Consider the following 72089-nt stretch of genomic DNA (forward strand, 5'->3'; position numbering starts at 1 on the left):
GCCTATAATTAAATATTATCAATATATCTTATTTATTTAATATTATTATAATGAAAAAAAATATAGATTATATATTTATTAAAACCAAATTAGTAGAAAGGATGTGGTTGACAATCTATATAAGTTGGGAGAATATAATATATTATAAATATACTTTTTAGGAGTAAAAATTAAGTAAAAGAATAAAATATGATCGGAAATGAAACAATATTTATCTTATTTTTTACTTAATTTTAAGAGAAAAATGAAAGTGGATTGAAAATTATCATTATCGTTTCAATTTGTTATTGATATAATACGGTAAGCTATGTATCTTCCTTTATTAAATATTAGCTAAAATCCTTTATATAAAAAATGTTGAATGAAAAAAAGAAGATGATTCGGGCTCCAATTTGGTTGTAAACGTGATTTGAATATACTACTTGTGAAGCTTTTTTAAGTTATTGATTAAACCACTTTATAAAATATTCATACTGAAGTTAAGAAAACAACAAACAACGGAAAATGTGATATAAACGTTATTACTTAAAACAAAACACTTTAAATTTTGTCGAAGAGCTTGAATTATTTTATATACAACTAGAAATAAGTTAATAAAAGTATGAGACAAATATAAATGCCGAAACATAATCATTACAATCGATCAATGCATTTTGATCACCATTGGGCATTAGCTATTAGTTACTAGTTGTTTTATTTGGTAAACGTTTTTGGTTTTAGTTAATATCGGTTATCCATAAAAAATTGTTATAAAAAAATTAAAAACAAAGAGAACATAGTGCTACAAAAATGGAAATCAAAATGTGTGCTAAAAAAAAGCCTTAATGGTATTTATTAAATGACTTTTTAGTGTTGGGTTGAAAATCTAATCTAATAAATGAAGATTTTTTTTGCTAAATGTCACACTTTAATTTAATTTGCTAAATGTTATTTTATTGTTATTTTAAATTAATTTTTTTTCCACGTGTCATTTTATGAGTTTTTCTATTTTAATAAATTCTACATAATACTTTAATGTGATAATCATAATAAATATAATAATAAAAGAATATCAATTTCATTAATAAACTTAACTTCTCACTTTAAAATTTTTAAATTAAAGTTCATTAGTTTATTTTGTTTATTTATTATAATTTAAAAGATAAAAAAAATTAATTTAATAATTCGTTATTTTTTTTTTATTTCGCTATAAATCCAAAGTTCTTAAATATTTAAACTTTTGTATTTAATTTTTTTTAATTAATCCATATAATACATGAGTTTTACACTTAGTGCCCTAATAAGAAATAACTCACTAATTCGATTAAGTTTACCAAAAACGAAGATAAATGAATTATATTAAAAACTAGGTATGAGACTCATGTATTACATGAGTTTATTTAAAAGAAAAACTAAATATGAAATTCTAAATATTTGATAAGTTTGAATTTATAATAAAATAAGAAAATATTGAATTATAAAAATTAAAGTGTTTTTTTCTCTAAATTTAAATAAACAATTTAGGTAAATAAATAAAGAAAATTAAGAAAGCTTTATTTTAGTACTTTTGAAATTAAAATGAAAGTTCATTAACGAAATTAATATGTATTTATTATTGTATTTAAATACTATGTAGAATTTAATAAAATAGAAAAACCATAAAATGATATGTGAAATAAAAATTGATTCAAAATAAACACAAAATAACATTTGAAAAATTGAATTAGAATTTAACAAGTAGTAAAAAATCTTCATTTATTAAAGTAAATATTTAAATGACATGCCTTAGCAATAAAGAGAGTCATAACCTATGACAATAATCTCATAACAAAAATAATTTTAACAAACCCTTTAAACCAATATTAAATTGATTAAGTATAAACAAAGTTATATTTACGAAATTCTTGTAATGTAGATTGTAAGTAATGAAAACTTTAACTAAAAGTCATATTTGACCAAAAGCATCTGTTGGTAATTTCACAAGGTTTAAATGGTTGCAAAAGTTATATATATATATATATATATATATATATATATATATATATATATATATATATATATATATATATATATATATATATATATATATATATATATATATATATATATATATATATATAGGGTTAGGTTCATGTGAGACGACCTAATTTTGTGAGACCGTGAGACACATTTTTTTTATTTCTTTTAATTTTAAAATTTTGTTTTTAGTTAATTCAAGTTCCGAAAATAATATTTAAAAAAAGAATTTTTTGATTTTTCCATTTATTTTGCATTTTAAAATTATTTTTAGAACATGTACAATGTAATATTCTATTTAGAATATTTCACGTATTTTTAAAAAAATAGATTTTTTTTTTATTTTTGTTTGTTAATTGAAGTTCCGAAAATAATATTTAAAAAAAGAACATTTAGATTTTTCCATTTATTTTGCATTTTAAAATTATTTTTTAGAATATATCAGTGTAATATTCTCTTTAGAATATTTCACGTATTTTTATAAAAAAACGAGATTTATTTTTATTTTTTATTTTTTAGTTAATTCAAGTTCCGAAAATAATATTTAAAAAAAGAAATTTTTGGATTTTTCCATTTATTTTGCATTTTAAAATTATTTTTAGATTTGGTCTCACGGTCTCACAAAATTAGAATGGTCTCAAATTAACGTAAACCTATATATATATATATATATATATATATATATATATATATATATATATATATATATATATATATATATATATAGGGTCAAGTTCATGTGAGACGGCCTAATTTTGTAAGACCGTGAGACGCATTTTTTTTTATTTTTTTTAATTGTTTTTAATTTTTTTTAGTTAACTCAAGTTCCGAAAATAATATTTAAAAAAAGAATTTTTTGATTTTTCCATTTATTTTGTATTTTAAAATTATTTTTAGAATATATACAGTGTAATATTCTATTTAGAATATTTCACGTATTTTTAAAAAAAATAGAATTTTTTTTTATTTTTTTTAGTTAATTCAAGTTCCGAAAATAATATTTAAAAAAAGAATTTTTAGATTTTTTCATTTATTTTGCATTAAATTTTTTTTTTTAGAATATGTCAGTGTAATATTCTATTTAGAATATTTCACGTATTTTTAAAAAAAAAAGAAACAGAAATTTAATTTTATTTTTATTTTTTATTTTTTTAGTTAATTCAAGTTCCGAAAATAATAAAAAAAAAAAAAAAGAATTTTTGGATTTTTCTATTTATTTTACATTTTAAAATTATTTTTAGATTTTGTCTCACAAAATTAGAATGGTCTCAAATTAACCTGAACATATATATATATATATATATATATATATATATATATATATATATATATATATATATATATATATATATATATATATATAAACGTACGTAAGATGTTGAATCTTGATAATACAATATGAAATATTTACATATTCATGATTAAGACAAAATTTCAGTGTACTTCTAAATCACAATGAAATCATTCACATTAGTAGTATACTTTTAATTCAAACTTTCTACATCAAAAAGTTAAAACAAAAAGCTAAAAATAATGAAACACATTGCTTGAAGATTTGTAGGAACTCTAGAACATCCTCTTAATATATCAAAATATTTTTGTATGTTATCTTCTTTTTAATTTGAACCGATATTGTTTAGAAAATTTGAATTTTTTTTTTTTGACTTGTCATTTAATTGTATTTTTCATTTTATTAAATTAAAATTTTTCATTTAATATGAAAGGTAATATATATGTAAGGTATTTATTACTAAGTGTTTATATATGTAATGTATTTAATATATCGAAACCTCATTAATTTTAATAATTTAAATTTTTTCTCAATTTTTTCATAAATTCAAACTTCTAAAATTATTAAAATTTTATATTTAATTTTTTTTAAATAAACTTATGTAATAGATGGGTTCTACACCTAGTAAAACACTAAAACATAACACAATGCATGTGCAGTTGTATGACTTGTATCGACTAGTAGAGTTTTGGAAATTTTAATAAAAATTATCTATTTTTATTGAGAACAATGTCATAAAAAGCTTTAAGTTTGGGCAAAAATATATGTTTTTTACCCTCTGACAGATTTTTGATTTGTTTATATAGCAAATTTGTCATTTTTTTTGTCAGTTTTGTTATTTTTACCTGTAATTGCAGGTTTTCAGGTTATCATGAAATATTATTTGTCAAAAAACCTTCAAGTTTATAAATATTTTGCAAAAAAAACCTTTAAGAATACAAACATATAAAATATATATATATATATATATATATATATATATATATATATATATATATATATATATATATATATATATATATATATATATATATATACACATTCAAAATTTGATAAAACTAAATGAGTTTTTTTATTTTTTATTTTTTATTTTTTTTTTTAATTTAAATATCAAAAGTTTATATCAAACAAATATAAATTTACCGTACTTATATTTTGAAACAAAAACCAAAACATATTTTTACCTTTAAGTATAGTAAGTTTTTATTGGTTTGATATAAACTTTTCATATTTAAATTTAAAAAAATTATTTAGTATTATCAAATTTTGAATATATTCCTTAATTAATACTTAAACTTTTCTAAGCAAAAAAAAACATATGTTACCTAATAATTAATTACGCTGCTACATATGCTAAAATACTTAAAAATATAAATAATATGACAGTACTTACATTTAATTTATTTTTTTAGAAGGAAAATAAAAATATTTTATATGTTTAAAATGTTTGTATTTCAAAAATAATAACATATCATTTTTTTATACAAACCTTGTAACAATATTAAATATTTTTATTTCCCTTTAAAAATTGTATGGAAATAATGCTAGTGCATAGTGACTATTATCACCTCCAAAACTAATTTACGAGCCATAAATATATACAACGAATCCAATAAACCACGTAAATCAGAGATAAGAATAAGATTGAATAAACGTATATCACATCAATGACTTATCTTGAGACGAATTTAGGACACCACTTCACACTCGACGGGAACGTGTTGATTAACTTTTGTAGAGTTATTACAAACCGGGCCTAAGGAAGAAGTAATGTAAATACCGTTGCTAGATAAATTTGTTTTAGTAGGAAAACGGTCCAAGACAGCTCTCTATAGAAATATATTAACCTTACAATGAATGATTTTATTTCATTCAACCTTTATAGGAAGCGATGTCACTTTGTGTTCATCAATATGAATTCGAGAATCTTTAACAACATATTCCAAACCATTATTAAGATTTATAATCTTAAGGTTTTTTTTTTAATTTTTTAATTTTTTAATTTTTAATTTTTTAATTTTTTATTTTATTTTGCAAAATATTTGTAAATTTAAGGGTTTTTTCACAAATAATATTTCATGATAACCTGGAAACTTATTGTTCCATGTAAAAAAGGAAAAACCGACAAAAAAAATGACAAGTTTGCGGCATAAACGAACCAAAAATGCGTTGGAGGATAAAACGATATTTTCGGCCAAACTTATGACTTTTTATGGCATTTAACCTTGTTATTAAACTTTGGACACATTTAAATATAAGTATATATTGTGTATATTTTAATAATTATTAGTGGTTTATGTTCTCTTCCGTGAGAGATTCAAAATGATATATGTTGTGTCCCTAACGGAAAATGTGTGAATGAGATATCGATGCTCAAATATGAGTATTTGAAAATAAAGTTATCAAATAAAGTGGTTGTGAGAATGTCCCACATATGAAAAAGTAAAAACTCTTACGCTAAAGGGAGCGATAGCATGTTTAGCATGTCGTTACGTTAGATTTATTTATGCCACATCTGAGAGTACAAGATTTGATGCGCATGGACAAGGTTTGAAAGCTCAATCCTTGAGTTAATGCTTTAGATCAATGTCTGCTCTTAATGTAAGATTCCAGTCGAATATGGTAATATGAGTTAAGACTTGAAGAGAAGATTGAACAAAGTACACAAATATTAAATGAAGTAAATTTGGAGTATGATAAATGTGAAGACGAGTAATGAACAAGAAGAATGTCATGAAAGATCTTGACTTGAGAGAAAAGTGAAAGTGAAATAAAGAGAATTTTTTCTATTTTTCGAGTAACAACACTTATGTTTCTTGTCATTCATTCACTCCTTATATAGAATAAGGAGGAGTATCGTACAAATTGGGAAACATTCCTAGGACTAGACAATAATCAGTCACTGACAACCTGATTATCTAAAAGATACATAAAGGAAAGTCTAATGAAACGTTACTTCAACAATAAGACTAGAAACATTAAATGCTACCATAGATTGCTAATCTAGGAACAACTTTGATCTCGGAATGAACTCTATCTCCTACTCCATCTCTATCTCGGAACTTGACACATCTCGGATCTCAATACATCTCGTACTAAGCTGACTTTGGATCATGATGACATGTGATTGCTAGAGGTTCACTTTTCAGGTTCCAACAATATCCCCCTAAGTGAACTTAGAAATCAAGTCAGCTTAGTTGACCTTTTCTTTTATCAACAAACAAGCTCTGTATAGATAGTTCCGAACTTCCTGATACCATTGAAGTTGATTGATGAATTTGCCTTTCACATGTTCCGGGGCTTCTGACTTGGCTGCATTTGTGATGAACTTTTGAAGAATTTTAGTGGGGACAAGATTCTTTTCTACGACTCAGAAGAAGTCCTTTTTTTTTATCTTTTTCAGTAAGTAGACATATCCTAGCATTGGTTAATCAATTGGCCCTTCTGCAGGAATTTCTGCTTCAGGCAGATTGTAGTCGATCTTGGCTAAGAACTTTTCCGTTCCGAACAAATGATCAAGTTTGAAGTCACATCTGCAAAACTCAACAACATAGTATTTAAAAAAGTTCAATGAAACACTATAGGCTCCAATGATGGTTTGATCAATTTGGCAAGTTCGGAAGTGAGTAGAAATCATCAAAATGTCATTTGGATTTATGGAATGGAAGTTGGTGTCCAAGATGGTGAGCTGTTTTGACTTGTTCCTAAAGACGTAGTAACGGTACAACATGCAGTTCATATCAAATTTTACTTTGAAATTTTCATCCAAACCTAGAAATTTTTGTGATTCTCTTCCGAGACCACACTTCCTTATGTAGTTGTGCATTGACGGAGTAGAATGTATTCAGTCTTTCTCTTTCGGTTCTAATGATTGTTTAAGGATCATCATCTGGGTGGAATGGAGCATACTTGATGTAGAACTTTCCATAAGGAGAGATGGGGATATCAATCTGGTTGGAGTCTTGGGTTGGTAGATCATAATACATGAATGGCACAATGGAAAATCATGAATTATCCTTTCACGACAAAGGGGAGATAGGCCCAACATTGGATTAGGTTTGTTTTTGAGAGCTTAAATCTGAATGCTCTCTTCAAGGGATTGATCTATTTGTTCTTGAGACAAACCTTCAGACTTCTTGGTGGTCAGTTCAGTGTTGTGCAATTCCAAGATAGGCTTTTTGCCTTTGTCTTGTTGTTGTTTGCTCTAGTCAGAGATGACTTGCTGGATGTTCTCATTGATGGTAAAATCTAGAGGTGGAGGAATCAAAGGTTCTTTCGGGATGTCATCGGGTTTCCAAAGTGGAGAACCTTCGTTATTTGGAATGATTCTGTTGGATTAGTGTCTAAGTTCGTAACTATATTTGGTAAGTATTTGACCCGGTTGTGCATGGTCCTTTTGGGTTGCTTTCACCAAAGCAACTTGATAGGATGATTTATGGAGAGAAAGAGAGAGAGAGAGAGAGAGAGAGAGAGAGAGAGGTTATTATGGTTTATTAATATATTATATAAATAATATATATATATTAAAGGAGAAATCATATAGTTTACTTAATATTAGTAAGAATTAATTTTGTGACTAAAGAGATTAATTAATTAAAGGGGACTGGAACTGTCAATTGTGTGATAGTTGATTTTGGACTGAGAATCCTTATGGATTAAGGCATGGACGAAATTAAGGTGGAGTGCATCTTGAATTCGTCCAAGGAGGCCTTATTCCAGAAGGTTCTCAAGTTGCTTAGGGCCTAAGTCATCCAATTAGGGTTTTGAATGAATCCCTAGAAGCTCAAGTATATAAAGACCCCTAGGGCTAGGAAAACTGGCCACTTGTTCCCTTGGAAGCTTGGAGCCGACTTTTTCCTCTCAGCCTCTCTCCTAAATATCATCATCTTGCTTGTGGTGTTTGTAAGCCATTAGAGGTGTTACACTTGTGACACTAAGCTTCTTGAAGATAAAAGGATTCTTGCAACTATTGAAAGGTATCATCTAAACTTGTTATATTGTAGATCTTGTTTTTAATAGTATGCTAGATTAGGGTTTCAAGCATTGGATGAACTGTATGTACAATAGAGAAACCTATATCCAAGCATTTAGGGTTTTGCATGAGCACATAGGATTGTTCTTTTGTATAAAACCCAACATATTCTTGGAGAGGGAATAGGAGGCGGCATAGATTGTGTGGCTCAGAAAGCATCGATTGCGATCTTAGTCTTGTGTTGGGCCATTTCACAGATTCTTTGAAGAACGTCTGCCAAGGATGATGGCGATGTAACAGCTGACGATATGCTTTTCTCTTCCTCTGAAAGAACCTTCACCAAAAACTTTCTTAGAGCTTGGATTCCAACCACTATGTTTTTTATGTAATCATTTTATTCATCACCTTCATCATTTCCATAATCTTCATCATCATCAATTGGAGTACATGTGGACAAGATTTGAACATCATCATCATCAGATTCATCTTAGAGACTAAACCCTGAGGCATGCTTCCAAGAAATTGAATGACCCCTTTTGCTTGGTCTTTCTCCCCCTCTTGCATAGGAGGGCCCAACTTTTGAGGCAATTTTGGCTGATTCTTTTACTTCTGAGAGTCTATCAAACACTTTTTGGAAGCTAGTGTTCATTTCTTTTGTAAGAGCATCATAGCCTTCGGCAGTAGGATATTGTTCCTTTAGGTGGTTGAACAGGGAGGCAAGAAGTAAAAGCCTCTCATTGAACTTGTTGTTCGGAGCATCAACTATATTCTAATAAGCTCAGAGGAGTTTGATGAGGACTTGCTGCATGATGATGTTCATTTCATATTTCTTCTTTATCTCCTTCTCCAGTCTTTGAATATGCTTCTCATGCCGAACGTGGGTTTGCTTGATCAACTCGTTGGTGGCGTTAATCATGTTTTCATGAATTTCCAGCATGGTGGAAGTAATATCAATGTGGTGATCTAGAATGGTGTTGTACTTTTTCTCCACCTCTTCCAAGGTATGCTTGAATCTTAAGGAGATAAGCTAATCTAATTGTTCTGCTCATTCAGCGTTCAAGGGACCAACTCGCTTCACTTCAGACAAATATTGGAGGATGACATCAAGTATGGTGTCGAGGTTGGATACTTTGGCATTAATCATTGAATCAAGATTGTCCATGGATTTGTCTAAGAACTCCACCTTTGAAACTGCAGCAGAAACATTGTCTCGGAGTTCTAACAAGGCAAATGGACCAGCAATGTTTTCAGCTGGTGATCCAATGTCCGAGGTGGAACTCTCTGACTTAGTTTTATCACCCTCTTTGTTGACTGGGGGACCGAAAGGAGTTAGATGAGATTCTTCTTGATTGAATTTGGGAGGGTTTGCTTCTGTTTCACCTCCAAGATTTCCTTTGACTTGGTCATCAATGTGAAATTCTTCGTCTACAGGCTCTGAAGAGGATGATGACGTGCCAAAGTTATAGATTTGTCTTGATGATAATGACTTTTGTGAAACATGAAATGAAGATGGTACGGGAAGAGCTACAATGGATGCAATGTCGTCATCAAACATGAAGTTAGATGATTGTTCTTCATCAAGATCAAGATGGAGGGCATCATGGTGAGGAGACTTATGAGGGTCTTTCGAAATGATGGTGTCATGGTGAGTTTCTCCTGATGCAAACTCCTGATCAATGACTTCATCGGTGGGAGGAACGAAGGGAAATTTGTTTCGAATGGCCCTATTTCTCATAGAGATGAGAGTTACTTCATCTTGAGATCGAGTGAGATCTGAATGTATTAAATGAGCCCTATCAATAAAATTACTCCAATATTAATCAATAAAACTTGGTCATCCTTTACCTGAACCTGGTATCACACCAGTTGTGGCTTCGGAAGTTGGAGGGACAACCTCAACTTCTTAAAGCTTAGGATCCAAGACAGGGGTCTCGAACTGTACACATGTAGAAGAAAATGGAGGGATGTCCGAGATGACTCATGGGTGTGTTCCAGGGGGTGCAAGGAACTATGTTCAACACCTGCATCACCTTGTTGAGAAGGTGAGGGTGGATTGTGTGGAGACTCCCCGTGAGTGTGTGCAAGTGGTTTTGAAGCTCTGAAGTGTACTTCGGAAGAGTGGCTTGGTGGGGTGAGCAGATGACTAGTGTCTATCAGAATGTCCCTTATAGATTCCTTTTAACGAGAAGTATCGACTTTAGCTCTCTTTTTGGTTTTTTATTTAGAGGGAGAAGTCTTTCGCTTGGCTGCATTCTTTTTCTTTCCACCAGCTGAGACTGGCTTGGCCACATCCGAGGTGGGCCCAATGGAGACTAGGGCAGATTGTGTTGGGTTGTAGACAATTGAATTCTCCAAATAGCGCTTCAAGAAAAGGGAATCAGATAGCAATGTGGCCAACATATGTGCATGCAGTCTACGTGTAGGTCTGAAAGATGATTGGTTCGGAAGTCTGTAAGTTTTTATAGCTTTAAAAGAGAGAAATACCTCTTTCGGAATGATGTGTACATGAATTGGTTCCTACCTCTCTTTGTAGAGTTATTGGATGGTAAGAGCCCAGAACCTCGGACTTGAAATCTCTTGAGGCTTTCTATTCATAGCAAACTTCCAAAAATCTTGCGACAAGACCTTGGTTAAGTCAACAACATTTGTCTTTCCTGAATAGATATTGTAGACAACATAGAGCAAATATTTGCTGATGGTGTCTGTTCCTCGATGTTTTCCTGAGAGACCTTGGAGGATGAGGTGCATAAGTACCATCCACAGACCAGGAATTGTGCCGATTTCTTGAACTTCTTTGCTTTGAGTTCTCTTGCATACCCGATGTCGTTGAGGAACTTCTAAAACTCTTCAAACGTTAGTTCTTGAAAGGTAAAACCCTTAGGGTTTTCTTGTATGCCAATCGCTCTTAGAAACACCTGTTTGGAGACGGGGACAATACGATCTCCAGTTATTCTGACTTCAAGAACCCCATCTTCAATCTTGATTCTATCAAAAGCGGTATGAAGGAGACAAAGGGGAATTAGGGGATTTGGTATTTTTGTGAGTCGAATGGCAATAGGATGACAGGATCTGAACTCGATCATTACTCTGATTGACTCGTCATAGTCCATGGGATCAAGAGAGAAGAGTTGTATGGTGTCACAAAGGAAGGGTTCAGTTGAAGAGGATGATGCAGAGCCTTCGGAGGACTTCTTTTTGTGAATAGGTTTCGAAGTTTGAGCGGCATTTTGGGAGGATGCCATTGTTTTTGGTTGAGAGCTTGAAGAACAAGTTTTCAGAGACGGTTTTTTGAAGAAGATGATGAGCGGTTAAAAAAGGAACGAGTGTGTTTTGGGGGCATCGGGTCATGTTGAAAAAAAAAGGCAATGATTATACCTGATTTTGAAATGGATGGCATTAAATATTTTGTCAAAATTGGCATGATTTGACCTACAAGGATGAAAGGTGTGGTGGCAATACGTGCGAAATGGAAACCGTCGTTTCAGTTGAAAAGATGTGCACTTTATTGAGACGTGTGCAAAAGCATGTTTATTTAGGGTGAAAATATAATCATTAAAAAAAATAACTGTTTGAGTTATTAAGAAAAACATTTCAAAAAAAATAATGAAAACCTTTTGAACTTCTTTTCAAGGGAACGATCTCAGAGCAAGGAGGCTCCAAGATGGATTGTCATAAGATACTTCCGAGGTGAAGATGAAAACACTTGTACATGATATAGAGTATAAGATTGCACATACTTAGACCAAATATTAGAGGTAAAAGGTAAAAAGATCTTAGAGGACATTTTTTAAACAAATTTTGAGATTCCAAGACATGAAGGATCTGATCTTCGACATAGGTAAGAGATGAGAGCACAATACCGTTTTGGACTTGAATTTCGAGGTGATATTCATAACACACTTTTTGAATTACATTCTGAGGAGAGATCAAAACAAAATACCAATGTGACTATATTGTTCATGAACTTCAAAAGACGAGGTGATCTATACAACTTAAAACTAGAAGAAGAGGTTAGACAAAAAGACATGTAAAATGATCCCATTTATTCTAAGAGAAAACAATTCTGAGATGAAAATGAATTTGACTTCGGAATTACTTCACTTTCTGATATTGCCATCAGAGAGTGCATGCCTCTTGGAAGAATTGAGGATCAGGCATCATCATACCCATTTTGTTCAGAAATCCATTGAATTTGGTTTTATCTAATGCCCATGTAAAGACATCAACAATTTCATCGTCAGATGGAACAAAAATAAGTTTGATGTTACCCTTTAAGACATGATCTTTAATGAAATGTTACCGTATATCGATGTGCTTCGTCAAGGAGTGTTGAATTGAATTATATGAAATCGCAATGGCACTTTGAGAATCACAATATTTTGGAATTTGTTGAAACTGGTTACCATAGTCCAAAAGTTTTGATTTCATCCAAAGAACTTGAGAGGTGCAACGAGTAGCAACAATGTATTCTGCTTCGGTTGTTGAAAGTGTAATGTAGTTTTGTTTTTCAATTGACAATCTAAACAATTTTCTACCTAAGAATTGGCAGCCACCAAAGGTGCTTTTTCTGTCCAATTAAAGACCACCATAGTTCAAATCAAAGTATGCTTGTAGGAGGAAATCTCATTTGCTAGGTATTAGATTCCGAGACTCTTCGTACCTTTGAGGTATCAAAATATTTTCTTAACCGCCAAAAGGTGAGACATCTTTTGATTGACCTGAAATCTGGCACATAAACATGTAGAGAACATGATGCCCGGACGACTTGCTGTTAGGTAGAGTAGTGATACAATCATTACCCCATACTTCTTTTCATCAACAGTAACACCTGAAGCGTACGAGAAGATCTTGTGTCCAAAACCGATAGGTACCTTTGCAGAGGCACATGTGTCCATTGAATATTTCTTAAAAAACTCATAAATGTACTTGTCTTGGTGAATAAAGATTCATTTGTTGGTTTGCTTAACTTGAAGACCGAGGAAGAAGCTTAATTCACGAGTCATACTCATTTGGAATCGACTAATTATTAACTTGGTAAAATCAGCAACCATTGATGAATCCGTGGATCCAAAAATGATATCGTCAGCATATATTTGGACAAGCATGAGATGCTTTCCATTTGATATTTGGAACATGGTATGATCAAGAATAACTCTTTGAAAACCATAATGCTTGAGAAAGTCAGTGAGGGTATCGTACCAGGCACGAGGAGCTTGCTTGAGGCCATAAATAGATTTTCGGAGTTTGTAGCAATAATTCAGATAAGAAGGATTGACAAAACAAGGAGGTTGTTGGAGATACACTTCAGTATCTAGTTCACCATTAAGAAAGCACTTTTGACGTCCATTTGGTAAAACTTAAAGCCTTTGTGAGCTGCAAGAAAGATTCTGATGGCTTCAAGACGGGTAACATGAGCAAAGGTCTCCTTGTAATCAAGTCCTTCAATATAAGTGAATCCTTTGGCCACCAATCTTGCTTTGTTTTGGATCATTACTCCAGCATCGTCTAGCTTGTTTTGGAACACCCATCTCGTACCAACATAGGGTGGTCTTGAGGAAGAGGAATGAGAGTCGACACTTCATTTCGATCAAATTCTGTGAACTCTTCCTACATGGATGTAATCCAGCTATCATGTTCTAATGCTTCCTTGATGGATTCGGGTTCAACCAATGAGATAAATGTAGAGAAATTACATTCGTTTTAGATATTCGTGGTAGAACGAGTTTGACCACCGATATTTAGATTTCCAATAACTTGGTTTGGAGGATGATCCTTGGTCCAGATGTGTAGTCTTAGAAGCTCTTGTGCAACAGAAGATCCGACATCAACAATGGGGGTTGTGTTGCTCCCACTAAATAGTTTGAACTTGAGGATGAATTGTAACGTCCCAAAAATCCGTACCAAAATTTTTTCTTTAAATCATTACCAAAGCCAAATTAAAAAAAAAACATATAATAAGTCATAACATAAATTCAAAGTATTAATTCCAAACATATTTCATTATCAGAGTAAAACATCCCAGGCTAACTAATCAATGGTGTGTGCCATCTGATCATCCCGAGCTCTTCCCTCCTCTACCGGAAGTAACTGAAACCAAAACTAAAAACCGTAAGCATGAAGCTTAGTGAGTTCCCCCAAACTACAACATACCATACAATAACATATAAAGCATATACTGGGCCTTCCCACTGCATCGAACCGAGGTTCGGACTAACTGGGGCCTTGCCCCCTACATCAGACCGAAGTCCGAAACTGACTGGGACCTTGTCCCCTGCATCGGACCGAAGTCCGGACTAACTGGGAGCTTGTCCCCTGCATCGGACCGAAGTCCGGACTAACTGGGATCTTGTCCCTTGCATCGGACCGAAGTCCGGAACTGACTGAACATAGCATAGCATAACATATCAACTAGCATGAACATATATACTGCATACTATATCGGACCGTGGCCTGAAACACATAACACATAAATCCTGTCTGAGCCACGAAGGCATCAAATATACTAACTACTGCATCGGACCGAAGTCCGTAAACTACTGCTAACTCAACGGGCCGACATTATGGCCTTAGACCCGTTCCTACTGGAAGGAAACTCACCTGCACTGCTGAACTATGCTGATAACTCTCTGGCTGCTATCCGATAATTCTCTGAACTGCTGCTCCACTAGCTCCCCGAGCTACCAATATATATATATATATATATATATATATATATATATATATATATATATCACTTAGATCCAAACTGAACTCTAGGAGCCAACTAAGTCCACTCTTGACAAGGTCCAAGTCCTGGTCAAAGTCAACCTTCCTGACTGACTCTACTCGCCGAGTCAACCCGTTGACTAGTTGAGTCCTTATACTCAGAAACTATCACAATACACCTCAACTCGCCGAGTCACCCCGCTAACTCGTCGAGTTCAACGATCTCCGAGTCCCATCCTGACCAACTAACTGAGTCACCACTCAACTCACCGATCTAAGTCTTAACCAGAAAAGGTTGAGATTATGAGGTCCAACTTGTAGAGTCCAAGAATAGACTCACCGATTTCACGACAATATTCAACAGACTCTCCGAGTTGTTCTTCAACTCGTCGAGTTCCTGCCTATCTTCATTTACGTCGTCGAGTCCAAGAACAGTGTAACGCCCGTAGATCAGGGCTAGTCAATTTAGAGACGATAAGCATCAAAAATGACTTTTTGGTGAAAGATTATTTAGAATGAGTAATATTAACTAAGTTATAGTATATGTTACAAGGATTCCGTACAAATAAAGAACGCCGAAATCCGAGTTATAACGAAGAAGTTATGACCTGTCGAAGTTTCGCGACAAAACCGACACGACACAGCGCGACGTAAAAAGTGAATTTACGTTAGAACGATATTTAGCCTTAACGATCTAAACGAAAGTTGTAGAATAGTTAAACGGTGAGCGTGCATAAAAAGAACGTCCAAATCTGACTTCGTATGAGGAAGTTATGATTTTTCTAAGTTTCGACTTAGCGGTATGCAGCCCGAATACTCGATTTGAGATCGAGCGGTGTTTAGCCGAAACAATCTAAACGAGAATCGAAGATCTCGTTAATAGTAGAGAAACGATAAAAAGATAGGCGAAAACAGACGTCGGATGAAGTAGTTATGAATTTATAACGGAGTTTTCTTGTCCCAGCCTACTAAAAATAAATAATAAAAATAAATTTAAAATTAGCCGACAGAGTCTAAATGAAAGTTGTAGATCGTAGTCTCACCTACACGGGGATATAAAGAATGTCGAAAACGGAGGACATGTGTAATTCGGTGGTGCAACGCTTATAAAAGGGATGTGAAGGTAGCCGTGCTCTTTCCTCATTTCTTCCCTTTCTCTCGCGTTTTTGCATCGTTTTTTGTGCAAGAAATATCCTGGAGCCCCGGTATCATTCCCGAACCCCGAAGCAAGTCCCAAGGCCCTAAAGATCCCAAGAAGTGAAATTCCCGAGTTGAGGCTCTGCCCGCGAGGAGCCCGGTTTTTGTGAAGATCTTCCAGATTTACCGAAGAATACTACTTTTACAAGCCGTTGTGTTGTCCGATCATTTTCTGATCAAGTTAGTGTATATTTACTTTCTTCTAACACATAAATATAAAGTATTAGCTATGAAATACGTGTTATGTGTTATATATTATTTGTCTATTTGAGATGGGCTTGGAATTGATGTTTTTATACGGGTGTTAAATGATTTAAATTGTGTTTGTATTTATATCTACAAAAATGTTGGGTAGAACATGGGTAGATGGAAAAGTTGGTGACGATGTGACGTCGTGCCTATTGAGTAAGCCTTGTTGACGATGCGACTTCATGCCTATTTGATAAACCTTGGTGACGATGTGACTTCGTGCCCGTTGTGTAAACCCTGGTGACTATGCGACGTATTGCCTATTGTGTAAACCCTGGTGACTATGAGATGTAGTGCCTATTGTATGAACCCTGGTGACTATGTGATGTAGTGCCTGTTGTAAAAACCGTGGTAGCAAATGGACTTTGTGCCAGTTCCTTAGGTAAATCCTTAAGAATTAATGAATGAAGGATAGTTGGTTCTTAGGGTAAACCCTTGAGAAAATAAAGGAGATATGGGGATGAGTATTTGGGTTGATTGTTTGATAATTGAATATAATAAGTGTATTATTGTGGGTTGAAAACCCTATATGCTCACCAGACTCCTAAGCCTGACCTACTTAGTTTTCTTTGCATTACAGGTAATGGCACAAGAGTATAAGTTGGTGGACCTGACGAGAGATTTTGGATTATAGAACTGTTGTAAGGTCTATTTTATATTGTTTATGCTTTTGATCTGTTTCGGAACATGACATCCCGAGATTTTGTTATTTAATGAAAATAGATTTCTTTAAGAAATGCTTTGATAAATTTTAGTTTATCATATTTTATTTTGGGAACAAATTCCACAACTCTTTTAATCAAATGATTACTCTGATTTTATAAAAACAAAGCATAAACAAATCGGTCTTTTCTGGCCGTGAAATTTAGGATGTCACAAACAGACTTGCCGAGTAGCTTTAGTTCTTAATCCATACAGTGGATTTTCGAGCCATGCAGGGGCTCCAAACTGTAGATCCACTCTTCTAAGGCCCATCCTTAACGTAAAGTTGCAAACTTTACGTGAAACCAAGGAGCTATAGGCTTAAAACTCTCTAGGTCTAGGGTTTGAGGCAAGCATGCTTCACCAACACACCAAAGACTGATACTTTATGGGTTCCTAGGCCAAGACAACCCTAGATCTGAAGTAGCAACCTCAGATCTAGAATTCTAACTCAAAATGGTTCCTTATCATGCCAAAATGACCCCAAAACCTCAACCAAGAAAAGGTCTAGAAGCAACAAAGGAAAGGTAACAGCTCATTACCTCCAAGATGTGCCCAAAACTGCAATAGATTCTGGATCTATACTACTTTCTTGATTCAGACTCTTTTGATCTTCAAGTTTCTTCCACCAAAACACCTCTCAAAGCTTCAATCTCCCTCTAATGGCCTTATACTCACGAGCTAGGATTTACTGGACCTCAAAGGGGGCTAAGGGAGCTGAGGAGAGGACATTAAGTCCTTTAAATAGGGTGCAACCCCGAAGATTAGGGTTTTTCTCATTCCAGCACCAACTCGTCGAGTCCAGCTTCCGACTTGGCTAGTTGGTCACTTAATTCGCGACCCAAACCCGCTCTGACTCGGCGAGTAAGTATACCTACTCGTCGAGTTCCTTCTTAAATTTACACTTTTACCCCTTAGCTCAACTTCTAAAATTTAGGATGTTACATGATGCTCCCCCTAAACTTCTGAACCGGACAAATTAACATTGTCATAAGGTGGAAAATCAAAGAAGTTGGCATCATCGTCGGTGTTGACCGGAGTGGGATCAAATTCAACAAACTTATCTGTTGCGTCTTGGAATCCATCCACATTTGATTCAAGGGAATGTTGACCATTCTCCCCCTCAACTTGAGAAGTTTGAAACGATTTGGAATCAAATGAAGGAAAAGTAGGTGTCAGTCCAGAAACATTTTGTGAAATTGGAGCTACAGTCGACGAGGATTGTCTTGTACGAGATTCTAAATCAAGAGTTGTTTCTGATGGTCCAAACAGGGTTTGAAAGTTAACTTCGTGGATAGTTTGGGGATTCAGACACCCTAGAGATGGAGCATCAGACTCCATAATGTGGGTCATGACATGGGTTGGGCCAGATTTCCAAACATAATTGTCATCAAAGGTGACATCAAATCTTTCTTCAAGAACTCAAGTTCGATGATTTAGAACTCAGTAAGCTTTTGATTTTGATGAGTATCCAAGAAAGATTGCTTTATCAGATGTTGGTTGGAAATGCGTGAGTTGGTTATGGTTGTTTTTTATAAAGCACCGACTGACGAAGACATGTAAGAAGGAGATACTCAACTTTTTGTGATGAAGACATTCCACAGTTGAAGGTCCATACAGATTAATATGCAGAAGTTCTAACGGCTCTGAAATAGATTTTTCAATAATGACGGGATGACATTTCTGAAGGGTTATGAGCATATCTACATTCCTATGTGATCATGCAACCCTAATTGCTTTGGATCTAAGTTTTTCTCTATTGAACATACAAATATAAGCACCAAATCATTAACCCTAGATCTAGCATATACAATTCAAAATTCATATATAATATTACGGTTTCATCATTACCTCACTTGTAATGTAGTAATAACGACGGACTCGCCGAGTAGCTTCAGTTCTTATATAATATTACGGTTTGATCATATATAATATGAGCACAAACAGACTCGCCGAGTAGCTTCAGTTCTTAATCCATACAGTGGCTTTTCGAGCGATGCAGGGGCTCCAAACTGTAGATCCACTCTTCTAAGGCCCATCCTTAACGTAAAGTTGCAAACTTTACGTGAAACCAAGGAGCTATAGGCTTAAAACTCTCTAGCGCTAGGGTTTGAAGCAAGCATGCTTCACCAACACACCAAAGACTAATACTTTATGGGTTCCTAGGCCAAGACAACCCTAGATCCAAGTAGCAACCTCAGATCTAAAATTCTAACTCGAAATGGTTCCTTATCATGCCAAAATGACCCTAAAACCTCAACCAAGAAAAGGTCTAGAAGCAACAAAGGAAAGGTAACAGCTCATTACCTCCAAGATGTGCCTAAAACTGCAATAGATTCTGGATCTATACTACTTTCTTGATTCAGACTCTTTTGATCTTCAAGTTTCTTCCACTAGAACACCTCTCAAAGCTTTAATCTCCCTCCAATGGCCTTATACTCACGAGCTAGGATTTACTAGACCTCAAAGGGGGCTAAGGGAGCTGAGGAGAGGACATTATGCCCTTTAAATAGGGTGCAACCCCGAAGATTAGGGTTTTTCTCATTCCAGCACCAACTCGGCGAGTTGGTCACTTAATTCGCGACCCAAACCCGCTCCGACTCGGTGAGTAAGTATACCTACTCGTCGAGTCCTTTCTTAAATTTACACTTTTACCCCTTAGCTCAACTTCTAAAATTTGGGATGTTACAACTCTCCCCTACTTAAATTAAATTTCGTCCTAGAAGTCCGCTACGGCCAACTATCATGTCATCCGCCTCCAACACCCTGCCTGGTGACTCTAACTTTATTGACCTTCTGCCTGATCATCCTGGATGGCATAATCCTTGCAGATAAACCACCGAGTACAATCTAACCCTCAACCTTCCTGAGAACACCTTCTGCTCAACTGGCAATCCTTCCGGTACTCCCTGAGTACTTAGGCTAAACATTCTTGGGGTTTACCCCCCTTTTCCTCGTACGTTCTCCAACATTCCCAAGACTCTCTCCTGTAGCTATCGTCCTCCTTTGTCACTATGAGGAACGTACCCTTCACAATGTCCATCACTCCAGCTACTCTCAGTGCTGGTCACACTGCCGATATATACCGATTGCTTCTCACTTCCATAACTTAGTGCTGAGCACCCATCCTAGCGGATGGATCAGATAACCCTTCGAGTAAAAGGTTCATCCCTGCAATGGTTAAGACTCATACGAGAGCTGCGCAACAAGGTCAAACACTCCCCTATGAGATTATCCAACCCTGCTGTGAGAGGCGTAGCACCCTCGGTCAACTTGCCGCCTCTTACCATACTTCCATTATTGATACTACCACTGACTGAAAATTTTGTTGCCCCTCATCTGCCTACCGGATGAACTGAGACTACCCTGGTCCAATCTAACCTACCAATATCTAGGTTAGTGGACTCCCACCGGTCACTACACCCCATCGCAAGACTAATACTGACCATAATTCTAAAACTATCCGAAACACTGAACTGCCTGGAACACTGAACTACTTCCCAAAATATCTCGAGACCTTCCTGGTCTCTAATCATTCATTGGTTATCTCCAACGCCGATTTCCAACTCAACTGTGGAGTCTAAGGACTCCTTACTTAGTCGTTCACATGATTTCTGAACGAAATCCTCCACTGGAACTAGTTGCCACCAATTATCTTGTTATTGTGGCTCTAACAACCTCCCGATCCAACCGATCGGTCCATACATCGAATCCTGACAACATCAATTCCAAGGCTAAAAGTGATGGCTCCTAGACTAACGGTAGCCCTTAACATACATGAACCCAAGCGGTCCACTGCTTCCCTGATCTCGTAACTATGGAGACGATCGAATCGCCAGCTTAACCATAACTGAACCATTTGGGAGATCCGAAATCTAACCCATGGATTCCCATATCCTCACTGATGCACCCGAATTAGTGGATACTACTGCTTCCCCCGTCCAAACAACGCGCTCATGCTGCCTACCAACCTGATAAATGCTACTGCTACACCTGCAAACTTACAACTCTCTAATACTATCTGGTTGCTAGTGAATGCTACGGCTACCCCCACAGACTTACAACACTCTACTACTATCTTACTGCTAGTGAATGCTACGACTACCCCCGCAGACTTACAACACTCTACTACTAATTGGCTGCTAGTGAATGCTACGGCTACCCCCGTAGACTTACAAACACTCTACTAGTAATTGGTTGCTAGTGAATGCTATGGCTACCCTCGCAGATTTACAACACTCTATTACTAATTGGGTGATGCTGGAAAAAATGTTGCGGCTTTCCCGCCGCTCTACCATGCTCTGCAGGCTATCTCTGTCACTAACTACTAACACGAAATCATCTCTTGTTAACCGTTCTCAAAATCCTCATTCCGACTCACTAGAGTCCTACAGGTGGTCCTCCAACCCTGGATTCCCAACCAGCTACTAACCATCTTGATTACATGAACTAATTGTGGGAAGTTCCTTAAACTCCTAATCCTGAACTCCTCAACCATCAATCGATGTGCTACTATCTTTTCTTCTCAGAGGTCGCGTACTCATTCTAGGTCTGCGTGCTCTTACCCTTGTATACGCGGAGGATTCTCCCCCACTTGGATCTGGCTAATTCTTACAACTCACAACTTGAAAAGGATTCACCATCCTTCATATCATCTAAATGGGTCGATCTGCTGAAAACCCACGTTTATCTCTGCTGGCGCTTCAACTATTCTTGTTAACTAATCGAGCACTCTTCAATCCTTCACTGTATTTGCTTTAGTGACTGCATCCTGAGAACTTGCGTTTAGGGAAAACATCTCCAACTCACTTCCCTATTGTCCGCTAGCTGCTTCACTAGAAACTTTAAATCGTCACTACTGAGGATATAACTGATCAGTACCCGAATGACACCTTACGAAAGTAGTGAGGCACTACTGGATCTTACACATACATGCTACAGTCACCACATCTGAAGTAACCTGATCTAGAAAGGACGACCTCCAATTTACCATTCTAATTCCAAGGTATGCAGATGGCATAAAACTCAGTCACAAGCAGGTAATATAATACCCCAACACATATGCTTATTGATATCAATGCCGCAACATAACAATAATATCATGAATAATAATTGACAGGAAGGTAAAAGATATGTATCCCCAACATTCAGTGTTGCCCGAATCCTTGTTGAAATCAACCAAAATACTCTGCTCTGAGCCGTGGGCGCCCTTTCCCGAACCTGATGTCTGCTGGTGGCTCTCGAAGTCCCAGGGGCAGGAGCTGGCACCTGCCCTACCGTATACAAACGCAAACAGTGGGCCTTATTGTGGCCCCTCTTACTACAACGGAAACATATTGGTTCAAGCCCCTGAACGATGGTAGTAGCACAATCTCTGCTAAAATGACCAGTCTGGCCGCACTTGAAACAGATGGGATCGCCACCTCTACTACTCCTACATGCACCCATGTGCGTCCTGCCATACTTCCCGTATCAGCTGCGTCCCTGGAAGTCTCTCGATCTTGAACTCACCCTTTGGTTCTTTTACCCGAACCTGTGGGCCACTAAATCTCATCTGGTTTCCTCTTCCTTTCTGACTCCCGGTAAATATCTCTCTCCTGTGCTACCCTGTCGACCCCATCAATTGTCTGAACAACCGCTGTCTGATCATGAAGCTTCTCGGCCAACCTATCAGTGACCCTCTTGACGATGTCATGTAGCTCCTTGCGAATGACCCGTGAAACCTCTGTAACGACCAAATCATACAGGGGACTCTCCTGGGGACAGGGTGCCCCACTCACTCCCGACCCCTGATGGCAAGAGCTAAAAATAGGACCCCCTCCCTGACGGATCCCTGGGATCTATAAGAATCGGGCTCTAGACGAGCCCTAAACTGCCCTGAAACTATCCCGGCCCTAACGGTCTCAAGACGACTATCCAAAAGCCCCATGATGGCCTCTCTAACTGAACCAAATATCACGGGAGTCTGATCAATGATGTTGCGCATAATCTCTACGGAAATGACATCTCTCATTTGATCATCAAACTGTCCGGCTCTAGAGCCTGAGCCAGATCCCTCCCCGACACCTGAACTACAAACTGATATCTTGCGCAACGTCACCATGCTAAAAACATATCACAATAACTATCAGAATACTCATTGCTACTGAGAAATCTCACACATACTCCACCAGTCCCTCGTTTCGTCTTGGCCCCTCTTGAATTGAGTACAGATCCTCTGCTTTCAGTAGTATGGCCCCATACTACCTTCCACATCTATCCATACTTTCCTCAAGAGTTATCTCAACTCCACCAAGTCCCTTTCCTCTACTACTAATCTTTACTACTCTCATCCTAGGCTTTCCCTAGGGAAATATATGACTCTATCCAAACCAGTCATCAACTACTGAAGACCTCCTTCTAATGCCAATTAGTCATCACCTGAATACCATCACATGTGACGAGGCTCAGATAATCCTTCGAGTAAAAGACTCATTCCTACAACGGTTGGACTCAAACGGGAGCTGCACAGTAGGGCCAAATCCAACACTTTGAGATTATCCAACCCTGATCACATGTGATGTTACGTATTCACCTAATGGCTAACTCCCATCACTTGGAATCCCACAAGGCACAAAGCAAGTAGCATTCGGATACAGGAACTAATCAAGCAACTCTATTCTCATAACAAGAAACTGTACTATCATATAATGTTAAACTCATACTATCAGGCATAACCTAAACATGCTATCCTACTACTATCTACTCTATACTAGCATGCAATTTTCATAAATCTAGAACACATATAGCATGCACATAAGGCATCCTCCTAGATCCTTAGTCCTATTCTAGCATGTTGTTATACTGAAACTGATAATCATAACATAAACTTGCATGGGTAATTTGGGAGTACTTACTTGATCACGGCTGATTGCACGCACCACACCCTTTTCTCTTATCAAAACTCTTTTCTTTCTGAATTCTTTTGCTTTACTAAAACTGTTTTCTTTCTCAAAACTATTTTTACAAAACTGTCTTTTCCTTTTGAAAACCTTTATACCAATCCCTTAGTTTGAGTTCAGACACGCCCGAGGGTATGTCCGAATCCCTCAAACCAAGGCTCTGATACCAACTTGTAGCATCCCAAAAATCCGTACCAAAATTTTTTCTTTAAATCATTACCAAAGCCAAATTCAAAAAAAAACATATCATAAGTCATAACATAAATTCAGAGTATTAATTCCAAACATATTTCATTATCAGAGTAAAACATCCCAGGCTGACTAATCAATGGTGTGTGCCATGCGATCACCCCGAGCTCATCCCTCCGCTACTGGAAGTACTTGAAACCAAAACTGAAAACCATAAGCATGAAGCTTAGTGAGTTCCCCCAAACTACCACATACCGTACAATAACATATAAAGCACATATTGGGCCTTGCCCACTGCATCGGATCGAGGTCCGGACTAACTGGGGCCTTGCCCCCTGCATCGGCTGAAGTCTGGAACTGACTGGGACCTTGTCCCCTGCATCGAACCGAAGTCCGTACTAACTGGGACCTTGTCCCCTGCATCGTACCAAATTCCGGACTAACTGGGACCTTGTCCCCTACATCGGACCGAAGTCCGAACTAATTGGGACCTTGTCCCTTATATCGGACCGAAGTCCGAACTAACTGGGACCTTGTCCCCTGCATCGGACCAAAGTCTGGAACTAACTGAACATAGCATAGCATAACATATCAACTAGCATGAACATATATATTGCATACTATATCGGGCCGTAACCCGGAACACATAACACATAATTCCTGTTTGAGCTACCAAGGCATCAAACATACTAACTACTACATCGGACCGAAATCCGGAAACTACTGCTAACCAAACGGGCCAGCATTATGGCCTTAGAGTCGTTCCTATTGGAAGGAAACTCACCTATACTGCTGAATTATTCTGATAACTCTCTGGCTGCTGTCCGACAATTCTCTGAACTACTGCTCCACTAGCTCCCCGAGCTACCAATATCAATATATATATATATATATATATATATATATATATATATATATATATATATATATATATATATATATATATATATATATATATCACTTAGATCTAAACTGAACTCTAGGAGCCAAATAAGTCCACTCTTGACAAGGTCCAAGTCCTGGTCAAAGTCAACCTTCCTAACTGACTCTACTCGCCGAATCAACCCGTTGACTCGTTGAGTCCTTATACTCAGAAACTCTCACAATACACCTCAACTCTCCGAGTCACCCCGCCGACTCCTCGAGTTCAACGATCTCCGAGTCCCATCCTGACCAACTAACTAAGTCACCACTCAACTCACCAATCTAAGTCTTAACCAGAAAAGGTTGAGATTCTGAGGTCCAACTTGTCGAGTGCAAGAACAGACTCGCCGAGTTCACGGCAATCTTCAACAGACTCGCCGAGTTGTTCTTCAACTTGTCGAGTTCCTGCCTATCTTCATTCAACTCGTCGAGTCCAAGAACAGACTCGCCGAGTAGCTTCAGTTCTTAATCCATATAGTGGCTTTTCGAGCCATGTAGGGGCTCCAAACTATTGATCCACTCTTCTAAGGCCCATCCTTAACGTAAAGTTGCAAACTTTACATGAAACCAAGGAGCTATAGGCTTAAAACTCTCTAAGTCTAGGGTTTGAGGCAAGCATGCTTCACCAACACACCAAAGACTGATACTTTATGGGTTCCTAGGCCAAGACAACCCTAGATCTAAAGTAGCAACCTCAGATCTAGAATTCTAACTCGAAATGGTTCCTTATCATGCCAAAATGACCCCAAAACCTCAACCAAGAAAAGGTCTAGAAGCAACAAAGGAAAGGTAACAACTCATGACCTCCAAGATGTGCCCAAAACTGCAATAGATTCTGGATTTATACTACTTTCTTGATTCAGTCTTTTGATCTTCAAGTTTCTTCCACCAAAACACCTCTCAAAGCTTCAATCTCCCTCTAATGGCCTTATACTCACGAGCTAGGATTTATTGGACCTCAAAGGGGGCTAAGGGAGCTGAGGAGAGGACATTAAGTCCTTTAAATAGGGTGCAACCCCGAAGATTAGGGTTTTTCTCATTCCAGCACCAACTCGTCGAGTCCAGCTTCCGACTTGGCTAGTTGGTCACTTAATTCGCAACCCAAACCCGCTCTGACTCGGCGAGTAAGTATACCTACTCGTCGAGTTCCTTCTTAAATTTACACTTTTACCCCTTAGCTCAACTTCTAAAATTTAGGATGTTACATGATGCTCCCCCTAAACTTCTGAACCGGACAAATTAACATTGTCATAAGGTGCAAAATCAAAGAAGTTGGCATCATCGTCGATGTTGACCGGAATGGGATCAAATTCAACAAACTTATCTGTTGCGTCTTGGAATCCATCCACATTTGATTCAAGGGAATGTTGACCATTCTCCCCCTCAACCTGAGAAGTTTGAAACGATTTGGAATCAAATGAAGGAAAAGTAGGTGTCAGTCCAGAAACATTTTGTGAAATTGGAGCTACAGTCGACGAGGATTGTCTTGTTCGAGATTCTGAATCAAGAGTTGTTTCTGATGGTCCGAACAGGGTTTGAAAGTTAACTTCATGGATAGTTTGGGGATTCAGACACCCTAGAGATGGAGCATCAGACTCCATAATGTGGGTCGTGACATGGGTTGGGCCAGATTTCCAAACATAATTGTCATCAAAGGTGACATCAAATCTTTCTTCAAGAACTCAAGTTTGATGATTTAGAACTCAGTAAGCTTTTGATTTTGATGAGTATCCAAGCAAGATTGTTGTATCAGATTTTGGTTGGAACTGCGTGAGTTGGTCCTGGTTGTTTTATTTAAAGCACCAACATACGAAGACATGTAAGAAGGAGATACTCATCTTATGACCATTCATTGATTCATACAGTATCATATTGAGGTGTCGATTGATGATGCTCTGATTCTGAGTGAAGCGGGCAGTTGGAACGACTTCAGCCCAGAGATAAAGTGGAAGATTTACAAAATTGAGCATCGATCGAGCAACTTCAACTAGATTATGTTTCGTCTTGCGACCACATACTTTTGTTGTGCAGTGTAGGGAGCTGAGAAATTATGGTAAATACCTTTCTTGGAGAGGAATTTCTCAATGGTGGAATTGATAAATTCCGAACCATTATCACTTCGGACTCTTCGCATAGGTAGTTTGACAAGAACTACAATTCCTTTGATAAAGTTGATAAATTCCGAGGCTGTCTCAAATTTTAGCGTAAGGGAAAAAACCCTGGTGAACCTTGTAAAATTATCTATAATCACAAGAATCTACTTTTTGTGATGAAGACATTCCACAGTTGAAGGTCCACAAAGCTTAATATGCAGAAGTTCTAACGGCTCTAAAATAGGTTTTTCAATAATGACGGGATGACCTTTCTGAAGGGTTATGAGCATATCTACATTCCTATGTGATCATTCAACCCTAATTGCTTTGGATCTAAGTTTTTCTCTATTGAACATACGAATATGAGCACCAAAGCAATAACCCTAGATCTAGCATATACAATTCAAAATTCATATATAATATTATGTTTTGATCATTACCTCACTTGTAATGTAGTAATAACGAGAACCACCTTGACTCTTGAAAGCTTAGTGCTCCAAGTGTTGCACCTCTAATTGAGTCACAAAAACCCAATGCAAAAGATGAAGAAGGAGAGATGTGAAAATCGGCTTGGGAAACTCTTAGAAGCTTAGGGACCCTTTCCTTAAGGTTTAAAGGGTTGATATATAACTAGGTTACTTAGCCTTGAAGCTGGACTTGAATAGGGAAACCCTAGTTCTTAACTTAAGCCTAAAGTAACACAAGGACCTCCTTAGTAAGCCCTTGGACGAAATCTTATGGGATCACCCATAAACTTCGTCCACTCCACTTAAAAGGAGTCCTTAGACCCAGTTTCACAATTTTCAAAACAGCCACTCCATTATTAATTAGTTCCTTTAATCCCAAAATTAATATCAAATTAATTTCTGATTAATTACTAATTAATAATATGATTCCCAAATAATATATTAATCTTATAATATATTAATAAAATCATTCATAGTACAAATTTATTATTCAGATAATAAATCCTACTCTCTCTCCTCTTGTCATCCTATCAAGTTGCATGAGTGAAGACAACCCAAAAGGACCATGCTCATAATCAAATCAAGTACATACAAAATATAGTTATGGGCTTAGGCACCTAATCCAACAGTCTCCCACTTGGATAACTCTAATAAATATTATTGCAAGTATGACTTCAGAATCTGATCAGCATTCGTAGCTTTCAAAAGCCGTTGTAGAACTCTGATCGAATCAGTAACACATCCTTTAGACAAGTGATCAAATATTCATCCATTCTACAAGATATCGTATAGACATGAGGCATGGATTATAATCATTCTCTCTGTCCAAGGTTTGTTTCCCGACTTTCGATTTATGACGGCTGGGTCGGACTACAATTGAACACATCAACTTAGTGTAGGGTTCGGCAAGAGCTTAGGATGTCATCACTAAATCATCGAGGGGCCCACACATATCGCTTTTATCCCATTAAGGATAAAAGGAACAGATAAACTTCAACTCATATGCTTGTACTATTTACTCATCAAATCACACACAACAATACATTTTATAGCATCAAGTTACTGATGCATTTACATATTATCAATGCGCAACTGACTTGCAAAAAAAAAACAACTATATGTCACCATTTCAAGAATATAAGATATTATCGTCTCATAATCACTCATGATAAAATCCATGAAGTGATTCAAATGAGCGTCGGTTTTATCCAATACTCAAATTCTTATTTCAGGAATACTCATGAACATTGCAGTAAAATTTTTCTATGTCTAAGCACTTAGACAATCTACAGTCACATTCATGTCAATTTAATTCACTACTTACCTCCAAAGTAGGACTGACTGTGGATGTTTGAATAACCTAGTTATTCAGGAAGTAATACATGAGAAATGAAACGCAAGAATAACCTAACTCAATATGGTCTCAAAACTTTTGAATATAAATAAAACACTTATTATTTAATCTCCATGTTAATTAGACCTTACTCATTGTATAATGTTTCGATCAATCAACTAAATACTTGAATTAAAATAGTATTCATCCCATGCTCCAAGCATGGACACTATGTTTATCTATGGTTATTCCTTTGTGCAATAGATCAATTGAACACATTTGCAATGATGCTCCTTTCACAATTCCCTAATCCTTATTATAAGTGTAAGAATATAATTTATTGCCACTAATAAAATGTGTTAGAGTCTAACCTTTCATGTAATGTCGAGGCTCCAAAGTCACAGAGCCTTGGCCAATGATATTACAAAGCATTCCATTTAAGATTGTTACAATACAGTTTCCCAAAAATGAACTCTCACATTCAAAGAGCATTCCTCTAACATCCTTCTTGCATTAAAGTTTCTAACTCGCACATATATCTCAATATCCAACTCCCACTATGGAAATATTTCCATATTCCCATATGACTATCAATTCTTAATAGAATCCTATCCATTAAGAATTATATCAATATGGTCCATCCATTACTATACTTCCAACTGTCCACAAGCAACCAATCTTCGGTAAACCTTAGATTGTCCTTGATAGTTGTTTAGCAACTTTAGTCATATCCGGTTCTGGTCCTTTTTCCCTCTTAATGCCATAGGCATTTGGAAAACCATAATGAGTGGATATTATAGCATATGTTATCAGTCCTATATTCGAAGCATATGGGATTCGATACATAATGTCTTACATAAAGACATGATACTTATTAAGTCTTTTGCTACAATATTTCCATATATAAAATTACCTATGTTGAAACACTTCCATAGGACATTCATAGACGTTCATGACCAAGTTCTATTAAAATTTCAATCTAAACTTTTAGATTTGAAATGAAGTATTAATGTTCTCTCCCTTAAGCCTTACAATAGCAAAACAATTTCCAAATTCAGTGACTTTGCAAATTTAGAACTTTGTTTCCTATAAATAGTATTGCTAACTTGCAACAGTTGACATAATAATCATGCTCCCACTGGTATAATAATCATTTTCTTATCAGCATAACAATTATGCTCCCACTAGCTTTGACACGTATCCAGAAATCGAATTGACTTCTAGAAATCAATACCTATTGACTTTTTTACCAAAGTTCAGATTTATGATACGTGGTGTTTCGATAAGTCTTCATCTAGACTTCTCAAGCTCATACACCTTTCATTAGATATCTTACGTGCTAAAACTTTTCAGAATTTATATCGACAAGTCACAAATGTTCAAACTATATGCCATTTCTCACAACTCAAACTATGAAAAAGGATTCCGTAATCATAGTAGAATTTGAGAACTCAATCATCACACCTACTAACTCTAATCCTTTTAAAATCCACTATTGGAAGCGTTTCCTCACAATCATTTTCATGAAGTAGAGAAAAACCTCTTACCACTTAGATTTTAAGGTGTATGTGTTCCTATCCATGTGAATTTGTCATTTTTAACCACTATCATATGACAAGGTTTATGAAAAATTCAAACTCATGTGGACTGAACCTGCTTATTCTTAATTTCTTGCCAACCAGTAGCATAAGGGTCTACCATTGCTTCCAAGTTGCTGGGCAGGTCACCCATATAGATAAATGTACTTTCAATGACCAAGGTGCTTTGCCTTATGTAATCAAATGATAACTCATAGAACTCACATGCATAGTCAACTTAACTGTAATGGGCACAAAAACAAGAATATGTCAACACGATAGGTCGTCAACCTTCGGTCGTGCGCTAGTGATTTTTAAAAGGTATAACGACTTGAATTTTTAAAACAAATTTTCATTTTTTACTTAATACTTTTAATCATAAAAAACAATATCAAACATAATAAATCTAATGTTATCATAACAAAACAATTCCTAGAATCTCAAACATAATCTCTATAAGTGTGTACGGATCATGCCGATGCCTTCCCGCGATCCTCACTGGTACCTTAAACACATAACACAACAACTGTAACCATAAATGCTTAGTGAGTTTCCCAAAATACCACATACAACACATACGCCTTTCCAGGCCATAAATCTGTGGGATCTTCCGATCCAAGTGTCTCAGGGGACTTCCGTCCCGAATCCCGGTAGACCTTCCGGTCCTACTTGTATCGACCTTCCGGTCCGTAACCTTCTGACCTTCCGGTCCCTATCATCTTGACCTTCCGGTCCTTATCATACATAACATACATAGCATATACATATCACATAACCGCATATAGCACATACATCTCATAGCATACAAGACCTTCCAGTCACACATATGTACCCTTCCAGGTACAGTATAGTGAGAAGACTCACCTCGGATATCTCAGATAATCTCATGCACGTAAGCACTGATCTAGCCTCCGCCTAAAAACATAAACAATTATATCAAATAAATAACGGCTCTCCAAGCTAGACTAGTCTCTTCCATGTCCTCTAAGAAGGCTAAAAGACCATTTTACCCTTCAAATGGTCCACAAGTCTAATTGTTGACCAAACCCTAAAAGTCAACAAAATTCAACTGTCAAACTTTAACCAGACTCGTCCAGTGCACTCGTGTAACTCGGCGAGTCCATTCATGTCCTCTTCGCCCCTAGTCCTCACTCGACTCGCTGAGTTAACCCTACACTCAATGGGTTACCATAGGTCGTGAATCGCAGGGAAACCTGACTCGACTCATCGAGTCCCCTTATGGACTCGGCGAGTTCCTCCCATGAAAACACTCAAACGATCTTCTGAGGTCAGATCTGCTTCTCCAACTAGTAGATCTAACCTTCTAACACTCGAAAGTCACGTAAAGGTTCAAACTTTACGTTCATGCAATGCTTATAAGAGCAAAAATGGAGAAATAACCTTTAAAATGGGGTTCTACTCTCAAGGCTCACATGACACCTCATAAATCTGGAAGCTTGGGATCTTTTAGACCTCTCAAGGCCGAAATCTATCATCTACACCCAAAGGGACATCATATGCTTCACATTCTAACTCAAAATGGTGCAAAGGAAACCCTAGATTCAAGGAATCTATCAAATACACGTAATAGTAAGGAACTTGTACCTCAAAACGTGAATCTCAGTGTGAACAACACATATCCAAGCTCCACAACCGATCTAGCTTGGATTTTCTCACTCCTTGCAAGGTTACACCAAAGGATGAAGAATTAGCCTCCAAAATGCACTCTAAGCTCTCTTTGCTCTCTAGGGTTTTATCATGGGAGTAGTGGCCGCAAATGACGGCCATAAGGGCCTTTAAATAGGGCTCAGACCCTGAGATTTAGGGTTTCACTTTACAGCGCGGACTCGCCGAGTCCACACATCGACTCGTCGAGTCCGGTCATTAATCCAGATAGGAATTCGCGATCCTACTCGACGAGTCTGAGCATCTACTCGCCGAGTCCCTCCATAAAACTTAAAATAAATAATTAAAATAAGATACTTGGGAATCCGGATGTTACAATTCTCGCCCACTAGAATCAGACTTTGCCCTCGTAGCATACACCGCTCGCTCGTCAGTTATAGAAACTCATAGAGGTTGACTCAATGCCTCCCGCCAGATAGTGATGTGATGACTATACACTAAAGACACAAATGACCGACTCGCACCCGAGTCAAATAACACCAAATCAGGTACAAAATTCACAAGAAAAGTACCTGCGCATATCATAAAATAAGCATCGCATCACAATTCAGCATAAATAAATGAAATAATACGTACCAGCCACGACATTGGGCGCTGCGCGGACCTCCTCTGCTGTCAATTGTAAAGCTCTCCCGCGAGCTTTCAGTGCCTCAGCCTTCACTGGCTGTCCCTCAGTAACTCGCACATACCCCTAAGTTGAGCCCTACAGCAGTTGTGGACACTCGGTCTTCCGATGGCCCGTTTGGTTGCAACGAAAGCAAAACATAAATCCCTTGGGGAAATCCTTGGCTATATGCCCCTCCTTGCCACATTTGTAGCAAGCACCTGATCGGCAAACCCCATCGTGTCCCTTGCCACACTTCCCATAAGTGTGGCCCTTCTGGCCTCCAGATCTCGAATCGGTGGGCTTTGCCCGCTTGTCTGTCAGCTAAGACTGTGTCTGCTGCCGATCCTTCCCCTGAGACTCGGCCTCCTCCTTGGCCTGAGTCTCCAACTTGATCTCCCTCTTCTGAGCATTTTCCTAGAGCTCGAAAAATGTCCAGTAAGTCGATTTCGACACGAACTCCCAAATATCCCTCCTCAAAATGACCAAATACCAGCTCATGCATGCCTGCTCGGTAGACACCTGCTCAGAGCAGAACATCACCCTCTCATGAAACTTCCTGGTAATCACAGTAACATAATCAGTACCATGCTTGAGGGTCAAAAACTCCTGGGCCAATCTTTCCCTCTCCACCGGGGGAACATACTCGTCTCTGAATATGGTGGTGAACCTCTCCCAGGTCACCTCTAAAAGCTCTGCAAGAGTAAAGTTCGTCGTCACGAACTTCCACCAATCCTTCACTCCCAGGTGGAGCTGGTTCAACGCAAATTGTACCCTCAGATGCTCCGGACATGAACACGTGTAGAAGCATCCCTCGATATCAGAAATCCATCTCATCGCAGCGATCAGATCCTGCATCCCATCGAACTTTGGTGGCTTCGTGTTGCTGAACTCCCGAAACAACAATGAGTCACCTCCCTGAGGCCTGGCAGCAGCCACAGCTGCAGTAGCTACAGCCTCAGTTACCACTATGTACCGCTCATCGAAAGTCTCAATCAATGTGGTCTTGATAGACCCAAAGATCTCCAGAATCTTGACTCGAATCGTCGCTGCCACCTCATCGTAGATCATCTTACGAAGCTCCTCGTCACTCACACTGCTCATCTCAGGTCTATGGCGTGTCCCAAACATGATGTCTTTGAAATACAACATAAAAATATCAAAGACTCGCTCGAACATATTAGCACTCGATAACTCAACCCTACTTGTTCCCTAGTACCCAAAGGATTCTTACTTGGGCTGCGCACTGATTCAGTGTCTTCAGTAGTACGGGCCCTATACTACCGTCCATACCGTATTAATATTCACCCCAAGTCCTCCTCCTTGGATCCCAGATCACAAGTACTCTACTTCTCTTTAGCATAGGCTACCCCTCGGTAAACCTTTCGTAGCCCCTCACTGCTACTTACTCACTTGCAAGCATCTTATAGAAGTAGAAATCTTCCTAGGCTAAGGCATCACAAATCAGGCCACTCTAGTCCTAATATAAATACCTAGACTACTTAGCATAACATATCATAACACATAATTGTTGGATAAGGTGTCTAAGTCCATAACTATTTCTGGTATGTACTTGACCCGACCCGGCATGGTCCATTTGGGTTGCATGGCACCATGCAATTGGATAAACTAAATGAGAGAAATAACGCTTGGAGATTATTAATATATTATAAGTTCTAATATATTAATAATATTATTTGATTAGTTTGATCAAGAATTAATTTAGAATTAATTAAGTGATCAAAAGATAACTAATTAAATATATGGGTTGATTAAGTAAATCATCCATATCTTGTATAGTGGGCTAAAAGGCTCCATGGATCATCAAGTTGGGTTCCACCCATAGGATGCTCCATGGATGCTCCATAGGAGTTACAAACCCATGGGTCATGGAAATGAAGAGTCATGACACATTAAGGTTTAACCCTAGATGTGTCAACACTATATAAGAAGCATAATCTCCACCAAATCGGTTACAAAAAAAGAAATAGAGGGCTTGGCCGATTTGAAGAAGTGAGTATACTCTCATAAGTTCTTCCAAGAGCATTTGGTGTTGTGTGAAGCATTTGAGGCATCACCACTTGAGGTGCTAGGCTCACAAGGTTTCAAGGAACACAAGCAACAACAAGGTAAGTTATTCTATCTATACTTTATGTTAAAATTGTTCCCCATGTATGCTAGATAGGAATATAACCTTGGAATTCAACTTTGCATGACAAATTAGACAAACATAGATCCAAGGTTATTAGGGTTGCATGTACACTTAGGAAGTGTTAGAATGCTCAAAACCCATCAGTGGTATCAGAGCCTAGGCTTGTTTGTTCTTATTTGTTCTTAAAAGTTGAAAACATAATCGAAAATTTGCTGTCTGCGATCGGACTCGCCGAGTCCATAGGGGGGACTCGCCGAGTCCATGTGTATCTTCAACCAACTCGGCGAGTCATGTTCATGCACTCGGCGAGTAGGGTCGAATGAGTGCAGAATTTCGATTCAGTTGCTGGAAAATGAATTAGAAACATTACCCTAAACTGTTTTAGTAAATATAAACTTGTTTTTGGTGGTGTAATGTTTTGCTAATTCATTTACAACAACTAGTTATCAAAATTACAAAGTTTTATGTAATTTTTGATTATGTTCATATTCATGTTCTTGTTCTTATGATGTTTTAGATGATCATAGGAATTATTTGTAACCTATTTGGTAGTTTAATTCTTGATCATAATGTGTTTTAATGGAGTCCATAACTTATCCTTAAGTTATGGAAAACCAAGAGTCACTTGAGTTAAAAAACCATTAAGAAAACACAAGAGTTATAAAAATGAAGAGTCTTCATTTTATGACTCTATTAAACTCATAAGTTACAAGAAATGAAAAGTTTTGAAAGTTACAAAACTTGCCCTCAAGTTTTGGAACAAGTAAAGTTAAGTTAAAACTTTAGTTCCAACCCCTAGAATTTTAAAAGTTAAAATTCAACCCTTATACTTATATTATGATAATTTAATAATTATATATATGTATAAGAACAAGTCGTCTTACCGCTAGTACGCCTCATTCACGAAGCCGGTCTATAAGGTGGGTATAAGGTTGTTGCCTATAAAATGGTGACTTAATGGGTGTATATTCTCACCCACCGCTTGCTTGACTGGTGGAGGGTCGTTAGCCGAACGGGTAAGACAAGGACTTATAAATTCTCATTCAAAGTATGATGAATATATAAAGTAACTAAATATTTATTAAATTCCCAATCTTAGTTACTTTAGGAAAAATGTGAATAAGGTGCTAATCCATGAAATTACACTTTACACTTTGTCTGAGTCGTTGGTGGAGCGTGTGTGGTTAACCGACACACTAACTTGGACTTAACAAGGTAGGTAAAGGGTGACTTAAGGTTTATTATAGTATCGGTGGAGCGTGTGTGGTTTACCGGCACATCGATTGAGTGATAAACTTTAAGGGTACCAAGTGATTTGCATGGTTACTTCACACCTCGTTTTGTGATCCTCGGCATCCCAGTCACAAAACCTGGAGGGCACTCCCGAGATCGAAACATGCCTTTGAAAAGTTCATTGGATCTCAAAGAATCTAGGAATTTCTAAAACCAATAAAAACTAAATATTTATTATTTCGGTTTTCGTGGTGGAAATTGGTGAATCGTCATTCACCTACCTTTCAAATATGGTATAGCTTAGATTACGGCATACCTCTTCTAAGTTATATTATATTGTGATTGGGTCCTAGCCTTAATATTACATTTGGGTGTTTTATTAAGGACTCTCTTAAATCTAAACTAAACTTGTTCTTCTTTTCAGATGTCTTCATCTAATGCTTCTGGCTCGAATCCTAATGGCTCCTTTACTCTTATGAGTCTATGTGGGAAAGTCACCTTTGATGGATCCAACTTCAATAAGTGGATCAGAAACATCAGGATGATTACTCGCTACGAGGACAAAGAATATGTCCTTGACAAGGAGCTTAAGGAAATTGACGAGTCCACTGCAACTCCCCAGGAGATCGCTGACTTTCATACTCATGAAAGAGATGCAACCAAGGTGGCTTGCATCATGTTAGCCACCATGACAGCTGAACTCCAAAAGTCTTACGAAGACTTCTACCCTTATGAAATGCACCAAGATTTGATGGAAAGATACCATCAAAGTGCACGACAAGAGAGGTACGAAGTCATCTGCTCCATGATAACAACCATGATGAAGGACGGAGAGTCCTTCACGAGCCACATGCAGAAAATGCAAAGGTATGTGGATCGGTTGCTGAAGCTCAATGTGAACTTCCCTGAGGAGCTTGCAATAGATATCATTTTGCACTCCTTACCATCGTGCTATGATCAATTCCGCATGACATATCACATGAACAAGGAAGAGGTCACCCTCAGCAAACTTCAGGGACTTCTCAAGACCGCAGAAACAGGTCTTAAGGGGAAGTCGGTTGCTATCACTCCTACTCCAGAAACAACTCCGGTCTTGGCAATCGGGCAGAGTCGAGGGAGGAAGAGAAAGAGATCTTCAAAGGGTACCAAGGCTCGGACCCTTGATGGCTCTTCTTCAAGTGGAACCAAGAAAGGTTTCATTACTCCTTCTTCTGACCCAAAAGAGGCTGAATGCTTCTATTGCCACGAAAAAGCTCATTGGAAGCGGAACTGCCTAAAGTACCAGCAAGATGTAAAGGATGGGAAAGTCAAACCCAACCATGCAGGTATTTACACTATCATTTCTAATAACTCACCCCATTCGAAATCTTGGGTCCTTGATACAGGTTGCGGAATTCATATTTGCTGTGACTTGCAGGGACTAGGAAGAAGTGAGAATGTGGAGCAAGGAAGAATAAACTTAATCATGGGAAATAGAAAAGTTACACCTGTCACCAAGATTGGAGTTTATACTTTATCGCTAAGTAGTGGGTTAAATTTAGATTTGAATAAATGTTGTTATTCGCCAGAAATGGCAAGAAATATTATTTCCTTTCATGCATTGTACAAACAAGGTTTCACCTTTTCGTTTGATAATGAAGTTGGTTCGATTAATGCTTTCTTTAATAATGTACTTTATTTTAAAGCATTACCTTGTGATGGTGTGTATGAAGCTGTATCTATTGTAGATAACTTAGGAAATAATGTTTTGTGTATTGATTCTACTAATAATAATAACTTGGATAAAGCATCGTTATGGCATTGTCGTCTTGGACATATAAGCAAGAAACGCATAGGCCAACTCCAAAAGGATGGAGTCTTGGAGTCGTTTGACCTAAAGTCAAATGATAGTTGCGAATCATGCTTACTTGGAAAAATGACAAAGTCACCCTTCACAGGCTCATGTGAAAGGGGTGAAGGTTTGTTGGACCTTATACACACGGATGTGTGTGGACCATTCAAACATGCCACAAGAGATGCTAATCGTTATTATTTGACTTTTACTGATGATTACAATAGATATGGATATGTCTACTTAATCAAGCATAAGTCAGAGACTTTCGAGAAGTTTAAGGAATTTAAACAGGAAGTCGAGAATCAATTGGGCAGGAACATTAAGATGCTTCGATCCGATCGAGGTGGTGAGTATCTTAGTTCAGAGTTCCTCGACTATCTAAAGGAATGTGGGATTGTCTCACAATTGACACCTCCCAGGACACCGCAGTTGAATGGTGTGGCTGAGAGGCGTAATCGAACCTTGTTGGACATGGTTCGTTCCATGATGAGTCGAGCTTCGCTACCAATATCATTCTGGGGGTATGCCTTAGAGACTGCCGCCCATATCCTTAATCTAGTCCCTACAAAGAAAGTTGCCAAAACTCCTCACGAGATGTGGACTGGTAAAGTACCTAAACTAGACCACATCAAGATTTGGGGCTGCGAGGCTTTCGTGAGACGCGAGACTCATGATAAGCTCGAACCCCGAAGCGAGAGGTGTATTTTCATCGGCTACCCACAGAAATCCTTTGGTTACCTCTTCTACAGACCTAGTGACAATGTGGTCTTTGTAGCAAGAAGAGGAGTCTTTCGAGAAAGAGAGTTTATAAGCCAAGGAGACAGTGGGAGGCAAGTTGATCTTGAAGAAATTCAAGAGTCAAGTGGTGAAGGAACTTCAAACTCTAGCCCTCAACTTGAGGAGGAAACTCCTGTTGAGCCAATTGACGAATCTGTACCTCTGAGGCGTTCCACGAGAGTTAGGAGTGCACCTGAGCATTACTATGGATTCCATATTACTGCAGAAGGTGAGACACTTATTAGTGATGAGACACTAGTAAGTCATGATGACCCTAACAGCTACGAGGAAGCCATGGCGGGCCCCGAGTCTGCTAAATGGAAAGAGGCTATGGATAGCGAGATACAATCCATGTATGACAATCAAGTTTGGAACTTGGTTGAGAATGTACCAGGTCGAAAGACTGTAGGGTGCAAATGGGTCTTCAAAAAGAAGACCGACATGGATGGTAAAGTACACACTTATAAGGCTAGGCTGGTTGCAAAGGGCTTCTCTCAAATTCCTGGAGTGGATTATGATGAGACCTTTTCTCCGGTAGCCAAGATTAAGTCTATTCGGGTTCTGTTAGCCATAGCCGCATTTCATGACTATGAAATTTGGCAAATGGATGTCAAAACCGCTTTCCTTAATGGGAAGTTGGCTGAAGATGTTTACATGAGTCAGCCAGAGGGTTTTGTCAGTAACGAGTACCCTAATAGAGTGTGTAAGCTTGAGAAATCCATTTATGGATTAAAGCAAGCACCTCGCAGATGGAATCTTTGCTTTGATGAAAAGGTCAAGGAATTTGGCTTTTCTAGGAGTGAAGATGAATCTTGTGTATATGTCAAGGCTAGTGGGAGTATAGTTAGCTTTTTGGTATTGTATGTGGATGACATACTACTCATAGGAAACGACATTCCAACCTTGCAGGAAGTAAAGTCCTGGCTTGGAAAGTGTTTCGCTATGAAGGACCTTGGTGAAGCTGCCTATATTCTGGGGATAAGAATCTTGAGAGATCGGAGTAAAAGACTAATTGGACTTAGTCAAGGTACCTACTTGGAGAAGATTCTGAAGAGATTCAGAATGCAAAACTCCAAGAAAGGAGAGTTGCCCATCCAGAGTAGCGCCAAGCTGAGTAAGACACAAAGCCCTAGCACTGAGGCTGAGATAGCAGAAATGAGTCGATTACCTTATGCTTCGGCTGTAGGTTCGATCATGTATGCTATGACGTGTACTCGACCTGATGTAGCCTTTGCCTTGAGCATGGTTAGCAGGTTTCAGGGGAATCCTGGCAAGGCACACTGGACTGCGGTAAAGAATATTCACAAGTACCTGCGAAGGACTAAGGACTGGGTCCTTACCCTCGGTGGGAGTGATGACTTGAGAGTTGTAGGGTATAGTGATGCTAGCTTCCAAACTGATAGGGATAACTTCCGCTCTCAGTCGGGCTGGGTCTTTACCCTAAATGGAGGAGCAATTTCTTGGAAGAGTTCCAAGCAAGAGACAGTGGCAGATTCTACTTGTGAATCAGAATATATTGCAGCTAGCGAAGCGGCAAAGGAGGCGTTATGGCTGAGGAACTTCATTGGAGACCTTGGAGTTGTACCAGCTATTAAAGAGCCGATGGAAATTTTCTGTGATAGTGAAAGTGTTGTTGCCTTAGCCAAGGAACCAAGGGATCACGGGAGATCCAGACACATCGACAGAAAATACCATTTCATCAGACATCGGATCGAAGAAGGACTCCTCGTGGCAAAGAGGGTATCATCGGATGAGAACCCAGCAGATCCCCTCACGAAGGGACTGACTCGGGTTAAGCATCTCCAGCATGCTCGGAGCATAGGGCTGAAGGATGATATTAGATTTAGTAGTTAGATAATCTCGAAATTTGTAAAGTGTAATTGACATTTGATGATGAATAAAAGTGTTTTATTTATGAGTAAAGTGTTGCTATCTCTTGTCGATCGTTTACTATATTTCTTTTGCATGTTTTGACTTCCAGAATAATTTTGTTTGGTATAACATATTATTCAAACCTCCACAGTCGGTCATATGTCGGAAGTAGGTATGAATCAAGACTGTCATGTTTGGTTGTAGAGGTCTGGGACAAGGCTACAACAATCATGAGTGCTCATAAGTTCTGAGCATTGGACTCAACCCACGCTCACTGGAATCACTTCATGGAATTCTATCTCGAGTGATCGTGAGACGGTAATATCATATAAGTCTTTAAACCTAGAGATATGATTTGTTACTTACGAATTGGTTATGCATTAATTGTACGAAAAACGCATTGGTAACTCGATGTTATAAAATCGTGCTCTTATGTGTAATTCAATGAGTAGTAGAACAAACATATGAGTCGAAGTTTATCTGTTCCTTCTTGGATTAGAAGCTGATATCTGGGCCCCTCGATGATTTTGTTTTGACCTATGTACCGGGCCCGGTCAGAACTAGATTGATGTGTTCAATAAAGTTCTTTGTCAAACAAATCGGAAATCGGGAAACAAATGTTGGACAATAAGTAAGACATTGTTCCATGTATTTGTCCGACTTATATCTAGAACAGAGGATTATATGATCACTTATCTTAAATGGCGTACCATCATCTTCTCAAGTTTCGAGAAACCTTGTAAAGAGCTACGATTGCCGATCGGTTCCTGAAGTCATACTTGCAGTAATAGTTACTAGACTTATCCAAGTGGGAGACTGTTGGATAAGGTGTCTAAGTCCATAACTATTTCTGGTATGTACTTGACCCGACCCGGCATGGTCCATTTGGGTTGCATGGCACCATGCAATTGGATAAACTAAATGAGAGAAATAACGCTTGGAGATTATTAATATATTATAAGTTCTAATATATTAATAATATTATTTGATTAGTTTGATCAAGAATTAATTTAGAATTAATTAAGTGATCAAAAGATAACTAATTAAATATATGGGTTGATTAAGTAAATCATCCATATCTTGTATAGTGGGCTAAAAGGCTCCATGGATCATCAAGTTGGGTTCCACCCATAGGATGCTCCATGGATGCTCCATGGGAGTTACAAACCCATGGGTCATGGAAATGAAGAGTCATGACACATTAGGGTTTAACCCTAGATGTGTCAACACTATATAAGAAGCATAATCTCCACCAAATCGGTTACAAAAAAAGAAATAGAGGGCTTGGCCGATTTGAAGAAGTGAGTATACTCTCATAAGTTCTTCCAAGAGCATTTGGTGTTGTGTGAAGCATTTGAGGCATCACCACTTGAGGTGCTAGGCTCACAAGGTTTCAAGGAACACAAGCAACAACAAGGTAAGTTATTCTATCTATACTTTATGTTAAAATTGTTCCCCATGTATGCTAGATAGGAATATAACCTTGGAATTCAACTTTGCATGACAAATTAGACAAACATAGATCCAAGGTTATTAGGGTTGCATGTACACTTAGGAAGTGTTAGAATGCTCAAAACCCATCAATAATATCTCATAACACATAATGTAAGGGTATTTTGGGAAACCACCGTTCGAGCGCTGGCTGATCGTACACACCACTCCGTTCTGCCTTTCTCAAAATCTTTTATTCTCTTAGAAAAATTGTTCATTTTATGAAAAACTTTATCAAATCCTCAATTTGAGTTCAGATACACCCGAAGATGCACCCGAATCCCTCAAACCAAGGCTTTGATACCAACTTGTAACGACGTGAATTTTCAAAACAATTTATCATTTTTACTTAATACTTTTAATCATCAAAAACAATATCAAACATAATGTATCCACTATTATCATAACAAAACAATTCCCGGAATCTCAAACATAATCTCTATAAGTGTGTACGGATCATGCCGACGCCTTCCCGCGATCCTCACTGGTACCTAAAACACATAACAGAACAACTGTAACCATAAATGCTTAGTGAGTTCCACAAAATACCACATACAACACATACGCCTTTCCAGGCCATAAATCTGTGGGATCTTCCGATCCAAGTGTCTCAGGGGACTTCCGTCCCGAATCCCGGTAGACCTTCCGGTCCTACTTGTATCGACCTTCCGGTCTGTAACCTTCTGACCTTCCGGTCCCTATCATCTTGACCTTCCGGTCCTTATCATACATAACATACATAGCACATACATATCACATAACCGCATATAGCACATACATCTCATAGCATACAAGACCTTCCGGTCACACATATGTACCCTTCCAGGTACAGTATAGTGAGAAGACTCACCTCGGATATCTCAGATAATCTCATGCACGTAAGCACTGATCTAGCCTCCGCCTAAACACATAAACAATTATATCAAATAAATAACGGCTTTCCAGGCTAGACTAGTCTCTTCCATGTCCTCTAAGAAGGCTAAAAGACCATTTTACCCTTCAAATGGTCCACAAGTCCAATTGTTGACCAAACCATAAAAGTCAACAAAAATCAACGGTCAAACTTTGACCAGACTCGTTGAGTGCACTCGTGTGACTCGGTGAGTCCATGCATGTCCTCTTCGCCCCTGGTCCTTACTCGACTCACTGAGTTAACCCTAAACTCAACGGGTTACCATAAGTCACGAATCGTGGGGCAACCCGACTCGACTCATCGAGTCCCCTTATGGTCTCGGCGAGTTCCTCACATGAAAACACTCAACGATCTTCTGAGGTTAGATCTGCTTCTCCAACTAGTAGATCTAACCTTCTAACACTCAAAATTCATGTAAAGGTTCAAACTTTACGTTCATGCAATGCTTATAGGACCAAAATGGAGAAATAACCTTTAAAATGGGGTTCTACTCTCAAGGCTCACATGAAACCCCATAAAGCTGGAAGCTTGGGACCTTTTGGACCTATCAAGGTCCAAATCTATCATCTACACCCAAAGGGACATCATATGCTTCACAATGTAACTCAAAATGGTGCAAAGGAAACCCTAGACTCAAGGAATCTATCAAATACACGAAATGGGAAGGAACTTGTATCTCAAAACGTGAATATCAGTGTGAACAATACAGATCCAAGCTCCACAATCGATCTAGCTTGGATTTTCTCACTCCTTCTTGCGAGGTTACACCAAAGGATGATGAATTAGCCTCCAAAATGCATTCTAAGCTCTCTTTTCTCTCTAGGGTTTTCTCATGGGAGTAGTGGCCGCAAATGACGGCCATAAGGGCCTTTAAATAGGGTCGGGCCCTAAGATTTAGGGTTTCACTTTACAGCACGGACTCGCAGAGTCCACGCATCGACTCGTCGAGTCCGATCATTAATCCAGACAAGAATTCGCAATCCTACACGGCGAGTCTGAGCGTCTACTCGCTAAGTCCCTCCATAAAACTCAAAATAAATAATTAAAATAAGATACATGGGAATCCAGATGTACAAACGGTTTATTCTTATTTAGTCATTGAAACTATTCAAGATGATATAGAATCCCATTGGCCTCTTGACATATAAAATTCTCTGTCAAGCAACATTCATGGACAAACAAATATTCAAGAGTTAGTTTGGATTCGTATCAAGATAAAACTTCATGTAATTGGTCTTAGTTGGTCTTTATTTTAGCCAAAACATCACAAATACTAATTTTAAATGTGCAAGAGTAAGAAACATTTCTACTCCACATTTCATGAGGCGTTATAAACGTACTTAGTATACGTCACTCAAGGTACAACATGAAGTAACTAGAGTACAACTCTAAAACTAAAGATAAACCATTCCTAAGCACTAGAGAATACACTCCAATCTTGGTCACATGCGACAATCTTCTGTTCCCCATGATTAGAGTTATTCTTCCAAGCTCCACATCCCTATTTCTTCTTAGTCCCTGCAATTCAGAACAAATGTGGTAACCACACCCGGTATCGAGGACCCAAGAAATAGCATGGAATGAATCATTATATTTAATTGTATATATACCTGTGAAAGACGGCTTGATCTTTCCTTCCTTGATGGCTTGCAGGTACTCTGGGCAGCTTTGCTTCCAATGCCCTATTTTATGGCAATGGTGGCACTCTGCCTCCTTTGGGTTAGAAGTAGGCTTAGCGGGATCAACTTTTGTCCCACTAGAAGAGGAACCATCTCGGGACTTTCCCTTGCGGTGGCTCTTAGACGGAACCTTCCTCTTCTTGCCTCTTCCTTGCCCATTGGCCAAAATAGGAGCAGCGAGTGGATTGGCAAGGGTGCAAAGTGTAATTTCATGGGATTGCATCAATTCACTTTTCCTAAAGTAACTAGGATTGGGAATTTTGAAAAAAAAAATAGTTACTTTGTATTTCATATTATACTTTTAATGAGGAGATGAGGTTGCCCTATCCTACCCGTTCAGCTAACGACCCTCCACCGATCAAGCAAGCGGTGAGTGTGAGTGTACACCCATTAAGCGCCATTTTATAGGCAGCAACCATATACCTACCTTATAGACCGACTTCGTGAATGAGGCCTACTAACGGTAAGACTAGCATTTTAGTTATATATATATATATATATATATATATATATATATATATATATATATATATATATATATTAATCTTGTAATATTATATTAGTATAGGGTTGAATTTTTAAACTTGTAAAATTCTAGGGTTTGAAATTTAAATTGTCCAAATTAGACTTTTAATCACAAAACATAAATTTCAAAACTTGAGGGTAGGTTTTAAACTTTTCAAAACATAGAGGATCAAATAACAAATAATTTAAATTAACATTTAATCACATAATTATCCATATTTGATTTATTTAATTATTTCTTGCAAAACAATTTACCAATTTAATTAAAATAATTAGTCAATTATCACATAAGGAAACTAATATTTAATTAATTGATAAATATCTTCAATTAGGTGAAGGATATACTCAAATATATCATAAAATCGGATTTATATTGATCTAATATGAAAAAGGCAAGTATCTTAAAGATAAACAGCAAAAAATCCCGAAGTTATCACTTCCTGACGCTTGGACTCGCCGAGTCTAGCCTACTCGCCGAGTCCACTATGGGACTCGCCGAGTCCATCAGGCAGAAACACAAAAATCGAATTTTGCAAGCATCAAACAAGCAACCAATGCATCAATTCAATAGAAACCAATCTAGGCTCTGATACCACTGATGGGATTTGGCCATATGAACATTCCTATGTGCACATACAAACCCTAATGTTTGGATCTAGGTTTCTCTAATTGAACATGCATGAATCCAAGACTTATAATGGTTATTCTAGCATAATAACATTGAGAAATTAGAGTTATAAGTTTACCTTGAATCACTTGTTTGATCTCTTTTGTTCTTGGAGCTTTAGACTCACAATTGTCACTCCTCTAATGGCTTACAAACACCAACTAGCAAGAGGATGATTTGAGAGAGTTGGGAAGGACTTAGAAATCGGCCAGGGTTTCTCTAGCAACAAGAGTGTCGATTTCCATGACCCCTAGGGTCTATTTATACTTGTAAGGCTCCTAGGGTTTTACCTTTAAACCCTAATTGGATAACTTAAGCCCTTAGCAATCCTAATCCCTTCATGATAACCCTTGGACGATTTTAGGTCTATCCCAAGCCATAAAATCGTCCACCATATTATCCATAAGGAATTATAGCCAAAAGTGTAACTATCACACATTTGACAGTTTAAGCCCTTCTATTTAATTGATCTCTTTAAGTCACCAAATTAATTCCTAAATAATTTATGGCTTATATTAATCAAATAATATTATTATTCCATATAATATTTCAACTCTCATTATAAATCATCCTATCAAGTTGCTATGGTGAAGGCAACCCAAAAGGACCATGCTCAATCGGGTCAAGTACTTACCAAATATAGTTGCAGCCTTAGACACTATTCCAACACCTATAACCGCTTCAAATCTCGTCTTGTTTTTCTTGTCAAAAGATAAAGAATCAACCCAATTGAGAATGAAAGAAACTGAAAAACCATGTGGAATAATCACATTCCACCATAGAGCAATCTTTCTCCAAATCGGCATTAGAAGACAACAAGAAGCAAACAAATGCTCAGTGGATTCTCCAACTTGAGAACAAATAGGACACAACAAAGAATGAAGATCCATTCGTTTATATCTAAGGTTTAACCGGGTAGGGATTCTATCCCTCTCAATTCTCCAAATAAGAATATTAACCTTTATGGGGATAAGATTATTCCATCTAGTGACGATATTAGATCCGGTCAACAAGAAGGAATCAATAATTTTCTGGAAGAAGAAACCGAGAAAACTCCATTCACATCTGGATCCCACACAATACGATCAGGGGCCTCTAAAAACACATAATTTTGCAACATAGAACATAACTCAATCCATTGAGTATTAGTGACTCCCGGTCTAGGTAATTTACCAAACACATCCAATAACTTATCTGAGGAATTCTGATCAGCAATCAACGCCCCTGGAGAAGGATCAAGCATGAAAATTCTAGGAAATTGATCCTTAACAGACTCGTTCCAATCCAAGTGTCAAGCCAAAATCGAGTTTTTAACCCATTACCCACCTAGTTACGAAAATAACCTTCTAAATTAAGACCTTTGTCTTTCAAACGGGCAAAACATCTAGTCATGTTCAGCCAAGGACTCAAACCACCAGCACAAAAATAGCCTCAAGAACCTCCTATGACCGAACCATGAAGAATATTCACCACCCTTGCGCACAACGAGTTTGGGTATTGTAAATATCTCCACCTCCAACGAAAAAGTAAAGCCCCGTTAAAATCAATCAAACTACTAATTCCAAGACCACTTTAATCCTTAGAATTAAGAACACTATTCCCAACTACCCAATGTATTTTTCTTTCACCAATATCTGAATCCCAAAAGAATCTAGCACGAAGCACTTCAAGAAGTTTAATAATTGTATTTGGGACCTTGAATATAGACATAGGGTAAATAACAATACTACCCATAATAGCTTTAATCAAAGTCAGACGACCACCAATAGAAAGAAGCTTAGCCTTCCAAGTAGAAAGTTTGTTGACAAATCTGTCAATCAAAGGTTTCCGAGAAGCAACTCTATTCATGTTATCACCCACAGTAACCCCAAGATACAAAAAAGGAAGTCGGATAGCACTGTAACCCAACATATCAACAACGCCTCGAACATGCTCAAAATCCACTCCAACCTCGATTAACTTACATTTAGATAAGTTAATTTTCAAGTCGGAAGCTATGAGAAAAACTTTAAGCATACGTAAAATTTTTCTAGCGTTTTCAACCTCCCAATCACAAAAAATAAATTGCATCATCAGCATATAAGAGATGTGAAATTATTAAGCCAGAATCTATCATCAGCATATAAGAGATGTGAAATTTCTAAGCCAAAATCTCTAATAAGAACACCTTTAAACACCCCAGATCTGCTAGCTTCTAACAAACCAACATGAAAACCTTCCATAGCTAAAACATATAAGAAAGGAGATAAAGGATCTCCTTAACGAAGACTTTTTTGAACCTCAAATTCATCTATGGGAGCCTCATTAACAATAACTGAAGGTCTAGAAGTGCTTAAAGCTGCTCTAATCCAATTGCACCAAACATCACTAAACCCCATCTTATGCATTACTTGGAAAAGAAAATCTCAGGAGAGAGAGTCATGCTTTTTCAAAATCCACCTCAAACGCCATAAACTTCTTTTTACACCCCTTAAAATGAGCAATGATGTCACTCAACATCAGAGAGCCATCAAGAATCTGTCGGCTCTTAATAAAAGTTGATTGCTCTGAATTAACAACTGAATCAATAACCATAGCCTGACGATTCGCTAACAATATACCAATGAATCAAACACAATTGTTCATTTCATTATTAGCCAATATTATTGGCCAAACCAATGAGTCATAACAACAAGAAACGAATTCGACGGACCATGTGGAGTACTTCAAATGTCACATGTCAAGGACACACTGTATTGATAAATTTTAAGACCTAAAATCATTTTTTTTGCGTCATTCAGTTTTATTATATCACGTTTAAGGGAAGTATGACTTACTAGATTGTAATGTGGCTGAAGCTTTGTTGTTTCCGATGTTTGCAAATATTAGGTTGTCAAAGTGGTCAGATGGCAATGCTTCTTCATTATAAATTCCATGAACACTTGAGGTAGATCTTCGTAATGCATTGTCTACCCTAATATTAGCTTTATTCGGATCCAAAACTTGTTCAAGTGTCTTGCATGCACTCACCACATGATTTTCAATGTGGTATCTCTTTTGGGGTTAAAAAACTTATCTTATGTTTTGCATTGAATCATTCTTTCGTCGGTTTTCATGCTGCACAGAGAAAAGTTGACCTGGATAGTCGAGTTTCGAGTATAGCCGACTATAGCGAAGTTATCTTCATTAGCAAGTTTTTTTTTTTCCAACTGATACCAACATATACTTGTAATAATGTTTTTTATACTGAAAATTGAATAGAAATCAGAGCATTGAAAATACAAAATTTTGAAGATAATAATGATTACAAGATCCAATCTTTCCATTTTCATTCAAACCAATCCTAAACTAACGATTCAGGTTGTTTCATAATCCGAATCCGTATAGAAATCCGAATAATATATCTGATTATTTATTATTATTATTATTATTATTATTATTATTATTATTTTACACATCTTATGGACTAGTATGGAGTATGGAACCTCTCTTGGGGGAATGGGCTTAATCATTACCCAAGCCCATACAATTTTAGGAGTATCCCGATCATTCTGGAAGACTGAAGAAGTAACAAAGTTCTTCTATACTTGTACGAGTGTATCTATTTCTAAACCTCATATACTGTCTTATATCTCTCGCTCGATTCCAGCTTCATTATCATTTCACTTGTCGTTTTTGTAAGTATTGCTGTAATTTCTGATCAATAGCATGGCGAACGATTTGTCTCTTGATCTGGAGGAACTTCGACACCTTCAAAGCATTGCGAAGAGGCCACGCGTTGTTTCTCTCATTTCCTCTGAGATTCGCAACCTCGAAAAGGTATAATTGCTGTCTTAGTAACGATACGTTTATATGATTCTATGAATTTTCTTTTGATACTCTTGCGATTCATAATTGTGATACGATTGTTAGTGGCCTATGACATATAGATATCATTTCGCTTCATTCAATGATTTAGACAGGTTTTACGTATGATGTCAAAATTAGAAATTATTGAAGCTTGTAATGTGAGGAATATTACTCGCTCGATTGAGACCAGATACCAATATAATATCAATATAATAAACTTTTCTAATTTTAATAGCTATAGTCATTAGTTAGATTAACTTGTTTATCACAAACTTGAATTGGACTGAATTTACAACTTTTCTAAGGCTATTTTAGATGATGAGGAAGAGGGTATTCATGTCATTTGCCCATCGTTTCATGTCCTAGACTTCATAAGGAAGAACATTTTATTCTAATTTTGGATCTTGTCAACTCTTATACAAGTTTCATTTATTTATGATTTCTTTAAAAAATAACAATCATGTATCTTTTAAACTTGTGCAGCAATTAAATGATGCTGCCTTAGTTGCACCCACTCCAGCCCCAAGTTCAACAAATCTAAAGATGGCTTCTGAACCTGCATTAAAGTACACTACTCTTGGATCTTTCAGTTGGGATCAAGATACCGATAAAGTCAAGGTGAGTTTATAAGTTTTATTGTGCAAGTATATACTAAGCAAATGCTTATATAATTACAGATATATGAGCTATTAATGTAATAACCCATCTTTGTAGGTTATTACTGTTATAACCAATCTTTGTGGGACAGGTTATTACTGTAATAACCCATCTTTATAGGTTATTATTGTAATAACCCATCTTTATGGGACAAGTTATTACTGTAATAACTAGGGGTGTTCGCGGTGCGGTTTGGTGCGGTTTCGAGTCGAAACCGCAAACCACACCGCATGTGCGGTTTGAAATTTTAGAAAACCACAAACCGCACCGCGAAGGTTCTAAACCGCGTTATGTGGTGCGGTTTGGTGCGGGCGGTTTGTGCGGTTTTTTGCGGTTTATGCGGTTTGAAAAAGGATATGTATTTTTAATATTATGTACATAAAATTTATACATAAATATATTAGTTATAGAATCAAGATAAGTTGGTTTTGCCAATGTTTTAACAATACTAGTCATTGTTACGTTAGACAATCAGATAAATAATCTATCACAAATTTGTTTACAAAAATTGAAATTGGTGATATCAAAATTCATTAGTAATAAAACCAAATTCGTATCTTCTGTGTAATTTTTATATGTTTGTATTATATATATATATATATATATATATATATATATATATATATATATATATATATATATATGTGGTGCGGTTTGAACCGCATTGTTATAATTGGAAACCACAAACCGCACCGCATAATGCGGTTTAACAAAATTTCAAACCGCAAACCGCACCACACTAGTTCTAAACCGCATTAGGCGGTGCGGTTTGGTGCGGTGTGGGCGGTTTGTGCGGTTTGGTGCACACCCCTAGTAATAACCCATCTTTGTAGGTAGGTTATTACTGTAGGATAGGTTATTACATGTCAGGTTGTAATAACCTGTTACACATGGAAAGGAACTGAGATTTGTGGGCTACTTATAAGTTTGCCAATTTGGGATAGTCTATAGCTGATGGGCTTGATTTCATACTTTTTTTTTCTTGTTTCAGATTTATGTGTTTTTGGAGGGAGTTGATCAAGAAAAAGTTGAGACTGAGTTCAATCGCATGTCAGTTGATGTGAAATTTCATGATGTGAATGGAAAAAACTATCGATGTGCTATACCAAAATTAAACAAGGAGATTGTACCTGAGAAATGTAAGGTTTTGGTTAAACCCACAAAAGTCATCATCACATTGATCAAAGCTTCGAAGGGTAATTGGATGGATTTGCATTTCAAGGACGATAAGGTAATTTCACTTTTAGGTAGTGCTTGGTATCCAGTAGTAAAAAATGCAAAGAAGTGTAATGTAATGATTTTTTTTTTTTGAAATTCAGATTAAGCCAAGTTTGGACAAGGAGCGAGATCCCATGGCAGGAATTATGGACTTAATGAAGGTATCCCATTAAATATTTTAAACTTAAACTGATTTTTGGTTAACAGGATAAGGAGGGCATTTACGTCTTTTTCTATAGATGAAATAGAAGTTATTGTCTGATTTTGTTCTGTTTTGTGTAGAATATGTATGAGGAAGGGGATGATGAGATGAAGAAGACGATTGCGAAAGCATGGACTGATGCAAGATCTGGCAAGGGAGCAGATCCTATGAAAAGCTTTTGATGATCTCTTGAGTGGCTTGTTTTTTGTTTAAAAAAATTAGAGGGATTTGGTTGGTTTTGTTAAGGTGTGGTTGTGTTTTTGGACCATATTTGTGCAACCAAAGTTTTTTTTTTCTTTTAATTAATTAATTAATTAAGGAATGGTTGTGGTTGGGTCAACTTTTGGGGCACAATTAAGGTTACTAAGTTATTGAGTAGAAATTTTGTTCACGAATTAAAGTGTATAATATGTTATGAAGTTCTCCTTGAAATATGTCTATCAAAATCAGATGAATAGAGTTTTGCAAGGCAAACCCGATTGTAATAAAAAGTTTCGAAATAGTTTGATGATGGCCTCTCCATCAACATGAGGGTTTGGAAGAAATATAAATTTCTTTACATTTGGAGATAATACAAAAAAGAAAATAGTTTTAAAGCAACTAGTCAAGTCATCCCATAAGAAAAAAAAAAGTATTTGCACGCATGATTTATATAGACAATTGTTCATGCATGACTAGGGCTGTAAATGAACTGAACGTTCGGCGGAACGGTGAACTGTTCGGTGGGAAGTTCGTTTATTTAATAAATAAAAGAACATAAACAAAAATTATCGTTCGTTTAGTTAAATGAACGAACATGAACAATGATCTCGTTCGTTCATTTATGTTCGTGAACGTTCGTTTATGTTCGTTCGTTTAAGTTTATTTATATTCATCTATATTCAATTATTTTTTATTATATTGCTATATTATATGTTTGCTATGTTCTTATATGTTCAATTTTTTTTTATTTTTTTTTATTTATTTTTTATTTTTTTATTTTTTTATCATCTTTGTTCATTTATGTTTGTTCGTTTGTGTTCGTTTAGCATGTTTACGAACATAAATGAACGAACATGAATAAAGTAATTTGTTAAACGAACGAACATGAACAAGAAAATCTCGTTCGTTTATCCGTTCGTGTTCGTTTGGTTCGTTTACAGCCCTATGCATAACTCATTTTCATGATTGTGTAGCGATTGAGGATTCTGTTTATATAAAAAAAAAAAAAAAAACAAAAAAGAGAGTAAAATAGTAAATTGGTATGTATGTTGTTGACTTGTTGGTCATCAATAAACAAAGGTAAAATACACAGGTTTTTATGGTTAAAACAATAGTAAAATGTACAATTGTTATATCTTTGAACGATCAATGATCTTTATTTATTTATTTTGAACGAACATGTGATTTTAAGGTTGAAACTTTTGAGATTCGAACTCAATAAACTCATTTCATTTTTGAAGTGTTTAAATTCCAAGTGATCACCACTAGTTACTTTGATGGTAATTGACCATGTTTTAACCGGGTATATTTTTCAAATGTAATATTATAATAAAAATAAATTCAGGTTACAATAACAAAAAAAAAGTACATTTCTACTTCATTCAACACACTAAAAAGCATGCGAAACATACCCAACATTTGTTTTTTATCGGATCACATGTTTTCGTGCTAGATTTTAACATGTGGTATAATATTGTCATCGGACAGGATATGACCCGACTTAGTCTAACAACACACAAACAAAAGCAAAGGATGATAGGGTAAATTCGTCATTTATTATTGTTTATAGTCTAAAAAAGAAACAAATCTTCATTATACCACTAGTGTCCCCAACACAAGAATATTCTAGAAATAAAAAACAATTAATTGTGTAAAAAAAAAGAGTTCAGCAATTAACACACACACACACACTTGCAAGAATTGAAGCAAAAGAATGATACATCTGTGACCTGTCACTGGAGTATCTGACTCCCATAATCAGAGTTGAATCGATCATAACGAGGAGCATGTAAATGAGCAGAAGGCCGTGTGTTCTTCAACGCATTTTCAACATCTTCGTGCTTAATGGGCCCCACCTTCGGCAACTCTGCAAATAAAATTTTCTTTTAAAATCCATATTCCAAAAAAAAAAAAAAAAGAAACTAGGATGCTATTTTTATACCATCATCGGGCAAAATATCATGTTGTTCAAGAATAGCCATTACGCGTCTCAAAGGTTGCATGGCAGCTTCTTTACATAACAACCGAATATCAGAACCCGAATAGCCTTCTGTCTTTTCCACCAATAAATCATAAGGCAATGTCTCTTCTTCAGCTACAGAAGGCAATAATTCCTCAAACATTGCTTTCCTTGCTTCAGCCTCAGGAAGAGGTACAAGGATCTTGCATAATATAGTTAAAGAAACATAACTTAATATGCCAATATACAAAAAATGTCGGTGTTCAAATTTGAAAGGGTAAAAATGATATTTTACAAAGTAGAGAGGTGGAAAGTGCCGTTCTACAAAGTAAGAAAGTGGAAAGTGGCAACATACAAAAGTCTAGAGACCAAATCTGTCAACATAAGAAAGTTTTGTGGACAAAGTCTAAAATAAGAAACTTTTATGACCAAAATATGAAAGTCTAGGGACCAAATCTGTAAATATGTTATTTTTTATTTCCTTGAATTAAGGATACTCGTTTCTCAAGACGCCTGAGCATGGCGGCATCAAGTTCCCAAGGGAGATTTGTAGCTGCTAATACAAACACAAGCTCATCTGTTTTTGTTAAACCATCCATCTGCAATCAAAAACAAATATTCAAATTTCAAATTTCAGAATAAAGAAATTTAAAAAAAAAAAATGTGTGAGAGACTAATTAAACCTGAATAAGTAACTCGGTTTTGAGGCGTCTACTTGACTCATGTTCACTTCTTGATTCACCACGTTGACTAATAATGGCATCAATTTCATCAAGGAAAATAGTTGATGGAGCATGATGTCTTGCAAGTTCAAATAACACTTTCACTAACTTCTCAGAGTCCCCTGTTATTCCATACATGTTTACAAAATCACAAAATGCAAGAACTATTTTTATTTATTATTTAATATTTAATAATAAGACATACCACGCCATTTGCTAACAATGGATGATGCTGAAATGTTGAAAAAGGTTGTATTGCATTCGGTTGCAACTGCCTTTGCAAGCATTGTCTGGAGAATTATAGTTGATAGTTTAAATAATGCTGAAAAAAAAAGTTAAAAAAAAAAAAAAAAAAAAAAGTTGCGAACCTTTCCTGTTCCTGGAGGGCCAAACAAGAGAATACCTTTCCATGGAGACAAAAGACCAGTGAAGTACCTACAAAAAAGACTCTCTTTTTCAAACATTTTTTTACAAATTTGCCCTTGTTTATTTTTCCTTACATTTTATTTATGCGAGATTTTTTTATGAAGCATTTATCCAGACAAGACTTACTTGGGATATTTTATTGGCATAACAACTGCTTCTTTAAGCAGGCGTTTTGCATTTTCTAACCCCTTTATGCTATCCCACTTCACATTTGGACTACCTCGAATAATATCCCTGAATAAAAAAACATATAAAGAAATTCATGTTCACTAATTTGTAAAAATAAACTAATAAAAGTAAAAAGGCATTAAGAATTGAGTTTATAATTATTACCTACTTAAACTCTCTGCCAAAGTTCGCATTTCTGCTGATTCAAAAGCAGGAAGCAGAGATTTTTTCCTGCGAAAACAAGAAATCAAGATTATGTTCATTTCTAACTATATATTTTTTTATAATACTTTTCTATTGTTGTATAATATAAAGTATCTAGAAATGGGAGCATACGGTTTCTCAGCATCAAGTAATGTAACTCCATTGGCTGTTGAATTCTCTCTTTCCTGTGAAAAAACAGAATTCAAAACAAAAACCAAACAATTCATTCATTATTTGTTGTTTCTTTTTGACTTAATGAGCTTAATGGGGACACGACTTAATCTAGTAGGATATATATGAGTGTTTGTTTTTGAATCAATACAAAAAGAATAGAAAAAGTCACAAAAGGAAGCTTTTCCATTAAGTCATAAGTTTTACAAATTTGCCCTCTTGCTCACCTGTCTATACTGCTCATAGATTGACAATTCAGCAGTGCTCTTTGGGTGTCCATTTCCATTTGATGTTCCATTTGATGAGTTTCCATTACTTGAAGGTTGAACATTTGCAGCAGCATCTTTTGGCGTTGATTCCTTTTTCCTCCCAAACTTAATATCATAAAACATCTTAAAATCCTAGATATAGAAGAAACAGAATTATAGTAATATAATTGCATTATCGTTAGTTAACTTCAATCTTTCTCAAATCAATCAATCTGCAAGAAGTATAAATCGTCAACTTCTAATAGTCCGACTATAATAAGGTTCATAAATCTGATGATCGCTGTTTCCAAAGAGAATGTTGAATTAAATAATTTCAGTCCTAAACCCTAGTCACACAAATTCGAGCGAGATTCAAATTATTGAGCAATGATTATACAGCTATGCATGATCTATGACGAGAATAATATACTAATTTTAGCATTTTTTAGTAGCAAACGCGTTTCCTCTTCGGTAAAATCCTACCAATCAGCTACAATTCTCATGCGATTGATTTGACTAAATTTCATAACCTACAAAGTGATTGAATTGAGTACCGATTTGCGAAACGAATCACAAACCAAAAGAAAATTTTCAGCATACCTGGAAGGACCAACGAGTGATTGAAGGTTCATCGGCCATTCTTCTTTCTCTTGTTTGTGATGAAATCCAACACAAAAAGAGCGAAGAGATCTGAAGACGTTTGTTGCTCTGCCTGTTGTCTCGGTGCTTAGCCTGATTCGATTTTCATGAATAAAGAAATGAGTAAGAGTTGTTGAGTGTAAGCAGAAGATAGTTGGAGAGCTGTCGAGTGAATAAACAAGGGGGAGATAAAGGGATCTTTGATTATACAACGTGTGGGTGAATCACTTGCGTCAGTGTACCCCTTGGCTCATGTAGTCATGTGCCTAACCGAGATGCCCATTTGGCCAATTCTAACAAGGGAATTCTTTGGACATGGAAATATCTAGATCTAAAGATGCACATTGCTCCAAGGGACAAGTCTAGGAATGATTCAATCGGTCTCTGAACTGTCTGGTCTTAAAACATCGGTTTCAAAACAGTGCGGTTTTTTTTCCTGATTGTTTCAGTTCGGTTTTTTTTCGGTCTCGGTCTCACAACCTTTGTGTACATTTTCTCGGTTTGGATTCTGTACTTTTCGGTTTGTTGGTTATGGTTCCAAGTTTTTCGGTTAACAGATATGTAACAACAAAATGACACATTAAGATATAATTAAAAAAGATACATTAAAACTTAATAAAAGAAATGAAACAAAAAGTTAGGTAATGTGTGATTATAACTTTGACTTTCAGTCTTTTTTAATTCGGTCTCGAAATAGTTCAGCTTTTTTTGGACTAGTTTCAGAGCAATCCGTTTCTTTCGGTTTGATCTTGTTTTAGACCGTTTCAGTTTCGGTCTTTTTTTTAAGACTGTTACGAAATAGATTTTTTGTTCATGTCTCTTGTCTTAAAATACCCGTTTCAAAACTGTCTGATCTTTTCTTTCTAATGGTTCGGGCTAGTCTTTTTCGCTATCGGTCTCACAGCCTTTGTGTACATTTTCTCGGGTTGGTTTCATACTTTTCATTTGTTCGTTATGGTTTCAAGTTTTTCCATTAACAAATATGTAAATAATAGCAAAATGACATATTAAGATATAATTAAAAAAGATATATTAAAATTTAATAAAACAAAAAAAAAAGTTGGGTAGCGTGTGATTATAACTTTGACTTCCGGTCTTTTTTAAATTGTTTTCGAAAATCGAAACAGTCCAATCTTTTTTGAGATCAATTTCAGTCTGTTTTTTCAGTTTGGCATTGTTTTAGATTAGTTCAGTTTCCGTCTTTTTTTAAAAGAAAAAAAAAGACCGTTACAAAATCCATTTTTTTTTCATGTCTTTCCGAATCAAACTTGGTGCATCAACTACTTTTAGCATCTAAAATTAGTTAGACGCGAAACCCATGGCCCAAGACAATAAACCGGTGTTGGTTAAACAAGGAATCCATGTAATCTAAGGCCAGGGCCCAGGGGTGTTTCATGTTTGGACCTACCTTTTGAAATGATATACATACTGTATTGGATAAGCAAAATTGGATGACCAATTTTTTATAAACCATGATCTATAAAATTGTGTTAGGATGTGGCTGTATTATTTATAGTTGTAATAATTAAATTTGTTGTTGCTTGATTGAAGGGTAAATTCTTATTCTTATAATTTATATAAGTAGTCAGTCGGAATATTTAATACCAAAATAATAGTAAGTATATAGATGATACGGGTATGGGCTTGATTTGGTGAGTAGGGTAGTGCTTAGGTTAATTAAGAAAGAATAGCAACCACAAATGATATGTGAATGGAAAGAAATGGATTCGAGCCCAATATTAAACTACCCATAACCTTTTGGGCCTTCATTATCCATATACGGATCAATAGGTACGTTCACATTGGTTATCAAAGATTTTTTGTCCAACAACTATTGAAGTGGCTCAAGATCTTTAAGTCCCATAGTAAAACTTGGGTTCATGATAGTATGAAGATATGTAAGATCAATGATAGTGTTTTTCCTCCTTTTTTTTTTTTTTATTATTATTATTATTATTATTATTATTATTATTATTATTTATAATTAAATTCTTTATGATAAAACATGAAAAGCTTTTTATCATTAAAGAAGATTTTTTTTTTCCTAATAATCACTCCTAACATTTATTATACGTTCACCTTTAATTTTTTTTTCATGTGTTTGTCACATTTAATCCCTATAATAATTAATATTATATTTTATACTCCAAATGATATTTATATATTCTATTTTTCTTATTAGTTAATTAATTGATTTAATAAAAATAAAATTAAATATACTTTATAAAAAATTTATATAAAGGTGGGTTCAATTGAGAAAATAAAAAAGATTGAGAATGGGAGAATCATTCTCAGCCACTCATTTAATTTAAGCATAAAAGACACGGTGATAAACTTGTAAATATCATAATAACCTTCAATCTCAAATACGTAACTATAGAGAATTCGATAACTGTTCGTTCATCATCAAAAAAATTTCTCCAACCTTCAATAATCATCCAGATTTCTTTAACTAAACCGGAATTTCTTCGTTGTTCATGAAATTGGAATCGGAGTTTTGGACTCGCAATCACAGTCCACATTGAGGGACTTAGAATCGGTACTCACAGGTTCCCAATCGGATTTTCGGAAATCAAAATCAAATTGAAAAATCGATCAGAGATAAGATGTCGCATCTGAAGTCGAAATCGGAAGTATATGATGATTTGGAATTGATTACTTGATGTTTTTAACATTTTTAAAATAGTTAACTTGTTTGCACTCCAACTCTTTGATGAAATGCATAAACTAAATTACCACGTTATATTCACATATGAATATGTTTTCTCACCTGAATCAGTATATGATTATTAAAAACACAAAACAAATATACAAGTCTGTATGTTATTCATATGTGAATAACATATAAAAATTATATATATTTGTCAAAATACCTTCAATATTCATAAGTGAATATACCTTGTAATATTCATATGTGAATATACTGTGTAATATTCATAAGTGAATATATCATCTAATATTCACATGTGATATACCATGTAATACTATGTAATATTCACATATGAAATATCATTTAATACTCATAAGTGATTATATCATCTAATATTCACAAGTGAATATACTATGTTAATATTCACAAGTGAATTCATCGTTCAATATTAAAATATGAATATACTATGTTTATTATATGCTATATTCATATATGAATGATACTTAAATTGTAAAAAAAAAATCATACTTTTTATTCGTAAGTGAATAACGAATGTACTGTAATAAAACCTAATGCATTGTTATTCATTTATGAATAATGATAGCTGAAAATATAAATTTTTTTATTTTTTTTATTTTATCTTAAAACTATATCAATATGAATGCCTATTTGTAGAGAATAAAAAATCATGAATTTTGGTATATTTAAAATCATTTTTTGATAAAAATAGCTTATAAAAATTAAAAAAAAACGAAAAAAACTATGTTTTTGTATATATATTAAGGTAATGATTAGCATAGTTTAAGGAAATATGTTATGTTGGAAAACACATGTGCATTCGTTTCCCATTTCCGCCGGTACGTTGGAGCCTTTTGCGGCAAAAATAAATGATTGGCTGAGAATGATTCCCCCATTCTCAACCTTTTTTTTTTCTCAATTGAACCCTCCCTATATATATATATATATATATATATATATATATATATATATATATATATATATATATATATATATATATATATATAATGTGTGACCTTGGCCACGTAGGTGTGTATGTATGCTTACGTGTCCTATGAAAGCTTTAACTTGCTCCCTAAGACTGTATAAATAGGCAGATAGTTCCTCTTTCCATTGCCACAAAACCATCAAAATGGTGATGATGTCACAAGTAGAAAAGAAGCCTGTGGTTGATATATTTCCAACAAAATCAAACAAAACCAATTTTACCGGAATCCCGGTAATCGACCTCTCACGTCCCGAAGACGCCAAGAATCTAATTGTCAATGCTTGCCAAGATTACGGCTTTTTTAAAGTCATAAACCATGGCGTGTCACCATTGCTTGTATCTGAATTGGAAAATGAAGCCGTTGAGTTTTTCAACATGAGACAGTACGAGAAAGACCAGTACTGTCCTCCGAACCCCTTTGGGTACGGAAGGAACAAAATTGGAACAAATGGTGACGTTGGATGGATCGAGTATCTTCTTCTTACTTCGACTAATTTCCCAACGAACTCCAAAATCTTTTCGTAAGATCTACTTTCTCATTATGTTTTGTGCATTTAATTACTATATAAGTTGTTTAATCTATTGATCAAGTTCATGCAAAATGATTTTTCTTGAAGAGAAATATATTTTTAAAGTGTAGTTATCAGCATTTATGTCGTCAACTAATATATACTAATATTATATATGTAAATAAATTTATATAAATTAAATATCAAATATTTAATTACCAACACGCACGGAGTATACTTGCATTCAAAGATTCAACACTGCGGTCGGCTAGCTGTTTCCGGAGTGTTTTTAGCAAACATACAGCTTTTCATTATATCTTATTTTAATTGTTTTATATCATATTTCTAAAACAAGTTTGGTGTATAAACTTTTTAATCATATACTATCTTTCATAAAATCTTATGTATATCAATTTTTGATTATTTGTTAAATTTTATTAGATTATAGATTGAATCATATATTGCACCTTGAGAAATAAAACATATTTTCATTCTTTTTTGTTAGAAAAGAGTGGGAATAAATTCGAAAATTTTCCATCCTAACAGGGAAAATAACTTAACGGGATGCATTTGAGTCTTTATTTATATACCATATGTTTCAAATAATTATTTGCATAGTTATATTATAAGTTTATAAATAAATAAATAATCTATTTTTTAGGAACAAAAATCTAATACATATTCTGAAACTACTTTTAATCAACGAAATTTAAGCCTTCAACCATAAGGAATAAGGAAGGAGGACAAAGCCATTATCTTATACAAACATTTACGATTAAATTTCATATTGTATTCCTTTTGTGTTGTGAAGGTCACTAACAAACGAGTACGTAAAAGAAGTAAGAAAATTGGGGTGTACTATACTTGAGTTAATGGCGGAGGGCCTTAAGATAGAGCCAAAGAATGTGTTAAGCAGGATGCTAAGTGATGAGAAAGCGGACACAGTCTTCAGGCTTAACCATTATCCACCATGCTTAGATCCTAACTCTAACCTAAACAACAAGTCCATGAGCCATGGAAGAACCTCGATTGGATTTGGAGAACACACAGACCCACAACTTATATCGATTGCTAGATCCAATGCTGCGTCAGGTTTCCAAATTTATCTTGAAGATGGAACATGGGTCGGAGTCCCACCAGATGAGACTTCCTATTTCATCAACGTTGATGATTTATTAGAGGTAATTTTATCTTTCAAGATAGACACTTATAACTCACATATATTACGTTTAACTAGTTTAACACAATAAAACAAATAGCCAATGTTCACCACCTTAAATATGTTTGTTTTTTTTTTTGTCAGTACGTTAGATAGCTTTGTATATAAGTATACAAAAATGAAAAATAATTTTTTTATGGGATAATCCACCTTTATACATTCGTATATCTTAACAATATATCACATTATATCTTTTGATCTAAAAATATATTTTGGTTTATTAGAAACATATCTAAACTTAATGATTAGTGATTCAAGAATCAATTATGAAAATAATCTTATCTAATAATAGAGTTTTCATTTCATACAATCTTCAATGTACATTTGGTTGTATTCAGTTAAGCTGTCTAATATTACCACCTGGTTTTCATTAAAAAATTGTAGTAATTCTACTAGTGCCAACATATGTAGCTCGAAATGGGTAAAATTTTAGAATCTATCAAAATGGAAGGGGTTGATCTGTTTTCTAAAATTTCCTGAATTATTTTTATATATGAAACAGGATTATAATACTTATTATTGAAATGATGGTCTAACATTTTAGAATAAAGCAATTTCGATTTTATAATCATTTGAATATATACTGTAAGCAACTTTTGACCTTATTGGCCTATTTTTTTATTAGCTAAACTTTATTGTTTTACTCACTTGATCCATTTTCAACATAGTAAATTTTAATTGAACAATTTTTATATAAAAATTTAACATTTTGTTGTTTTGAGTGAAGGTAATGACAAATGGAAGGTTTAGAAGTGTAAGGCATAGAGTGGTTGCAGACAGTTTCAAATCAAGGGTGTCAATGATATACTTTGGAGGTCCACCGTTGATGGAGAAGATCTCACCATTGGGTTCACTCATGGAGCCTGGTGAAGAAAGCTTGTATAATGAGTTTACTTGGTTTGAGTATAAATCATGCACCTACAAGACCAGGTTGGCTGATAATAGGCTCTCTCTCTTTCACAAACACTCTCATCCAGTGCATTGACCTATTTTCAAAGCCAAACATGTCGCAATCGTAAACTTAATCGGTCACATCTACGAGTCTCATAATATGTTGATTATTTATATTGAGACTCATTGTTTACATAATCTTTTTCTCCTTCTAGTTGTTTTTTTCACACATATGTTTTTCATTATTTGATTTTGGTTATTTCATTAATCACAGTCATTTCCATATTTTCCTTCTTTGTCACTTCTTTGTATGTATGTATGTATGTACGTATATAATGATATGTCTATTGATGGAAAAAAACATGTTATGCTACCGGTTTTTGAAACATCTGTCAGACGGGTGGTTTTAAAATAGTTTATAAAATCCATCTGATTATATTTTAAAAATATTTCAATAGAGTTTAAGTGTAGAAATAAGATCCCAAAGTCCCAAAACAAAGAGTTAATAGTTCAAAAATGTAAGATAGCAACAATTAACACCAAAACATAGTTAAATGAAACAACTACAAAGTCGTGGCCTTTTAAAAGTCATCGCAATCTCTAATAATTTTCTCTAATATCTTCAATCTGAGCACATGTTAAAATACGAGTGTTAGGCTAGGAAATCCTAATGAATATACCTGATGTTGACTCTTAAACAATTTTAGATAACAATAAATACCCAAACTCAAAGCAAACCTTCGAAAATAGTTTCTAAAAACATTTCAAAATTTATACCTCGTATCCAAAATCGATGATTTCATTAAATCCATAATACCAACATATACTTTTCAAAGGTATAACAAATTTAACCAATAGTTAGTAAGATTATGACAATAGATCAATAAATAATTGAATCCTAGTAGAGAAGAAGCTTATACCAAAACCATTGCTTTAAAACCTTTAATCTTTTCATAAATCATATATATATATATATATATATATATATATATATATATATATATATATATATATATATATATATATATATATATATAGAGAGAGAGAGAGAGAGAGAGAGAGAGAGAGATAGGTTCAAATGTTTTTCACATCTATTGTGTGCTAGAATACACCAATAGGAATTTAGTATTAATTATATGTATACTAATCTATAACTCGTGAGAACCATGGTTACAAAATTAATTAAATTTTTATAGTAAAAACTCAAAATTATTTATTAATTATTTTAAATAAATTATTAATTAAGATTTTTTTTAGTTATATAAATTTAAATCATTAATATAAATAAATATGTGAAATTATATCATTTGTATTATTTTAATTTTTTATTCTAATATTATTAATCTAATGTAATTAAAGTGGAAATTTTAAAATTTGAAATTTGAAATTGAGTTTTTATTCTAATGTCATTAATTAGAAGACATAATAATGTGATACATGGCAAAAGGGGAATAAAATATACATTAATTAGGAGCCCTAATAGGATGACACATGTCAAAAGGAAAATAAAACTATTCTTTTATTAGAATAGGGATTAACTGTTATCCATACTTATAACTCATTTTTATGGAAACTAATTAAATTCGTCATTAATGTTAACAATAATATTCTTTCAAAATAAATTCTTATCTAGAAGAATGAGAGTGTATTACAACAGAATGAGAGTGTATTATAGTGGAATACACTCTCGTTCTTCACATTCCATACAACTTTATTGTATTTTAAGTGATTGAGTCTTGAAACAAAGTACGAACTCATATATAAAAACCTAGATGCAAATTCATTCTGAAAGAATGTTATTGCTGACATTAACGATGGATTTAATTAGTTTCCATAAAAAGAGAATTATAATTATGGATGTCATTTAATATACATATAATTACGGAAATAATTTAATATCTATAATTTTTTAATTAAATAATTATTTAATTTACTAAATTTCTATTGGTGCATTCTAGCACACAATAAATGTAAAAAACGAAATAACCTAGCCATATATATATATATATTGAAATGACAAACTAACTAATCTACTACTAAATAACCACCTATGTCTCCGCCGAGACTTGAATATATATATATATATATATATATATATATATATATATATATATATATATATATATATATATATATATATATATATATAATGCAATTCAAATGCTTCTAATCTAAGCCCATATAAATCTAAATAGTCTAAAGCTCGTAAAGATGGTTAAACAAATCCAAACTCATGAATAGTTAACCCACATCACAACCTTCATTTTTTCTTTATTCTAACAAATTTAGGTACTATTGAACCATCAAGGTAGGACACATAAGGGGTAGAGAGCTTCTCTTTTGCATGTGTTGTTTTTCTAAACTGCATGCTTATAACCTTTTAGTTGTGTATTGTAACAAACAACAGGATCTTAAGTCTTGTGGTCGCGCTCAAGCTAACTTATCATATATGAATGTACAATTAGGATGCTACAAAACAAATTCAAATAAGCATATGATTTTCTCAAATCAATTAGATACTCTAAAATATTTTTTCATGAATGTAAACAAGCACATAGAGTATCCATAGTAGTCTACAGTAGTAGAACGGATAAACCAAACATTGATGAATGTGTAAGGTGCATTCACTTATTTGCTAATTTATCAAAGCAATTATGGGTTGTAGTACTGAACACTATTTTCTATTTGGTGAATAGATCTTCATAAACTACTATTTAATTCACGACTCCTCAAGAGGTTTGGTTAGGTACCACATTTATGATGTCTAGAAACCACTAAGTTCCTCTATGTTACTTTCCACTGTCAATCACCAAAAATAGCATGGTGACCCTCATAGTTGAGCTGGCATACCGATATCAATATTGTCTTCTGGACGAGAATGAACTTGACATTCCTCAAAGTCTAAATTCATACCAGAGGCTGTTTTTAGGATACATCCCCTATGACAGTGATATCCCAACTCATATTATCTACCACCTAAACCTTCCTATGGTAGTACTTGAATTTCTTCATTACACTCATGGAAGGACAAACATGAAACAATGCATTGAGTCTTGCATACAACAAATAAGAGCACCATCATTGAAATAATTTTCTATATTCATCTTTTGCTTGCTCTTATCTATAGAAGGTTTATACACTGATTTCTTAAGTGCTCGTTCTCTTTACAGTTCCAACATGAAATATCCTTTTTATGCTTCAAGTAACCTCTACTCATTGACTTTGATTTTTCATATACCACCACTTCTTTTGTGGGTGTTTCCTTCCCTTGTCTTTTGTATTTAAAGGAACTTTGAGTGTTCCGATGTCAACTGAAGTTAATCTTGAGATGGTTGAGTTAAATGTATTAACATGAATCATCACATAACTATCCTTTCATATTTATACTCACCAACTAATGAATCAAGTTAACCTTGTTTGTAGTTGTAGATTTATTGTGTATATTAGACAATTCTCATAATAGGTTGTAGGATGTCTATACATTGGCAATGTTGTATGCAACATTCTTAGCCTAAGATAACCTTATCAATCCATGCATATGTTTATCATATAAACCTCAATCCTTATACAACATATCCTAGGGTTTTTTTTTCGATCAAGTGGTAGATACAATTTGTTTTGTTAGAGGTAATTTCATATTTACATTCTCTAGAACCTTAAATTACGAATTTCAAGTCTATCAACCTTAAATTTCTCATATTTAGCCATAACTGTTATAAAAGTTGTTGGGATTAAGACTCGTATAAAACCATAAACAACTCTGAACCAAAACAGAGGAACTAAGCGACTTAAGCAAAGAAAAACTTTGATCAACAAAGTTTGTTGGAATGCGAGGAAAAGATTAAAAAACACAAGTATCCTCAAATCTTTACCATAACTGAATCGAGAATGCACCAGTTGAATTTCAGAATTAAATTCCTTCAACTGGGGGAGACTATGACAACCGTCAAATCTCAGGTTACTACCAAATATGAATATTTTGAAATTTCATATGTATGCACGAATAATTCTAGATTTAGTAGTAGGAGCTAAGTCATAACTTAGTAGGAACCACAAAATGATTAGAAACAATTTAGTGTATACTTAGTATTCACATTGACATGTGAATTATCAAAATATCTTATAAAATGACAAAACAACGTCCACACAACTTGTTATAAATTTCAAGAATTCAATATTTAAAATTTATGAGCAATTAGAATGAAAGAACCCAAAAATAGGGTCTAAAAATTTCATTTTTAATTTATAAATAAAACCATAGTAACCCAAATTATTTCATAAAAATATAAGTGATAGTATATCAAAACATCATATCAAAACACTGTATCAAAATCACATGTCCAAATTTCAGAGTAGATCATCCCACACTAAGCGTTGTGTTGTATGCAATGCAGTCATCCCGAGCTCTTCCCCTTACTAGCAGAAGTACCTGAAACCAAACTTTCCAGCTCCTCCAAATTTCTTGATCATATCATGATGTTGTTCTTGAATTTTTGGTTGTTTTTGCTCTTCGTCCGAGCATTCTCCTAGCAAAATTTCCAGCTCCTCAAAATGTCTTTATGGATGAAATTCCTCATCTTCTATCTCTAGCTCAGCTTGTTCTGGTTTGTCTGGAAGGATGTCATCCATCCATATTTTCAGCTCCCTTAAATCTTCGTCTGAGTCATATCCCTCATCTTCTCGAGCTAATTCCTGTTCCACTTCCTCAAGAAAAGCATCAAAAGCATCGAGATTTGGAAAATATATTAAAAAAACAAACTAAAAACAAAATAAACCTATCTAAAATAGCCTAAAGAAATTAAATTAAAAACTAAAATAGACGTTCCCTTGCAACGACTCCAAAAACTTTGATGTGCACAAAAAGTACCTACTAGTTTTAAATTTATATCCTAACTGACTTAACTAACTAATATGCACCTAGGCAGTGTACCTAGTCGGATTGTAGTGTATGTAGTTTAAGTAAGTTGGGGTCGAACACGGGGAACATATTTAATTAGCTAAAATAATTACTCTAAATTAATCTAAAATCAAACAATAATTAAAAAGGTTTTTATCTAATTTTGCATGCTTGACAAACTTAATTACTAAACAAAGGTTCAATCAATCACTAAAAACACTCCCCTTTAGTTCGAATCCACTTCTTCTTTATGGTTATCTAACAATTATGGATTATCAAAGTTGGTTACCTAATATTATATTATTAGTAATTTAAGTCCAAATTTACTAATATTTAACTAATTCATGTAAAACTATGCATGGTCGCACACAATCAAACACATAATCAGTTATGGATTATGAATAGGCTATGTAAGATTCATTATTCAAACATAATTATGGTAATAATTTATGTTCTCCAGCACATCTAAATTCAATTACTTCAATCACTTATCTAAGATTGGGTCGACCCTAGCTCTAGCAATTCAATATTCACTAATCACTAGGTGTCAAGTTCATGTAATTTAATAATCACTAAGCTACACAGAACATGAATTCAAGCAACTAAACAACCAAATATTGGTATGATGGGTATTAACAATCAAACACAAGCACGATACCAACAAGTCAAATCTATAATTAATTAAACTAATCCATAAGTTGAAGCTTCATCTAGCTAAACAGGAGTAGCTAAATTCAGCTACTCATGGTAGAAATCAGACACAAAAACTCAATAGAGATAAATCTAAACATGATCAAACCGAATAAATTGATGTTTTCATCTAGATTTCTTAAAAACTTGAGCTCCAATCGTTTCCTCCTCTTCTAAGGGTTTTCTAGAGGTTATTTTTCGTAATGCATCTCCAGAAAGTCACCTCCAAGTCCCTCATTTCGACCCTATGTTTGGATATATATATATACTTTCCTAAAATCTGGCCACCACGTCGTGGTAATGGCACCATATCGTTGTCCTCGTGTTTATCCCGTATTCTCCAAGTGAGCGTCAAGAATCGCCAAGATTCCATTCACCATGTTGTGGTGGTTGGAAATCCAACTTTTCTCCAAACATGAAAGTCATTCGAAATTGTGTCTAGTTTTTAGATCATTTTGAATCACATTAATCAGAGTTACGAGTCATGAGATATGGTCAAAATCCTGATGAGGGGTCACCTTTCTAACAACATCCTTCTTTTGTCTTCTTCTTGTCTAAGCTCGTATTTTCCTGCTTCCAGCGTGCATATTGCTCCCGAGAATGCCTTTATGCTACATAACATATATTAAGCATAATAAGTACCTTTTGTTTTATAATAACCATAAATATAGAATAAAATATTAAGATATGATGTAAAATATATATGTAGATATATATTCACATATCAAAATACCTTTATATTTTGCTTACCCTCAAGCAAAAGTAATCAAAACCTTCATCACCACCATCATTTAGAACAATCCATTTTGAACTCAACCATTATACCAAGACCTCAATGTGCATATTTGTGTCTAAAATCCTAACAACTTCCCAATCCTAAATACTCACAATTCTAATGAACCTTCACCCCTTAGCATATATAACACCCATTTCTGCAACCCTCCGAATCAATCCTCAAAACTCTTTCTTAACCTCAACATATTTTTGATTAAGCAACCCAAGCATACATAATTTAGAAATTACAACTTTAGATACCGAATTGGAGCTCTTGGAATTCTTCACTTCTTTGATATTTGATCTTTCATTTCTTTGAATTCACCACCTTTTTGACTTTTGGTATCTTCAAAATTTTTTCTTTTGGAATTTTGATCTTTTGATCTTCATACTTGATAGCTCCAAAATTCTTCAACTTTTTGGTAATTTATCTCATATTTTTTTCACATGTAGCTCACTTTTTTTTCTTTTTCACTCAAATGCTACATGCTTAAGCAATGGTGCTTAACTTCAACCTTTATTGGCTGCAAAACATATTATGCCATAAAACTACCAGAATACCTTTTCATAACTCATGACTTTTCATTAAGACTTGGGAAGCCACAAATATACTATAACATATATTAGCTCGTTTAAACATTTGAGCTCTCATCGGATCACCCCATATAACACTAGCAACTTAAGTTCAAATTATTACTAGATTTAATTATTAGATTATTATTTCAAATCCATTATTTTTTTTTTTTAAATTTACTACTTTTCTAGAAATTTACTTTTTCTACCCCCTACCCCACACTTATTACTTACACTGCCATGATTGTATGCTATGCAAAACATATAATTAAAAATAGGGAGAAAAATTGTAATGCCCGGGTTTCAGGGCTAAGCATATTTGTCAATGTAATAGTCTAGGTCAACTATTGTAACTCTTTTTGAAGTAATAAAGATGAAATCTATGAGTATTATGTGAATTATTTGTATTTATGTGCTTATTATTTAATTATAAATGTATAATTAATAAAGAATAAAAATAAGCGTCAAAATTAAAGTGTGAGATAAGCCCGATATCTCTACATAAAGTTGTAGTGGTCAAAACAAGGATTCCGGGGATATAGAGAACACCAAAAATCCGAGTTATAACGAAGAAGTTATGGCTCCCCGAAGTTTTACGGCAGAACCGACACGGCACCGGGAGACGTAAAGACTGAATTTACGATGAAGAACTTTTTAGCCTTAGTGATCAAAGCCAAAGTTGTAGTATATGTTAAACCGAGAACATCCATAAAAAGAACGCCCAAATCTGACTTCATATGAGGAAGTTATGATTTTTCTAAGATTCGGCTAAGCAGTGCACGGCCCGAAACTTGAATTTTAGTTTGAGCCGGTTTGGCTTATGCGACCTAAATGAGAGTTGAAGATCTCATTAATAGGAAATCAACGGTAAAAAGACAGACGAAAACAGAGTCCGTATGTATAAGTTATGAATTTTACGCGGACGTTTAACAATATAATCTCCTTGTACTGTTAAATTTAAGATCGATCAAGAACTAGACGACGGAGTCAAAATGAAAGTTGTAGATCTTATTTTTACCTATGCGTGGATATAAAGAACGTCAGAAACGGAGCTCATATGTGAAAGTTACGGATTTTAGAAGTCGGAAGTGTACTGTGCGAAAATGGGTGACGTGGCACAATCTTAGCCATTGCTTTCTTCCCAAGGCTTGCCACCAAATGGTGACATGTGGCACCAAGTTTAGCCACATTTCACCCTATAAATACCACCTCTCCCACCCTCATTTTCTTCACACATTTCTCATTATTTCTTCTCTTTACTCTCTCTCTAGAACCTCTCTCTAGCCCCGAAACCCCCTGAAAAGCCTAGGGAACCTCCCTAGCACGAGGCAGAAGCCCCGAAGTGCTTGACGGCTCCGAGAAGAAGAGCTTTTCGGCTCGGAAACGCTGCTCCAAGGAAAGCCTGGTTTTATATAAAACCCGCTGTAAGTGAGCTACGCCTACGCTATTTTTAATATAGCTTTTATTTAATTATAGTAACGTTATTAGGAACTTATAATAAATACTTGGGCTATTATTATGGGTTATATAAGTAGTTTTTTAACGCTTATATAATAGTAATAATAGCTAGACTATTAATTAGTCTCGGCGAATAATAGACTAAACTCTAGTGGTAATAATACTAGGTTTCGTCGAAGGAAATTCTTTTTAAGAAGCGAAGCGCTGTCTGAGTTCAGAATCACCACCTTTTCAGGTGAGTGCATAGTTACTTTCAGCTTACACATAGATATGAAGTATTTTATATAAATTTCGTGCTATGTGTGCATATTATCTGAATACTTGCTATCTATGCTGGATGAAAGGTTTTATACATATTTTTCAATGATTTAAACTGTATATGTATTTTATATCTACGAAAATATTGGGGTAAAACATGGGTAGATGTAATAGGCAATGTGTGATAAAATGATGAGAGGCCTCGATGCTGTTTTTGTTGATCCAGTCATCTAGCGGAGTATAGATGACGACCACGGACTCTTCTAGACATTCTAGTGGAACGCTGGCAGGCTCGCAACCTGTAGGCGTTTGTGCACGATGTGTTCACCGGTGTACTCCATTCCCCTCATGGTTGCCTTTAGGAAATTTATTGCTGAGGAACCCCCTTTGCAGTAGTGTCCATAACGATGATGATCCTTAGGATAGGTCCCTTATGATAGGTGTTTAGGGAC

The 72089-nt window shown here is 35.5% G+C and overlaps 4 protein-coding genes across 5 annotated transcripts; 2 read left to right on the plus strand and 2 right to left on the minus strand.

Moving 5' to 3' along the window:
• Nucleotides 1–47640: 47640 nt before the first annotated feature.
• Nucleotides 47641–48446, minus strand: LOC145006783 (uncharacterized). Its single transcript, XM_078965836.1, has 2 exons — nucleotides 48348–48446; nucleotides 47641–48111 (listed from the first exon to the last, which is right to left on the minus strand). Exons 1-2 carry the CDS (start codon nucleotides 48444–48446, stop codon nucleotides 47641–47643), a joined length of 570 nt encoding a protein of 189 aa, XP_078821962.1.
• A 1198-nt stretch (nucleotides 48447–49644) lies between these two features.
• On the plus strand, nucleotides 49645–52373 carry LOC145003945 (uncharacterized). The gene is made up of 5 exons (XM_078962843.1): nucleotides 49645–49866; nucleotides 50380–50514; nucleotides 51545–51784; nucleotides 51873–51932; nucleotides 52054–52373. Exons 1-5 carry the CDS (start codon nucleotides 49756–49758, stop codon nucleotides 52153–52155), a joined length of 648 nt encoding a protein of 215 aa, XP_078818969.1. The 5' UTR covers nucleotides 49645–49755; the 3' UTR covers nucleotides 52156–52373.
• Nucleotides 52374–53711: 1338 nt separating this feature from the next.
• CCP1 (P-loop containing nucleoside triphosphate hydrolases superfamily protein) lies at nucleotides 53712–56983 on the minus strand. 2 transcript variants are annotated; one of them, XM_078964991.1, is made up of 11 exons: nucleotides 56674–56983; nucleotides 56053–56199; nucleotides 55787–55839; nucleotides 55616–55681; nucleotides 55409–55516; nucleotides 55225–55291; nucleotides 55062–55146; nucleotides 54818–54978; nucleotides 54632–54733; nucleotides 54117–54336; nucleotides 53712–54041 (listed from the first exon to the last, which is right to left on the minus strand). In XM_078964991.1, the coding sequence occupies exons 1-11, from the start codon at nucleotides 56710–56712 to the stop codon at nucleotides 53908–53910; spliced, it is 1182 nt and encodes a 393-aa protein (XP_078821117.1). In that variant the 5' UTR covers nucleotides 56713–56983; the 3' UTR covers nucleotides 53712–53907. The 2 variants fall into 2 exon arrangements, with proteins under 2 accessions (XP_078821117.1, XP_078821116.1); XM_078964990.1 differs by having other exon boundaries at nucleotides 56053–56226.
• Nucleotides 56984–60512: 3529 nt separating this feature from the next.
• ATGA2OX3 (gibberellin 2-oxidase 3) lies at nucleotides 60513–63194 on the plus strand. The gene is made up of 3 exons (XM_078964018.1): nucleotides 60513–60889; nucleotides 61689–62058; nucleotides 62824–63194. Exons 1-3 carry the CDS (start codon nucleotides 60513–60515, stop codon nucleotides 63079–63081), a joined length of 1005 nt encoding a protein of 334 aa, XP_078820144.1. The 3' UTR covers nucleotides 63082–63194.
• Nucleotides 63195–72089: the final 8895 nt, after the last annotated feature.

This window comes from Lactuca saligna, chromosome 7 (genome assembly GCF_052625555.1).
Source record: "Lactuca saligna cultivar CGN05327 chromosome 7, ASM5262555v1, whole genome shotgun sequence".
In the NCBI taxonomy this organism is placed as follows: Eukaryota; Viridiplantae; Streptophyta; class Magnoliopsida; order Asterales; family Asteraceae; genus Lactuca; species Lactuca saligna.

Excerpts from the sequence above, each read along its gene's own strand:
- LOC145006783 (XM_078965836.1), bottom strand. The coding sequence starts at position 48,446 with ATGGGGTTTAGTGATGTTTGGTGCAATTGGATTAGAGCAGCTTTAAGC. Across the intron at positions 48,112-48,347 it reads CTCCCATAGATGAATTTGAG|GTTGAAAACGCTAGAAAAAT; the intron begins GTTCAAAAAAGT and ends TGTGATTGGGAG.
- LOC145003945 (XM_078962843.1), top strand. The coding sequence starts at position 49,756 with ATGGCGAACGATTTGTCTCTTGATCTGGAGGAACTTCGACACCTTCAA. Across the intron at positions 50,515-51,544 it reads AAGATACCGATAAAGTCAAG|ATTTATGTGTTTTTGGAGGG; the intron begins GTGAGTTTATAA and ends TTCTTGTTTCAG. Across the intron at positions 51,933-52,053 it reads GAATTATGGACTTAATGAAG|AATATGTATGAGGAAGGGGA; the intron begins GTATCCCATTAA and ends TGTTTTGTGTAG.
- CCP1 (XM_078964990.1), bottom strand. The coding sequence starts at position 56,712 with ATGGCCGATGAACCTTCAATCACTCGTTGGTCCTTCCAG. Across the intron at positions 55,840-56,052 it reads TCTATGAGCAGTATAGACAG|GAAAGAGAGAATTCAACAGC; the intron begins GTGAGCAAGAGG and ends GTTTTTTCACAG. Across the intron at positions 54,979-55,061 it reads CATTGTTAGCAAATGGCGTG|GGGACTCTGAGAAGTTAGTG; the intron begins GTATGTCTTATT and ends ATGGAATAACAG.
- ATGA2OX3 (XM_078964018.1), top strand. The coding sequence starts at position 60,513 with ATGGTGATGATGTCACAAGTAGAAAAGAAGCCTGTGGTTGATATATTT. Across the intron at positions 60,890-61,688 it reads ACGAACTCCAAAATCTTTTC|GTCACTAACAAACGAGTACG; the intron begins GTAAGATCTACT and ends TGTGTTGTGAAG. Across the intron at positions 62,059-62,823 it reads ACGTTGATGATTTATTAGAG|GTAATGACAAATGGAAGGTT; the intron begins GTAATTTTATCT and ends TTTTGAGTGAAG.